General features: G+C 42.1%; 5 protein-coding genes across 5 annotated transcripts in view; 1 reads left to right on the forward strand and 4 right to left on the reverse strand.

The window, feature by feature from the left end:
* LOC134450184 (tetraspanin-1) overlaps nt 1–2,732 on the forward strand; it is a 16,623-nt gene extending 13,891 nt beyond the window's left edge. Inside the window, exons 5-8 of the mRNA XM_063200037.1 lie at nt 567–665; nt 1,319–1,459; nt 1,930–2,013; nt 2,401–2,732. Of these exons, the coding sequence (XP_063056107.1) occupies nt 567–665; nt 1,319–1,459; nt 1,930–2,013; nt 2,401–2,460 (384 nt within the window). The 3' untranslated portion in view covers nt 2,461–2,732. The remainder of the gene's footprint in view (nt 1–566; nt 666–1,318; nt 1,460–1,929; nt 2,014–2,400) is intronic.
* Nucleotides 2,733–7,151: 4,419 nt separating this feature from the next.
* Nucleotides 7,152–31,922, reverse strand: pomgnt1 (protein O-linked mannose N-acetylglucosaminyltransferase 1 (beta 1,2-)). The gene is made up of 21 exons (XM_063200584.1): nt 31,216–31,922; nt 27,781–27,883; nt 26,530–26,645; nt 26,078–26,143; nt 25,665–25,778; nt 25,328–25,445; nt 23,353–23,451; nt 22,633–22,760; nt 22,363–22,433; nt 21,948–22,023; nt 20,483–20,566; nt 19,934–19,975; nt 19,226–19,284; nt 18,529–18,601; nt 14,968–15,096; nt 13,881–14,006; nt 12,857–12,921; nt 12,610–12,654; nt 11,436–11,571; nt 10,415–10,524; nt 7,152–9,830 (listed from the first exon to the last, which is right to left on the reverse strand). Exons 1-21 carry the CDS (start codon nt 31,333–31,335, stop codon nt 9,749–9,751), a joined length of 1,962 nt encoding a protein of 653 aa, XP_063056654.1. The 5' UTR covers nt 31,336–31,922; the 3' UTR covers nt 7,152–9,748.
* Nucleotides 31,923–34,102: 2,180 nt separating this feature from the next.
* On the reverse strand, nt 34,103–38,929 carry LOC134450542 (intelectin-like). Its single transcript, XM_063200381.1, has 7 exons — nt 38,863–38,929; nt 38,421–38,573; nt 38,064–38,311; nt 37,624–37,782; nt 37,388–37,508; nt 36,960–37,063; nt 34,103–34,521 (listed from the first exon to the last, which is right to left on the reverse strand). Exons 1-7 carry the CDS (start codon nt 38,927–38,929, stop codon nt 34,372–34,374), a joined length of 1,002 nt encoding a protein of 333 aa, XP_063056451.1. The 3' UTR covers nt 34,103–34,371.
* Nucleotides 38,930–41,901: 2,972 nt separating this feature from the next.
* On the reverse strand, nt 41,902–45,370 carry LOC134450185 (uncharacterized). The gene is made up of 5 exons (XM_063200038.1): nt 44,875–45,370; nt 43,955–44,176; nt 43,291–43,608; nt 42,608–42,736; nt 41,902–42,389 (listed from the first exon to the last, which is right to left on the reverse strand). The coding sequence occupies exons 1-5, from the start codon at nt 44,974–44,976 to the stop codon at nt 42,354–42,356; spliced, it is 807 nt and encodes a 268-aa protein (XP_063056108.1). The 5' UTR covers nt 44,977–45,370; the 3' UTR covers nt 41,902–42,353.
* A 3,409-nt stretch (nt 45,371–48,779) lies between these two features.
* Nucleotides 48,780–71,437, reverse strand: part of kank4 (KN motif and ankyrin repeat domains 4) — a 90,468-nt gene continuing 67,810 nt past the window's right edge. The window contains exons 3-10 of the mRNA XM_063200585.1: nt 67,558–70,392; nt 63,730–63,823; nt 59,681–59,959; nt 57,346–57,430; nt 56,326–56,545; nt 55,490–55,632; nt 54,400–54,600; nt 48,780–52,026 (exon numbers count right to left, since the gene is read on the reverse strand). Coding sequence (XP_063056655.1) covers nt 51,910–52,026; nt 54,400–54,600; nt 55,490–55,632; nt 56,326–56,545; nt 57,346–57,430; nt 59,681–59,959; nt 63,730–63,823; nt 67,558–70,392 — 3,974 coding nt within the window. The 3' untranslated portion in view covers nt 48,780–51,909. The remainder of the gene's footprint in view (nt 52,027–54,399; nt 54,601–55,489; nt 55,633–56,325; nt 56,546–57,345; nt 57,431–59,680; nt 59,960–63,729; nt 63,824–67,557; nt 70,393–71,437) is intronic.

Raw genomic sequence — 71,437 nt, forward strand, 5'->3', positions numbered from 1 at the left:
TTCAGTGTAATTGCTTTGGAGGAGCCTTCACATCTCGTGTTCTTTGTTTGGTTTTGGATGTAATCAGTCCCATAACTGATGCTTGAAGAGTCATGATCATGCTCTGTGTCCACAAAGCTGCAGAGCCAAGACCCTAGAGTAAGGCTTCCGCGTGGTGAAGCGCATCTAGGCTTATGGAGCGTAAGTCAAGCGTAAACAGGCATGCGATGCTTTCTAGGGGTGTAAATCACAGACTTCATGACGATACGATACAGTATCGATTTCTTAAAGCAGGGATTTGATTATTTTCGATACTTAAGAATTCCCCACGATGCGATTCGATTCGATTTTTTCCAATTGCTTTTCCACTACTATTGTGTTATGGAGCTAGGGCATTGCATAGGGGCCAGCGATTCGATTCTTTTCGATACTTAAGAATGCCCCACGATACGATACGATGCGATTCTATTAAATCGCCGGCAGATACTTCGATGCATCGATACATTTCGATTTTATTTACACCCATAATGTTTTCTGTGTTTTATTTACTTGCATGTGCTCTGAATCTCTGTGTTTATTTCTCTAAGGCAGAGGGCATTCTCAAAGCTTGGGCCACCACAGCCCTGAAGGAGCAGTATGGCAAAGATCCTGTTGTCACGAAGATTTGGAACACTACCATGACTGAAGTAGGTGTCAAACACTGGTATTGCATACACCTTGTATTTAATGTTGTGTGTAATATTAACGTATGTGTACCTTAGCCGGTGTCATTGCCAGAGCCAATACCATATGATAATAATTACACTCAGGATCAGTGGAATGGTTGACACAAATCACAACATGGCACAATTTGAAGCCTAGACCTACACAAAAGGTTTGGGATGCCTCCATTTTGAAGATGCTGTGAAGGACAATAACATTTCTCTCTTAAAAATCGTTAGTTAATTAGTTCATCAGTTAATGGACATAAGAGCTACTGTACTTTTCTTTTGTAAAAATTGACTTTTTTTTACCGGGGAATCCAATGGATGTTTAACGATATTGTTAAGTTGCTATACGTCAGTTTTGGTTTCATATTTTAGCCTACAACGTACGTTACATCTCACATTGGACAAATGTGAAACAATGTGAAGCCATCAGCTGCATTCCCCTAGTAACATGTAATCATCAATTCACAGTGTATCCCAATTACATAATAAAACATTTTATGTTTCTTCAGAAATGAAAACCTACCCTATAACTGCCACCCATGTGTACAAAAAAGAGGTTATTGTGAAGTCAATTTCCAGTAAGAGTCCCACTAATGACAACTCTTCATCTTTAACTTTTTTTTTTAAAGCTGAAATGCTGTGGGTTCACCAACTACACCGACTTCTCGGATTCCTACTACTTCAGTCAGAACTCTCAGAGCTACCCGCCGACTTGCTGTAAAAAACAGAGCACATGCAGCCCTACTTATGCCCAGCTCGGTGAAATTCAGGTGAGACAGACAGACAGACAGAGTGCTCCACTTGCATTACATGCTGTGAACAAACAGGATTGGGGTTTTAGGTTCCCATGATGAAGAATCTGTCAGAATAGCCTACTACACACTGAGTGGACAAAATGACACGACAGGCTAAAAAAAAAAAACCTATTGGTGTCAGTGTGTACTGTGTACAGTGCAATGTTGCTTGTGAGAGATTAAGGCATCTGGTAAATGTAGATCGATTTGTGCAAGCACTGAGAATGAAAACTATCAAGTGAAATGGGCATGTGCTGCTGGGCTTGTATCAAAGGCTTTCAAGATTGTCTTTAAAACTGTTTCACACTTCAAGAGTCAGCAGTACTGTATGTACTGTATGTATGTTTGTATGAATGTATGTATGTATGTAGGTGCGCGCATGTGCGTGTATTGTATGCTCAGCATCTTGGGGTGTAAAGTGATTGCTTTTGTGGTCTCCCTCCTAGGGCTGCTTTGAACAACTGCTGACAATTCTTACGAAGAATGCAAACATCGTTGGAGGAATTGCTGCGGGTGTTTGTGGTATAGAGGTAAAAACAAAAGAAAAAACGCATCTGTTCTTTCATCCCTTGCTTCATTTTAGTCCTTTGTTTTAACTCCCTTTTTCTTTTTCTTTTTTCGCCTCCAATCCACATTTCCCATTCAAATTGCTCAGGGAACACTGCTTTGCATATGTGGGGTAATCTGTGATGGGAGCACATAAGTGTTTATGGGTTTTTTGAACATTATCTGATTTGTTCAAAAGACAACAGGCTGAATGGTTCTGAAAAAAACCAAAACAACAAACTGCCTTGGATCTGCTAACAGATTTTTACCTGGAGTCTGGAGTAAGCTACAGTTATGTAGAAACTGTAGAAAGTGTCATGGTACTGGCATTCACTGAAAGGCGTACATGCTTGCTGCTTGCTGTTTTCCAGGTGGCTGCTATGGTGGTGTCCATGTACCTGTACTGCTACCTGGATAAACACTCCAGATGAAAAGTGGACAGTGTCAGTTCAACACACGCACAAGGGATGGTGTACACTGCACACACAGACATTACTATTCATGTCATGAATGGCATGTATAGGCTGGCTGTCAACATAAATGAAATGAAACATTAACATTTACAACACATATACAAACCGTTTTGAAGAAAATCTGTGTATTCATGCACATCTATGCTAATATTATCTTGGAAGCGGGTCACAAAGGAATATAATGCTGCCTTATATAATATTTTTGTTCTTTATAGATTATATTTTTAAATGTTTTTCACTGGGGTAATATATCAGATTTGAGTAGGTAAAACTACAGCATATGAATAAAACAGATATTCATACATCATGCAATAATCTTTCTTTTTTTTTTTTCTTTGCCAGTAATGTCACATTTAATGGTGAACATACAGTACATGATAACGTTATTAATAAATAATAATGTAGGCCTATAATATATTCATTAAAAATAACATCATGCACAATCATCGGAATAATGCCGTAAATGTATATAATGTGTATAACTAGTTTGAAAGATACATATTGAATTACACAAATTTAAAACCACTTTTCACTTCTACAGCATGATCTTATAGTCACATATACACTTACAGTGCCCTCCATAATTATTGGCACCCCTGGTTGAGATGTGTTAAAAGCCTTAAAATAAATTCAGTGTTTATTGCAGAAGAATACTGTCACACTGAAAATTGTAGGAAAATGTAGCCTTCAACTCAAATGAATTGTAAGAAAATAAAAAAATCCCTGACTAAAAAAATAATTATTTTTCATTAAATCACCTGTTCCACAATTATTGGCACCCTTAACAATTCCCAGGAAATAAATATAATTGAAGCATTTCTGTCATTTCTACAGTAGTTTACAAAGTTTACCAGAGTATGTAGGAACATTTAATTAGTAATTCATCACTTCCTGTTTCCCTGGGGTATAAATATGACATGACACCGAGGCCATTTCTCTTATCCACTCTTAAACATGGGAAAGACAAATGAACACAGCATACAAGTGAGGCAGATGTGCGTCGACCTTCACAGGTCAGGCAGAGGCTACAAGAAGATTGCCACTCAACTGCAGCTGCCCATATCCACTGTGAGAGGAATAATTAAGAAGTTCAAAACAACTGGACCAGTGGTAAACAAGCCTGGACGAGGACCCATGTTTATTTTGCCACCACGCACAGTGAGGAGGATGGTAAGAGAAATCAAAAGATCTCCAAAGCTCACTGTTACAGAATTACAACAAATGGTAGCATCCTGGGGTCACAAAGTCTCCAAATCAACCATAAGGCGCTGTCTACACGCCAACAAGCTGTTTGGGAGGCATGCACAGAGAAAACCTTTCCTCACTCACAATCATAAATGCAAGCGTCTGGAGTTCGCCAAGCGGTATTGGGGCTTCAATTGGGACCGTGTGCTTTGGTCAGATGAGACCAAGATTGAGCTTTTGGCAACAAACACTGTAAGTGGGTCTGGCGTACCACGAAAGATGCGCATGCTGAAAAGCACCTCATACCCACTGTGAAGTATGGGGGTGGGTCAGTGATGCTGTGGGGCTGTTTCGCTTCCAAAGGCCCTGGGAACCTTGTTAGGGTGCATGGCATCATGAATAGTTTGAAATACCAGGACATTTAAAATCAAAATCTGTTGCCCTCTGCCCGAAAGCTGAAGCTGGGTCGTCACTGGGTCTTTCAGCAAGACAATGACCCTAAACATATGGCCAAATCTACACAGAAATGGTTCACCAGACACAAAATCAAGCTCCTCCCATGGCCATCTCAGTCCCCTGACCTCAACCCCATTGAGAACCTGTGGGGTGAGCTGAAGAGGAGAGTACAGAGGAGAGGACCCAGGTCTCTGGATGATTTAGAGAGATTCTGCAAAGAGGAATGGCTGAAGATCGCTCTTTCTGTCTTTTCCCATCTTGTGAAACATTATAGGAGAAGATTCGGTGCTGTTTTGTTGGCAAAAGGGGGTTGTACAAAATATTAACACCAGGGGTGCTAATAATTGTGACACACATTATTTGATGTCAAATAATTATTTCTTTATGTGGGATTTTTTTCCCCACTGAATAAATGCACTTGTATTGAAGGTTGGATTTTTCTCTTTTTTTCCATTAAGGTCCCATATTATTTAGAAAAAAAATTAAATAATTGGAAGCTAAAAAACACATCTTAACCAGGGGTGCCAATAATAATGGAGGGCACTGTATATATATCACATGGGACCATCTCAGGTTATCTATTTGATTTATTTTATACTACATTATCTACTTCATTCACCTCATTCGTCAGCCCTGAAAAAAAGAAATAGAATCAATCATGTAGGCCTATAACAATGCCTTGAATGAGTAGTAGTGTGATATACACAACAGAAGTTGTGTTATATATATAGGAACTTCTGTTGTGTAGATCACACTACTACTCATATATAATATGAATGAACTTTTAAAAACTGATGGGATCCTACCATGGGATTTGAAACCTTTTACTATTGGAAAATAACATGCACAACAGTAACAGGGTTTATGTTTTCAGGCTACTTTGTACCTGACTACCAAATGTTCAAGGTCACAAGATCAGATGTCTTACACTTTGAAAGGATATTGCCTGTATTTGATATATATCAATATAAGTGAGTGAGTAACAGGGTTGACTTGAAATCAGGGGACACTGATAAAATTACTGTATTTACATTTTGTAGTGATGATATGTATTTATGCAGAAACAAATATAGATCAGAATTAAATATTTCGTAATTAAAATGATTCTTCTCATCAATGATTCTACTCTGTGTTTACACAAAGCACTTTCATTAAATAAAATCAACATCTGGGGATCAGAAAGCATTTCGATCGTACAGGGGACACAATGTGCTGGGCCTGTTCCGTTGTCTCATGTCATCGCATAGCAACGAGCATGTGTGGACTGAGCAGAATTGGTTTAAAGTGGAATAAACTGTTTACACCATGGAGGAATAAAGTCATACAGAATCAAAAAAAAGAATACATCTCATCTGTATCAATTGTCCCACTGAAACATCAACTGACACACTCCAGTCCGCTGAGCATTAACAAGAAAGAAGACGCTTGAGTGATGCAGTCCAAATGGAAAAAAAAGAAGTACTTTCCAACATACACCACACCAGTGCTTTTGGGGAGTTCTACACTCGTTGCACTCTCCTCTGCTTCGCAAGGACTATGGGAACTGCAGTAATGACACGGGGGGTTGGCTGCCCCAAGCTGGGAGGGGAAACGCACCTTCTCACTGCCCTGAATGTCCCTGTGCAAGAAAGTGGAAGCAATCTCCCTCCGAGCAAGACTGCACTCCGCCACGCGGGAGGGATGGGCAAGTAAATGGACCCTAGTAGCCTAAGTGAGTGTGTAGATGAACACACACACACACACACACACACACACACAAACACACACACGCGCGCACACGCACAGAGTATACAACACACACCAACACATAACTCCTGGTTGTTAAATCAGATCAGCTGTACAGTAGGGAGATGCACACAGCAGCAGGCAATGGGCCCTCTCCTCTCCTCCTCCCGGCGGAGTGAGAGAGGTGTTCTGGAATGAGAGAGGTGTTCTGGAATGACAGAGTGCCTGGTGGAGAGGAGAAGATAACCCCCCGTCCCCCGAGGGCCTCGGCAGATCCTTTTCCCTGTTCGGTCACATTTACCAGGCAAATTGTGGAGTCCGCGGCGCCGCCCCATTTACATAGATTTCAACAGCTGCCTTATCCGCCCACCACCCACCCTCCTCAACCGCACAGAGGCAGGCAGACAGACACACCGACAGTGCGCGTGCGTGTGTGTCGTGTGTGTGTGTGTGTCTGTGTGTGTGTGTGTGTGTACAAATATGCAGCTATGAGTTATCACACATTGGGCTGAGATCATGTCACAAAGAGTGAAGAAACAAAGCAAAATGAAATACTGATAAACTGAAATACTGGACAGTTTTGTGTTGTGGCGGAGGGGGATACAGTATTTTGAAGTTGATTGCAGCGTTCGTCTTTTTTTTGCATTCCTAGCAGTCAAAACATTAAGTCATGTGTGTGAAAGAAAACACTAAGATGAAATAAATAAAAGACAAGGGACATACTTCAATTAGTGAGGGAAGATCACCCCATTTGCTGCCAACAGTTTCTCAGTGCACATATCCCTGCAACAATCACACAATGAAAACGGAGATAATTCTGATTCCATAATACTTTAAGCAACACTATAATGTCATTTTTCCAACCTTAAAGGGGTATGCCACTATTTTGGGGCTTAATACAGTTAAAAACGTTGGCTGGGGTTTATAAAGGTGGTAAAGTGTCCTATTTTTCATGTTAAGCGTTGTCTTGCTTTAAGACAAGTTAAAAGAGGGAATATGTCGCTAAGCTAGTGAAAGTCAATGGACCCGTGTAGCAATGTCCCTTGTTTCCTAAATTGTTTCAGTGGTTCATCAACTTGTAACGGAATGAAAGGCACTTCTGAACTCATCTGCTACCCAGCAAGGAGGAGTGGAGTTATGCTCCATGAAGTGAAAATTCCACTTCTAACATGTAGTACCCAGTAGGGTGAACAATGGTGAAAGATACTTCATACCGCTTCGAAAGAGAACCTCGACAAAAAGGAAGCATTACTTCTGGTACATACGACACACAGGAAGGCATATTATACACAATATGATTTATTCAGTAAAGATATCCAAAAAGAAAAAAAAATAGGTTTAAACGTATTACAAAAAGGGACCTATTGTCTCATCAAAAAGGTAACTGCATCCTTAAACCATGCGCTGCATTATTCTCACATATTACATCTTGTCACACCTAACAGCAAGCCAATTAAACAACTGAACTTTGCTGAGGCACTGAAACCCACAGGACCCATTAGTGTTCACCTCATAAGATATCTCAACAACTATGATTTGTCAAGGTTACAGTGGTAAAAAAAAAAAAAAAAAGTGGCATGTTGTTTGAAATGTGGGGTTTTTGGCTGCAAAATATACAGTTTATTGCAGATGTCCACAAAGAACACTATAATCTCATTGATAGTCATTGAAATGAATCTTCATCACCACAACGCTAAGCATACACTTTACTCATACTGCCAAGGTCAAGGTACATTGCAACTGCTCTCCAGTGCCTTGTTAACACTACTGGTAATATCAAAGTCATTTCTGTTGGACGGTTTTAAGATGCTTCCACTTGACCCCAACAAACACCAACAGTCTAAGGATGGAATTCTAACATTTTACATTGCCAAGACAGTGGCAATGTGCAATCAAACTCCAAACCATCCAACAAGAACAATTGTAGACCAACTATCCAACTATCAAAAAAAATAATCAAATAATAATAATTTTTAAAAACTATAATCGCATGAAACTCAAAGCTTAACACTCCATAACACAAGTCAACACAGACAGACATACGCCATCTAAAGTCAGAGGTACTCCAAATAACGGTAAAATAACAAGGACCCTATACGGTACAGTTGAGAAGTTTCAGTTGAAATAAGACAGAGAGAAATACTTTCATCAGTCAAAACCTCAGAGCATTCAGTGTTGAAAAATATAATATATATATAAAAATATCTTCAAGTGTTAGTTTTTGTGGCCGCATTGAAGTGGAGCAGTGAAGGGATTTTTACAGGGCTTACATACAAGTACAATGCATTTGATCTTAACAGTTTACAGAAGAAAATTTGATATCAAATAGAACTCTTGCCTTTATCATTGCTTACCAAGTCCTTCATCTGCCTGGATGAAGGCGTTTAACAGTGTGACAACGTCCTTTCACTGTGCCGTCCGTTACTGACAAATTGTAACACACACAGTACATGTACCATAGCCATTGTTGAGTTAATATTGTGAAATAATGCACATTTCTCTCCAAAAATATATGCATCTACATATAACCTCAAACATGTTAGCGTTTTTCTTCTGTGCGTATAAAAGTGTATTAAATAAAATAAAGCACTGCTCAGTCTGAGTTTGGTAAAATAAATAGACTTAAGTTAAAATGCATTTACAAGATGATACCTTTCAGTAGTGTCTCATGATTCACTGAAGCTCCTTATAGTCTTAAATTTACACGCACGCACGCACGCACGCACGCACGCACGCACACACGCACACACGCACACACGCACACACACACACACACACACACACACACACACACACACACACGGCAAGTCATTCCACATTCCCTGCTCACTTTCTTTTTTTAAAGTAAAATCAAAAGCACCGTGATGACAAATTGGCATCTCAAGGACGGTAATGCCTTGTACTTGTACATGTGTATTAGAAAACAAACACGCTTATAAACTTGAAACATCTGTGTGAGTTGAAAGCACAGCTCAGCCAGTGTCACAGGAGTCCATTTTGCAGTCCACTCACGTCAAGGGTTTGAGCTGGCAAAATGCTCCATAACATAATGCTCCTATAGTGTTCCTTCAGTCCAGAGGATCTACGGTATAGCCAGAGCATGAGATGACCATTGTCACATTCCCCAGATATCACCCAGGACGACGGGAAGAGGGGATGCCGGTTGAGGAGCACCCTTAGTTGTCAGAAGGAGACTATTGTTTTGATAATAAATTCTGAAATTCTGTGATTTTGACGACCGTATGTCTATTTCAATTTTAATTAAAATCATTTTAGCCTTAAAATTCAGGTTTAGAGCTTACAGCTGATCTTGGTCAACTCATTTCAGGTCTGTTTTGGTTGTGGCTTTGGTTTGGTTCTATGGGGCCAACAGATTATTATTTTTACTTGTTTCAGTCAGAATAAAGTCCTTTTTCATAGCATCCCCTGTTAACAATGACTTCCACTGGTCCTGTAACCATCCTCTCCTCTCTGTCACCTGCCCAACAGCTGTCCCATATAGTGTGTTCAGGCCAACAGAGTACCATGCCCGTGCCCGTTCCCACACCTAATCTCAAACCGACTGATGTGTTCATTCACACCAAAAATCTAAGCAATCAGGAAGCAGAAAGTTGGTTCATGATGCGAAAAAATATCAACCATAAGGGAAACGTAGACGTCGTCAGCAGGTTCCTCCAGGTATGAATGCGAGTGGTTCGCAGGTAAGCACTTTTTGGTTCTGAACACAACTGGTGCGCGAACAGGCACAAGCACCATTATGGCCAGCCTAAAAAACAGCCAAAAACAGGGGGGTGGCCGAGTGTGGGGCTGTAAGGCCGGACGGACGGATGGATGGATAAATGTGATTTTAAGGCGCGAGGGGAGCTGGGCGCTTGGGGGCTTAGGTCTGTTCCACGGGGGCTCCCTCCTCTTTGGGTGGGGGTTCCAGGTGGAGGGGGGTGATGTGGGGGGGCTTCTTAGACCTACAGCCAGGCCAAAAGGGAGCAGAGGCAACAGAAAAAAACACATGAGACATCTGCATTTTTAGAAGCAGACGTCGAGGAGATGCAGTCACAGATAATGTTAATATTTTGAGTAGTAATCCAAAAAAAACATAATAATTTGCCCTTTAATAGTACTATACCACTGATTGTGGCATTAACGGTGGTTGCACCACCTGACTCCTGAATTTCCCCCTGGGGATCAATAAAGTTACTCTACTCTACTTGTTACTAAAAGTGTCATTGACCCACAAACAGAACACATTGGATAATGATAATCGGGGCTCTAAATTACCTTTTTTCTTCATCAGCCAAAATGGCTTGTAGATGTTACTAAACACTCACTAATGAGTCAAAGTGGCCGGTAAATTGGTCTTTTCTACCAGCCAAACTAGAATTTCAGCAGCATTTGGCCGATTGGCTGGTATTAATTTAGAGCCCTGATGATGATACAAGCACACAACACACACTATGCATTTTTTAATTCTGATATTTACTATATACAATTTATTCACTCTATCTGAGCTCATCCAGAATGTGGTGATAGTAAGGTGAGTAGTACTCACGCATAAGGAGAAAGGGGGACGGCCACCACCAGCACATGGTTCTTCTTGAAGAAGAGGCGCCACACGCCACGGTGAAAACCCCGCACGTCAAGGTCCCACACGTGCAGACACTGCAAGGTCACACACACGCGCACACACGCACGCACGCACGCACACACACACACACATATACACATACAAACACACACTTAACTGACTGTAGTTAAAAGTTAAGCAAGGGATTACTGGTAGCATCTGCCATGTCTGTAAAAGTGTAAAAGTGTGCTAACCGCTGAGGGTATTAATAGTGTGTTTTATGAGGCCCTAATATTCCACTGCTATCTGATTTACTAATCCGTCCCACAACTTTGCAAAGGCATAGATTTTACTGCCAAGAAGATCAACAGCCAACTCTATTGCATTGAACAGTAAGTTCTTTGCATACATTTCTGGTGTTATACTGCGGTTTGTGTTACAAAAAGCCATGTTGGGAATTACTTTTTGCATATTCTGTCACACAGTGGTAGGTAGTCAGCCTTCAGAAAGTAAAATGATATATAAAACCACCATATAATTGTTCTTAATATTCTAAAACCTGCCATATCTCGGCAAATATTTACTAAACATGCACGGCTCCTACAATAAGTGCTATTAACTCTTCATGTCAGTATGTGACTTTTTACAATTATGTTCTTTAAAATATGCAATATCATTATCTCATTTTAGTAGTTTATTTCCAAAACATAGGCTGCCCACATACTTACTGGACCGAAACTGCACCCCCAAATGTTTGCCTACTCTCTGAGGGCGGAAAGTGCAGTCAATCTCAGTACACAGTGCGCAGTGCAGAATTTGGAACACAACATGTGATGTCTATGACAGTTCATTCAAAATGGTGGAATTGCATAGAAAAGATCCATCTAAAAAGTGTGCATTTTTGTCTAAATGACTGTTGCTTATGTTGACGATTTGGGAAAAATCTGTGAAAAATGTAATTTGCGTAATAATTTGGAACACGATGTCCAGTAGCTATGAGCTCCACCTTTGCCAGCTCTCTCCAAGTGGTAGCGTCTGCCTCCTGCTCCATCTTGATGTATAGCACGTAGGTCTTGCCCTCGGTGTCCGGGACGAAAGAGTCGTCACAGGGACTCTTGGTGTGGTTCAGGACCTGAGCATCCCTGAAGGTCAAGCAAGATGGTGTCATCAACACATAGGACCTTCTACAAGGTGTTCAGCCATAATGGATTTTACCAGGAATGATACTACACAGCAAAACTGTTCAACCTCTTAACACACTGACTGCCAAAAACGCGCTAGTAAGTGTTGAATCCCATACTAAAAGGTTTTGCACGTTTTACTCTATATTATGAAACTAGACACCTCTAACACGTGTGATTTTGGTAATGCTTTGATTAAAAACAAAAAACATAGATGACTATTAATAACCGTGAAAGGCTAAATCTACTGATCTTACGAACAAAAGTGGCTACCTATCTGTTTCTAAGTCCATACTACATCTAGGCCTACCTTACCAATCTTTTGAACAGAGGCATCTTCTGGCATTCTAGCTAAAATGCTATAAACAGCGTGGCAGTTAATGAGAGTAAAAATCCATTTTGAGTCATTTTAATAATGGTTCATTGGGAAAAAAGTATGTCTGAAATATGCTAATAAAAATGTATATAAAGCGCCTTTGTGCAGTAAAAGAGAGAAATATTGTACATTGGGGTATTATTATTCTAACTTTTATATAAAAATAAGCCTTGAAGTTTTCATAAACCCCTTCTTTGATTGCATTGTGCCAATGGGGACTACGGTGTGCTCTGGTCGTCTTCAGAGAGACAATTTCTCTCCCTCCAGCAGCTGCTTCATTTTATACAGTCTATTACTGTGTCGCACTTTGCACTCTATTCAGTATTCACAAAAGCGCTCAGTCTCAGTGTTCACAAAAGCGCTCAGTCTCCATAAAGACCACACAGGCACTGCTTACTGTCCCGTGCCTTCACACCCAGCTAGCCTTTCACATCTTCTCAACTCCCAACCATCCTGTATCTCGCTTTTACAATGCAATACTTTTACTGCTCTCCTCCTCTCCACCTGTTCTGTTCACACACGCACGTACATACACGCACACACACACACACACACTTTGCATACAGCCCTGTCCCGGTGTTCAGAAGGCCATTTCCTGTTGGAAGTGCTCTTTAAGTGCTTACCTTAACAGGCTCTGGATCTCCAGTTCATAGGCATCTTTTTTCAGGCTGGGGGACATAAAACAGGCACATGTTTTATAGGGGAGGATCATATCAAGTGGCAATAAACTTTCATGGTTTCAGCAGAAAACTTCCATCAGGCTCATGGGGCACAATTAAAAGACCTGACCGCAAGCGTGTCTGTCATTAAAATGAGTACGCTTAGAAGACAAGAGTTGTGTAACTATAGAGAATAAAATGCCATACTAACCCATCCACATTCTTCAGCTGCACGTTTGGCACAGTGTTAAACTTGCGCTTCTTAAAATAAGCCTCCTGCGTAAAGGGGAAGACAAGTAGGAGCAAAAATGGTGTTAGGAGATGACCAATAGGATTGAACTTGCAGCTTAGAGCCCGTGTGCATACTAATACAGTACACTTTCAACATTTAACTCATTGAGTGCCAGCCATTTTCAAATTCAGACCGGGGGGTTGCCAGGCTTTTTTCGACATTTGAGTGTTTTTTCAAGAGTCATAAAAAATTGAGTTCTTTGTCCATGTGAACAACAAACATACCAGATCAACGTGTTAGGCCCCACCCCCATAAAAAAAACCGCAAATGACTTGATATCAAGTCTTTGGCACTGCGCCACAAATTCTGAAAAGACTCGTTTTCAAGTCCATGGCACTCAAAGAGCTACGAACGGGATGTCCATGCATTGGCCAGTTGGTTTCATAACCACCTAATAAGCAAACCTGGTGGAGTTCATGATGAAAAGGCATACGGTTGGCACTTGACTGGATACTTGAATTGAGAACCAACAGTGCTGTCTGCCCCATTGATCTAGGTCAGTGGTGCTCAAACTGTGGTACACGTACCGCTGGTGGTACTTGAGACATTTCTGGTGGTACTTGGAATAATTATTTTTTTTGCATTGATTTGAAGGCTGATCAAGTTGTTCAGTCGAAAATGTCTCTTTGGTCTCACATTTTGGAATATTGAACTGTATGAATCTAAAAACATAATGCAGAATAATACTAGGCAAGCAAGACATTTCAAAACAAACTTGCACTGAATGTGACTGTAGCTGTTGATGCCATTATGAATCTCTCCTGTATTGACTGGCAAAAGTGAATATGGAAGGCCTTTACTGCGATTTTCTAATGTTGGTTGTCAAGGTGGTACTCGGAGAGGTCAATATTTTCTCAAGTGGTACTTCACACAAAAAGTTTGAGAACCACAGATCTAGGTGTTTAAGAGTAGAAGATGCTGTAAGAGAGGGGGTTGTACTCACATGGAAGTATCCATTCATGTTCAGGCCCATGATGCCAAAGTGGTAGGATCGGGACACATCCGGTATGACACACTCTCTCCCCTTCCTCTGCTCGGGCATGCGCATCCACATGTCCCAGTCCCAAAGCTACAACATCACATTACAAACACATTGGATTACATTTAGCTGATGCTTTCATCCAACCAACAGTAAAAAAAAAGTCATATTGCATTTTTTTGCACTCAATTTTTCCAAAAGGAGATGTCCAGATCAGTAATTACTCTCCAGTAAACAAACCAAACCACCAACCCACCGCTGTCACACACAACCACTGACAGACAAAACACTGTTTCCTGCGGGGATGATTTGTTATCTTAGCGAGACAAATCGTTCCAATTTATCAAAGCCTTGCATTTACGTCATTCTCTAATTAAACCGGTTCATTTTGACAAATTAACAACACTCCAATAACTCAAAACTTGACACCCAGGTGTAATCAATTATACATAAAAGGACTGGCAATAGGACTGAACCACACAGGGCGTATATGTTTAACCCATTGATGCCTAAAGCACCTGCAAAAAACACCTGCTGAATGCCCAAGCCCTTGTTGGGAAAGTTGACCTCAGCCTATAAAAACCTAAATATCTTAGCCTCTGATGCACATTAAAACATGAAATAAGTTCCATTTAAATCTTATAAGACCCTCATCTTGCAATAGAATGTGTTCATTCAGCTGTAACGTATCCACATTTTTATCTTAAAAAGCTAAAATCTCAAGAGCCTGAATACAGCGTATATATGTCTCCAGGCACCAAAGGTCAAACAAAATATACGAGTCATCAGGCTAAAATGGGTTAAGCAGTTCTGGATATTTTTTTCCGCGTCTGGATGGCAGACAAAAAAAATCAAAAAAACCCTGCAATGGCCAGTTGGAAAACGAGCTGTGAGTGTAAGAGATCTCAGGAGGGTGCTTCAGGCCAGGGTTGTCCGCCATCCAAAGGCGGAAAAAAATATCCAGAATTTCTTAACCCATTTCAGCCTGATGACTCGTATATGTTGTTTGACCTTTGCTAAACAAATGCAGTCCATTTACCAGTCCATTTACCTGCTCGGGCGTGGGCCACTTGGGCTCCAGCTCGTCCTTGTAGAGGCTCTTCTTCAGGACCCAGCCCAGGCCGGGCATGGTCTCCACGCGGTACAGCAGGGCCGGCTCCTCTGCCGTGTGCTCATAGCCCTGCAGGTGAGGGGGGACGCAGATCAGATGCTCTTTCAACGGACAGACAATCCCCAGTCCCATCCCAAAATACACACACACACACACACACACACACACACACACACACACACACACACACACACACACACACACACACACACACACACACACACACACACAGACACACACACACACACACGCACACACACACACACGCGCACACACACACACACACACACACAGTCTCTCTCTCTCTCACACACACACACACAGTCTCTCTCTCTCTCTCACACACACACACACACACACACACACACACACACACACACACACACACACACAGTCTCACACACACACAGTAATCCTCTGGAACACAAAGTGCCACAGAGACACAGAGGAGCACTCATCCTCCCCCAGGCAGAGCTCTCATGTCCACACCATGCAGTGATGCTAACTCTTCACATGTGTACTCTGACCTCACAGAAAGGGAGACAGGGGGGGTTGTTAGGTTTGTCAGAGAAGACGTGTGATTCTCAGATGACTGCGTGTGGAGCCTGTGGGTTTCCTTACGGATAACTTTTGACGTGGCTGTGGATCAGTGTCTCCCTTTCCGGTTTGGACTTGGTAACAGAGCCAAGCCAAAACACTTTCTACTTCTGGTGTACAGTGACACACTGCAAGCTTCCAACACAAATTTGATTTCTTGAGTTTCCCAACAACCAGTTGAGATTGACAGTCTCTTGTATACGTACAATGTACAAATGATTTGCCCAAGTAGTTCATGCGAACAATTTACCGGTAACCGTGTGTGTGTTTGTGTGACAAGCGATGTGTTCTACACTACACGAAGAGAGTCATCATTCCCCTTAGAGGAGATGGATCTGTTTCAGCCTGATGCCTGACACTGTTGGACAGTAAGCCCATCCTGACAGAGCCTTTCATTTGGGTGGACACAGGCCTTGCAGGATGACACACATGCAGGCTTGCACACGCACATGTGCGCGCACGCACGCACGCAGGCAGAGCCATACATCACTGAAAAAAGTAACCTTCGTTCATTCAACAAACAAGTACATTACAAAAATGTATCCTACAACTTAACTAAGGACTGATTTAAGCGTATGAAGTTGACTGTAAATGTCATTACATGCTACTTTGAAAACAGATGTAGTAAAATACATAATTGCCAGCATGACAAAAAAACACTGTGCTTGTTACCAACAATTGTGGTGCTAATACTTACTACAGCCTACTCAGTAATACATGACCTATGAATTAAGATGTGAATTAATTAGTATTAATTTTTGGGATAAAAGTTTTTTTTTAAAACAATTTCAATCTTAGAAGTTGTATTGTGTTTGCCAGGCGGTCAGGCTGTGTGTGGTACCACGCACTGATGAAGGCTTGAGAGCCGAAACGTTTGCTTGTGGATATGGTGGTAATTTATAAATAAATAATGAGACGTAGCTTGTGAGTGCGGATTTTTCTTCTTTAAGTTGATACCTTTTATCACGCACCGAGTCATTCATTTTTTCCAAGAAGTTGAGCGCGTCCTCTGACAAACTTAACGGTCAGGCAGTGTGTCCCAACGCACTTCTGCCATTGTGACTTTTGAGTTTTTTCTGCCTTCTCAGCCACAGGAGGAGTTACAGTTGTCAGTAACAACAAACCAACCAAGAAAAAAAAAACCGCCAGAAAGTGTTCATAGACCAAAACAATCCCTAACCCTAACCTGTCCGTATAATAGGCCTTATTTGTTTTGCTTTGTTGTTGTTTCAGCCTGACCACGAAACGATAAGCCCTAAAGGCTAATGTCATTAACACCACGGCGGAATGTGGTGGCAGCAAATGGGTGAAGTATCCAACCAACCAAAATGCGGAAGGCGCTTGTCATGGCAGAACTACGTTTGGGGGGGAAAAAAATATGCTTTCAAAAGGTGTGGACGGTTTCGTCATGGGAACTCCCGAACCACAGTCTTTTGTCTAAAATAGCAAAATTGCTAAATGACTTCTGGATGTCACTGCCAGTGTCAACAATCTAATCAGTAGTGGTGTCAACAATGATCGATTCGGCGATGCAATCCAATCCAGATTCAGACTCGATACGGCAAGTTCCAAAATCGATCAGGCATTTTTTTTAAAGTTTCAATTACTTCCATGGACATTTCGGGGTCAAATGAATGTTAAATTAAATAAAAGCACTTCAAAACATCGGATTGGATCGGATTGTATAGAATCGAATCGAATCGAAACCTCCTGAATCGTGATCAAATCGGATCGTGAAGGCAGTGCCGATCCACACCACTACTAATCAGCTATGATTTGCTGAAGCATGAAACAAACACCTCATTCTATCATTTGGGAGGCTGTTGTTTTTGTTTCCAGTAGGCAGCCTAATGAAAACAAGCCTAATAAAAAAAAATGTGCATCTGTACTGTGAATTGCTCCTCAAGGGGAGTTTGACAAATGAATACATTTGCAAAGATTTTTGCTTTCTTCTGTCTAAGAGGTATTGCATGAAAGCTTTTATGCATATATGGAGACTATATACACTGCACATCTGTCCATTTTTTTTAAAAAATAATTTGAAAAATCTTTCATTAATTTAGGGACACACTTTTGATACATTTACACTGAGCATCTCATAACAAGTTGAAAATTAACACTTGCTATGTAGATACCATGATGCCAGCAAGAAATAACCCATTCATAATAATGATCTATTATCTGTCTACTTGAAAATAATATTTGATGGTGATGCTGGTTTCTTCACTTTTACTAATGTACTTGTTGTTTTTAACAGAGACATTTCTATTTTCTTTAACATCTCTTTTTTATCTATCCTACATATACTTTTTAACCTCCTGGTCCTGTGTTGTATATATGCTGTCTACTGTCTTTGCACAATCTGTATGTTACTGCTGCAACAAATGAATTTTCCCATGGCGGGATAATTAAAGGCATACTCACTACTAACTAACACAGTCTGTTTAGGAGGTTGATGCAGCATCACTATACCATATATATGTACACTACAGTATGTATGCATGCATCTATCAATCTATCTGAGACAATCTCATCCCTCCGCTCAACACATCCAGCCTGGTAACAGCAACTCTGTGTAGAGCTTGATAACCTGGAAGTTATTGCTCTACCCATTAGCTGGAATCAACACAGAGGGGCAGAGAGGTGTCCTAATGGTTAGAAAATTGCTCTTAGAATCGGAGGGTCTGAATTTGATTGTAGTTACAAGAAGGCAAAAAAACAAAATGAATAGAGGAGATAACAAGCAGTGTCCCCCTGCAACGTTATCCATGGCATAAATGCCCTACACAAAATACTGAAACATGCATCTAGAAGCCAGCCCATGTATCAAAGGGACTGCATGGGAGCAGCAGCTAACTGTAAAATAATGTGCCGTGTGAAAAACCTGTAACTGATGGAACTGACCTGGTCGTTCCAAGCCGAGATGCAGTAAAGACTCTCATCTTCTCTCAGTAAATGGATGGTCTGACTGAGAAAGCTGGAAAAGAAAGGGGAAAGGAGGAAGAAAAGGGACGATGGAGAACAAAAGAAAGTTTACATGCCCGTGACAAACCTGTGTCATCAGCACTAAAATTCACAGTTCATTTCAGACCTAAACCTAGTAGAACCGTTTAGCAGATAGTATGTACTTTTCCAGTTTATAACATTACAAAGTACCACTTTCCATAGTTATTCAAACCATTCACAAAGTTTTTATTCACCATTACAATTCATCATATGATTTGGATTACAATGCTCATGTGAAGAACAATTTGCTTATTGCATTTAGCAAGTAGGTAGAGAAGTACAGTAGGTTATTTTAACTGTGCAGCACTACATAACCTTTTCCCCTATTTATGTAACAAACAAGAGTAAGCTCAGCAGAGAATCAGGCTAATGTCTCCAGACTGAGGTCAGAGGTCAACCTCTGCAGACGCTCCGGGCACAAGGCGCTACTTAAAGGTTAAACGGCAACAACATTCAGCACACTTCCATTCCCATTTACTGACCACATGCTCATATAATGACCAGCAAGTGCTCTATATTTACACAATTAATAAAAAGGGTATTACTGCCCCCTAGTGAAAAATTAAGTCCATAACAAGAAATGTTGTGATCCTACCTGAAGAAATCTATGGAAATATCCAGATCCTCTTCCAGAACAATGGCAAACTCAGCATCCTAAACACATGTTGAAAATGCAAAACTCACTTAGTCAAATTTGCGTTAAATTCACTATAATTAAGCACATAGATTATACTAAACTAGATTATCATCTGTTTTTATTGGGAACAGATCATCTTTTGGACCTATGTTGCAATATTTGGTTCAAAGGTTTTTTATTGCGGTAGCACATTGATATTTTCATCCTTTTCTCTCACCATTCTCTTTTATGAAATTCTCTCAAAAATAAAAGTACAAAGTACAATAAATTCAGTTCAAGAGAGTCCTTGTGCACAAGCCTTCAGTAATCCAGATGCAGGTGTGAGGCGAGACCCAGGTACTCAGTAGCAACTAATCATGTGGCACCATATTTATACACCTACAGTAGGTAATGGGGGTTGGTAAAGAGCAAACCTGAATACAAGAAATTAGATTTGGTCTGTGGCCAAGTTATAGATTTGTGTCAAAATATAGCTCTTTTCTACGATAGAAAATCAATGGAACAAAAAAATTGGCATAAGTCATTGACTCACATAACATAAAATGAATACAAAGATTAAATAGCCATGTGCTTGGCAGTTATCAATACTACTAGCTCTGCAGCACTACCCTGCAGACCAGCAGGTTAAACGGGATGCAGAGCGGTGTATAAACAGTGGACACTCACTGGATGGAGGTTGAAAGTAGCAGTCAGGCTGGCCTTGTAGTGCTGCGGAACAACACAGAAAAGACAAACAGAACAGATAAAGACATTAAGTACTACTCTATTTTAGGGATACATCTATTAGCACTAATACATACAATGTTCCTGTATAAGTAACTTGTAAGGCATGTACAAAGCAAAATCAAACATTTGTTAGGCATGTATTCGCAAATGTCTTGTTCATGCACAATAAGGTATTCATTACCTATTTAACCTTAGTAAGGACCTAGTAGGCCTTAGCATTTGCTTAGTACATGCCTTACAAGTTACTTATGCACGCATTAACATTGTATGTATTAGTGCTAATAGATGTGTCCCTAAAATAAAGTGTTACCGAGATTAAGTACTACTCTACTGGATCGCACTAGCAACAACCTCACAAACGTTTGAAACAGATGAAACCCACCCATTCTCCAACCCCCTCCAATGTACCAAGACACACCAAAGCAATTTCCTTTCCTTCCTTCAACTGGTTCTGATGCCCAAATGGTTGGCCGTGCAGCGAGATCTCACCTGACACACGCGTCCGTTCTTGATGCTGATAGGGGTGTGCTGCACACCTTTGAGGCCAAAGAGTTCCACCACATCCATCGGCTCCTACAGTACAAGACACATAAGGACCTTAACCATTAGGTTCAGCGGAACTGTTCTATTGTTCTGTTCAATTCCTGAATTTCCCACTAGGGATTAATAAAGTTACTCTACTCTACTCTACTAACACAACTAGGCTTCATAAATATTCATGAAAGTCGACGGGGGCTCGACGGTGCTGTCTCGCACGCATTTTCATACAACAGGGACTAGAACTGGGCCGTAGGTGTGGAGCTTCCCACATGGAAATTGCGTGATTTTAAAATAATAATAGGCTGATAATATATTTTAATCGGTCGATAGCCGAATGCGGTCAGCACAAAAAACAATTCCTTGGCAACTCCTTGGCCAAGAGTTACTTTAAAGAACATAATAATTGCTTGACCAAATTTTCTATGTCTAGTCTACTGTAAAAACTGCCGACAGAAAAGCAATGTTGATTTTTAAAGTGCGTGGGAGGGGATAGGTGTTTGCACATGCCGGTAAATCCTAACACAGGCAACATGTAGCCTAGTGGAACTAAGATCCGCACGCCTAAAACCACGTCTGTCACGATTCTATAATGGCCCCTGTTTGAGCTGATGATGGGTGTGTATGGGTGGAGTAAATGCAAAAAGAAAACGAAACCACGCCCCAGCAGTGCGGAGCCCCGTTCTAACAGGGCTAGTAGAAAAGGCCTAATAGACATACCCACACCAAGTGGTCTGCATCGCATATGACATCAGTGTACATGGTGTGTCTGTACACTGCAGTGTTAATGGTTAATTGTGTGGAACAACAATCCATGTTTTCAAATAGATACATGTTGCAACAAGGATTAAGACAATGAAAGGATGACAGTAATGTTACTTGTAACATACAGTGTATTTCCCAAACTTAGGAACTGTTCCTTATTTATTTTCGGGGTCACCGGAGGAGACAGGAGAGGGTCATGCCACTTTTTTCTTTGCATGCACATTTTTTGATCGAAAGGGGAGGGTGCCCCCCACCCCTCAAGAACATTTGTCAGTAAATCTACAGAAGTGACCGACCTTCATGAAGTATAGTATTCAAGATCAGAATCCATTAACATTCAGTAAGCAGCAGCGTTGGTCAATCAACGTTTGTCTAAAGACAATGCAGAGGCCTATTGATGAAACTTCTCTGTAGGGGAGAGTCATACATTTTTTGATGGCATCGTTGGGAGGGTCGTGGGCAGTTTGGAGACTCGCTAGCGGAGGGTCATGCAAAATTTGACAAACAAGGGTGGAAATCTTCCGAAGACCCCAAAAATAAATTAAAAACAGTCCCTTAGCTGGTCAAGTCATAAGTCATTCCCAAAATCACACAGCACACTAAGGTGGCAGCAACGAGTAGTAACGAGTAGTTCCATGGTGGTAGTTCCAACCTCATAGTAGCCATCTATGAAGACTGTGATCATCTGAGGGTTGACGCCATGAGACGACAGCAGTGTACGCAGCATCCTGCAAAATAACACACACACAGGCAGCAATCAGGCATGGGCTCTGACTGAAATGTTGTATTAAATGAGTCAATCAAAAAGTGTAAGGTGCGCGCACATCGAAAGTAGCAACTAGCTACGGGTGCAGAATATCAAAAATAGTATATGGAGAAAAAGTGAAAAAAAAATATTCGCACACCGTAAAAGCTCCCTTGTCGTGATTTTATTGTGAAAAAAGGCACCTGACGAAGACCTTGCCGGTCGAAAAGCCTTTTTTCACAATAAAATCACGACAAGGGAGCTTTTACGGTGTACGAATATTTTTTCTTTACTTTTTCTCCGTATTAAATGAGTCACCCACCTGTACAAATAGTTTGGCCTATTCCCAGCGATGACTGCCACGGGCACATTGTGAACATTATTGACAGGCAGCTGCCAAAACACAAATCACATTTTCAACTTACTTACTTAATTAATAGGAACCAATAATAAAATAATATATATACATATACATATTTCCAGCCAATCTGATCCCCAAACTGTGCTAGGTAATCCAACTGGCAACCTTCAGGGTACAAGCCTCACCCTGACCCTAACCGCTTACCCATGCCTATGATCTACGGCACCTTACCGGGTCTGGGGTAAACTCAATGGGCGCTGGGTCCTTGCAGCTGCAGATGCTGCCGTAGCCCTCCACTTTACTGCAGAACAGCTTGCGTCTGCGGTTAAGCCCCGTGTCTGCCCAATGACATTCAGCATCTGAGAGGAAGACAGAGAATTGAGGCGACAGGTGTAAGAAACAGATTTAAGCAAAATAAAGGCAGATGTACAGTACAGATACAGCACGTGGCACATGGCAAACACATTGCAGAGTACGCTGCAGTCCAAATTATTACAAATGGCATTTTTAACTGATTTTCCTAAACAGTCAATATCATAATTGCCATCATAATTTTCAAGTCATCATGGAGTACAAATAACATGTTTTTTTTTATTTCCTCCTAGCAGCAATTTAAGGCCTAGTTAAACTCCCTCTATACGTGTTTTTTTTTTTTTTGTAATAAACACGGTGTTGTGAGGAGGGGCAAGACAATTGTGACCGACAGCAGTTTCCAACAATCAGAGGTTGAGTTGTGTGCCAGGGGGAAACCTGGGAGAACCCTGTGTATAGAATAATGTTTACGAAACAAAGTGAGCTTACAAAAGGCTGTCAGAAGGTGGCGCTAAGCTGCAAGTTGACAGACAACCAACAATAAGTCAGTCCAACAGTGATTTAACAGTCAAGTGAGCAGTGTGGTGCTTTTTGTTTCTGTTGGCAAAATAAGGTTGAGTTGAAATGTGATTAGCAAACCTTCTGATGCCACGAGCTGCACCTCTGTCTTCAGCAGCACAGGGTCTCCCCAGGTGGACATCGCTGGAGATTTGGACAGTTTCTCTCCATACACCTGACCTGAAAATACACACACACACACACACACACACACACACACACACACACACACACACACACACACACACACACACACACACACACACACACACACACACACACACACACACACACACACACACACACACACACACACACACACACACACACACACACACACACACACACACACTAATTTAAAACATCACAAAAAACATTTTTCACTATGTGCACGTGAGTGTGCACAGATATGTCCCACCATGGGACTTATGTAATGTCCTTTGTGTCACAATAAAAGTCCATGAAGAGGTCATTTAAAAACACAGGTCCAAAAGACCTAAAATAGCCATTTTGGCAAGCTAGGTACATTTACGTTGTATCTTTGTTTAAGGCGAATACCGGCCAATTGCAACATGAAGTTGTATTGATCACTCTACTCTTGACTTGTCAATATCCGAAGATGCGGCGTTAACTTTATTTGGCCCTTTCCGAGATCTTGGCCAGGTAATGGAGGCATGAATTTGTTGACATATTGTTTGAAGCGTCTTAACATGCTCCGAGTATTAACATAAAAGTTAGGGATGTGTTGTAAGATGTCTGGCCGTGTTGCATAGCAAAAAGATATAATGATGTTTCAAACCATATGTAAACAATCAATGCCACCACGAAAATAGACAGGTCAAGTGTCACATGTAGAGTGCAGGGCTTGACATTAACTTTTTCATCCACTGGCCACTGTGGCTAGTGGTTTTCCCGAGTCACTAACGCTTTAGAATAAGGTTCTTCTAAGCGTTTATAGTCACTAGTAAGCAGGTAGTAATACCCATACAAGTGCCCAATAACATGCTTATTAACTTTGTTAACATCTTATAAGCTGCTTATTATGTGTTTATAGTGGTTTATTTTTTTTAGTCTTATTATTTACATCGGTACACATATCCATCTTGATATGCTGACTAATACTAGATATGGAGGCGTCACGAAAAAAACTATTTTCAAGATGGCTGCCATGTGTACCATGCTTTTACTCAAATAAAGTTACTCATCAGATGCTAACAACGTTAATAAGCATGTTAACAAAGTTAATAAGCATGTTATTGGGCACTTGTAAGGGTATTACTACCTGCTTACTAGTGATTATAAACGTTTATTAGAAGAACATTATTCTAAAGCGTTACCCAGGTATTCCACTAGCCACTGATTTTCTATCGTTTTTTTTCTCTTGATCATGATACGTGTACGTCTAACCTCAGAAGATGAGGTGCTAAAGCAAGATGAGTGTACACCTTTCTACATGGAAGTATATCAAGCAAATAAAAACTGAGTTACTGAGCTTTTTCCTGAAATTAAATACAAACAATTGATATAAAATGGGCAAACAGCAGAATAAAGGCTATAATGCGTATGTTACCAAGGAATAAACTGCCAGCCAAATTGGCTAGTGACACTGAAAGTACTACTAGCCACAGCCAAGTTTTACCAGCATTTGGCCGGTTGTCTAGTGCCAGTGTCAAGCCCTGGTAGAGTGAACAATACAACCGCAATTTGAAACTAGACAGAATCTACCCACTGGACGGAATTCTCAAAGGTCCTACAAAATAATGAAAGAAACAAACACTGATCCACCAGTAAATACATTTTGGCCAACTCTGGGTAGATTCGATTAGATTAGATTAGATGAAACTAAATTGTCTTTTAACACATGAAACAGAAAATTCCCTTTGGCGTGGCTCCAGTCATTCTCACATTAGACAAGATTTAGCATAACAGGACATAACAAGACAAGACATGTATGTTGTGGCTGGATAGCTGATCATTGTTCATTTTTGTTGGATACATTTACATTGCATGTTCATTCATGTGTGCACTGTCCATGTCCAAACTGGATGTGGCTCACCTCCTTTCTTGACCACCAGGGTCCACATGTCTCTCCAGCTGAGGCCCATGGCTGCTTGGCTGCCCAGGCCTTTCAGCAGCCCCTTGGCCACCTCCTGCAGGTGGAATGCACCTTCATCCTACAGTACAAAATGGATGAATAAAAAATTTGACTCCAGAAATCGAGGTAAATCACTCCGGCTGTCTGGTATATGAATAGCATTGTGGGTGCGAGCGGCTGCTGCGAGTTCCAGCCCCGGTCGAAAGGGGATGTACGAAAGTGGATTAATTACAGCTGTTGGTCAGCAGGGGATAATTAATGACAGCTGTCAAAAATTCATTCTCCAATAAGCTCTGACCTTGATGGTGAATATGAGGACCCTGCCACGCGTCACCATGTTCAGGAAGAGGATCATGGCTTCGTCCTCATGCGGGTTATAGGTGTCAAATACTCGCTTTGCCATCACATGCCCCTATGAAGACACAAAACAAAAACAACATTTATGGACGTATGTAGTATTAACAAGGCACATGAGACATTGACTATTATTGTGCTTTCTCCATCATCAAAGGTATTATCAGTGTAACATGGAATATACCACATTGAGAGCAAAAAAGTTATGAAAAAATGTGAGAATTCAAAGCCTAGCTTCCTCTATAAACAAAAGTGACGAATACACGTTACAGAAGAAGTGGTTGAACTCCTCATATCATTTGGCATATTGTCCGCTTTGGCACATGACTAATAAGAAGCATTTAATGTAGTCCTTACTGTGGCCTGGTTCAGGACAATCACATGGATCCCTCTTCCATGCTCCCGCATTTCATCTTCAAGAACCTAAAAAAAAGAGTCAAAATACAATAGGTCAGGTCCATTCAAAGAAACAGAAGACATGAAATTCTGAATGCAATTTATTTATTGAAAAGTTATGAATTACATATGGCGACATGGCTCAGAGTTTCAGAGGAGTGTCCTAATTTTTCATGAGCAACAGGTCAGAGGTCACCCAATTTAAGATTAAGAGGGCAAACAATTCCTCCATGACAAGCTGCCCTCATGCAAAGCGTATTTATTTCGCGCAACTGCAAATAAATGCAGTCCGCGTTGAGGTGCGACGACTCAATTTAAACTCTAAGCCAACATGATGACTGGTGATGTCTGACGACAACCTGCCTGAAACATTTTCAATGACAAAAAGGGAACGTTTAAACGACGTCACTCACAGTGGTTCCATCGACGGCCACGTAAACCTTTGAACGGCTGGAGTAGACCTCGATATCGAGAACCTTGCGACCACTCGGTGGTCTTCTTGGGGTCTCCATATTAGGTAGCACATCATCTAGAGAGAGCAATGAATACAAAGTTAGAAAAGTAGGTCATGATTCAAATACAAACTGAGAACTAAGAAGCGGTTTACAGTTACACACATGTGGATTTTTTGAAAACACATTGGTTTTGGCCTCCCGTTTAAACGTAAACAGTTTTTATTAGTTCACTATCTGAAATTATAGTTTGGAGAGCAACGCCAGTGAGTGAGTGAGTGAGTGTGTGCGTCTATGTCTACTGTTTGTACTCAATTTTGTTTTCTTTTCTGTTTTTGTACTGTACTGTCAGTAGGACCCCCTCGAAAATGAGATGGCACATCTCAAGGGGCTATTCTTGTAACAAATAAATAAATTAAATAAATGCGGTGGACTGATCATCAAAGTGCTTCACGGGGTCCACATGACAGAGAAACTGAGATAGTTGGAATATGCGGCGTATTGGACAAGATCGCTGGCCGTGGTGCTGAAGTACTGCCACAGCCAAGAAATGGCTACGCGGTATACATTTTCGAACTCTGGAGCTCTCTGGGCCACCGTGAGCTCAGGCAGTATCTGCACCCACAGATATGTGCAAGGTCTGAGCTGACAACCCTGGCCAATGATGGTCAGAGAGCAATGGGGTAAGGTGAACTGGACAGGAAGCTAGGGCAGGACGCCCGACAAATCGACCGAACAGCGATGAAGGGTGGTACTGGGTGCGAGCGAGAAAGCACATTTTTGACTGAAGACAGGTGGGCAGAGAATAAATGTTGTGTAGTTAATTAAGAGGCATTCCAATTTTCAGTGCGCTGATATTACACCGAATGATGGCTGAGCTGATGATATTCAGATGGGTAAATAGGCATGCCTATCTTTTCGAGCTGAATTCCAACGACAGTTGAGTGGAGAATAGAATGCAGGTGATTATTATGGCATGTCAAATTTCATTACGCTTCTCCCGACCTTTCGTTTTCAGCTAAATGTACATTTTAAATCTCCGGTTTTAAACATTTTTAAAATCTCCATTTTGGGAGGCTAAAATGCACCCGTCACATTGGAAGTTTTATTTTTATCCACATGTTGTGTTTACATATAAACTCATTTATATAAAAATCCAAATATCCACATACCTGTAACTAACAAGCACCTGAATGTCTGTGTTGAACTCACCATACTCCTGAGCAGCGTAATCTTCACTGGCTACTCTTCTAGTGTCCAGAATAAGTTTGATGTTAACAATGACGGTCACCAACAGAAACAGCACTGCACCGGCCTGCCAGAGAAGAAAACACATGATTGCAGAAGTATGTCTACATGTTGGTGATGGAAAGCATAAGAAGTCAAGTTGGTTTTATTCTCAATTTCTTTACATGCACTGGTCATACAAAGAATTTGAAATTACGTTTCTTGCTTTCCCATGCAGACATAGACTAATCTAGGTAAGGACATAGACAGTATGGACATAGACAGTGCTCATACAGACATTTAAAGTGCAAGACTGGACAACAGAAGAGTTGTAGAGAACATACATTAAGAGGAGGTATTTGTTGTGCTTTTTCTAAAAGTCCTTTATAGCGTTCTGACAGTAATAGTAGCATTTTGAAGAAAAATAAATATTAAAAATAGGTCTATCAAGTACACCAGCAGCAGTGTGTGTGTGTGTGTGTGTGTGTGTGTGTGTGTGTGTGTGTGTGTGTGTGTGTGTGTGTGTGTTTAGTGCAGGTAGAAAGTGCGGTGTGTGTGTGTGTGTGTGTGTGTGTGTGTGTGTGTGTGTGTGTGTGTGTGTGTGTGTGTGTGTGTGTGTGTGTGAGTTGTGTGTGTGTGTGTGAGTTGTGTGTCAGTGTGTGTATGTTTGGGTTTAGTGCAGAATTGATGTCCACTAAAGATATTAACAGATGCAAAATGCATTATCTCTGGTTTCAAATGCATTGTCATCACTTATGTACGAATTGAAAAAAATACCTATCGGACATCAAATGAAAAGAGCCAAATTGTTTAATTGAGAAATTGATTAATGAATTCAATACCTGGCACAGTAAAAAAGTGAAAAACACTTTACAAAACGCCTATGATTTATTTGCTTTTTTGTTGCTGTTGCTTTGTTTTGTTTTTTCTTTCAAAAAATGTGTTTGAGTGGCAGAGCTCCACAAAATTACAGAAACTGATTCGTCAACATGTTGGCAACAAGTGTGAAAGATGTAAGACGTTAGGCAAAGCTTTCAAAGTCTTACAATGGCCATTACATTAAATGGGCGTTCCCAAGTGTCTATCCAACTTCTCTCATATTACCCATATTTATAAGAGGAATATGACTGAAAATATACATTTAAATGTTATCACTTTGAACCCATTTTTGCCAAGGGCATCTGCAAAAAACGCCTCCTAAGCTCCTTTTGACAAAAGGTGCCCTCATACTATCCAAAGCCTCCAAAGCACATAAAAACATGAAATGACTTGCATTTCAAACCTAATAGCCTCCTCTTGAATTAGAATGTGTTCATTCAGCTCTATCATAGCCACATTTTAATTTTTAAAAATCTCAAATCTCATGAGCCTGAATCCTGCGTCTATGTCGAGGCACCTAGGTCAATGCAGTGTATACGCAGCATCAAGCATCAATAGTACCATACCATACTAGTACCATAATTGTATTTTCTACAAGGATTGTAGGTCCATAGACTAAACAGTCAGTAGTAGGCCTATGGGGCACCTCAGTCACGCCCTTACGTGGGGCTGGAGCTCTCAAAATTTTGAATGAGAGTTAATGGAGCGAGTCAAGCTAAATCCTCATCCCGTTTGGCATGTGCTCCGGATTTCACATATGATGACAGTGAATTTGAAAGGTTTGGATTTGCGTCGTAAGACCAATCATTTTCGACACGCAAGAAACGTTAATTTAGCTTTTGTGCAAAACTGTGTTAGAGACACGTGCGCCTCGCATATCTGACGTGAACCGAGGCACAGCCAACCCGTCGGACTGCACGTGGCTGCACGTCGGACATGCGACGTCTGTTGTGTAGTCCAAATAATTACATATTTTTGCACACACACAGGGATAATAACATTATTCAGGCATATTATGATTGTTCTTGTAACGGAGGCTAACTAGCAGAGTTGGCGTGGAACCAGGGCAGGAATTTCGCGAGGGCCATGAGGGCCATGGCCCTCGTGCCCTCCCACGTTGGCCTTGTGCCCTTGAAAAAATATCTTCCATAAGGGCACAGTGGCCTTGATGCCCACTCTGACGCCCAATTGATTAAAATGTATTAAAATGCATGAAATTGCATCTAAGAAACACAAATTTTCTTGGGGGAGGACCCCTAAACCCCCTGCCCAAAAACATGTCCACCTTTTTGCTGGCACAAACATGGTCACACCTTTGTATTCTGCTCTGAATTAACACCAGCCAGCTAGTGGAAAAACTGGTTACATTTAAATTTGACTGCCCTGGCTTCTGGCCTTTGTGCCCTTAAAAAATAGACAACTCAAAAGGCCAAGTTGCCTTACCCCTAAAATGACGAAATTCCAAGCCTGCGTGGAACATTAGTAAACCTCCCTCTCTGAGCCTCATACAGTGTCGATGCCGTTGGGCTGGGGGACCTTTAGTCCAGCGGTATCATACTGTGCCTCCCATTTCCAAACCGATGTAGTTGACGAGGACGCACGTTCGCGCCCCGAGGGAGACGAACAGGCGCAGGACGACCTCCGACACAGTGGTGCCGTGACTCGGATGGGAGTGAGGTTTAAGGGGAGAGTGTAACGGAGGCTAACTAGCAGAGTTGGCGTGGAACGTTAGTAAACCTCCCTCCCTGAGCCTCATACAGTGTCGATGCCGTTGGGCTCATAATAAAATAGCAGCTGAATTACCTTTAAATTGCATTACATTGCAACTTGCATTGATGAAATTTACAGGGGTCATGTAAGCGTTTGGTGTGGAATGTTACACGTTTCACTGCAAGTCACACACATCTGTTGGGGAGGGTGGTGTTACAAGAGAAACTGAACATAACCTTTCTGCATTGTCGCACCAGGTGGGACAACACAGCATGGGGGAGTGTGACTATTGCATCCAGCCTACACCTCTTCTTCTGGTAGCCTCTTGGTAAAGGCCTAGAGCTCTACCTGTTCAGAAACAAGTGTTGTGTGCCGTGCTATGCCGGAGGATGGTTGCAAGGAAGTGATAATTGGTGTTCTAACTAAAATGATTATTCGGTAACACTTTATTTTAGGGATACATCTATTAGTACTAATTCATACAATGTGCCTGTATAAGTAACGTATAAGGCATGTACAAAGCAAAATCAAACATTTGTTAGGCATGTATTCGCAAATGTCTGGTTCATGCACAATAAGGGATTTATTACCAATTTAACCTTAGTAAGGACCTAGTAGGCCTTAGTGTTTGCTTACATGCCTTACAAGTTAATTATGCAGGCATTAACATTGCATGTAATAGAGCTAATAGATGTATCCCTAAAATAAAGTGTTACCGATTATTCCACTGCCCATGATGACCCACTCTCAAAAACATCACACACACACACACACACACACACACACACACACCAGCTGAAGGCATGTAGAAATCAAGACAGACTAATTTACCTGGCAGAATCGTCGAATCGACCTCTTGTTGCTGAGTCTGTACTTCCAGGACAGGTAGATGCTGCGTTGGTGGCGCGGGATGAACGGTTTTGCGCGTGGATTTGGGGTCCAGGTGTCCATTGTAGTACAGTTAGACTGGACGATTTCTGATCCACCCGCCGAGCAGTTTGTAGCAACTCCTCGTTAGCAGTGATCCATCATGTTATCTAGCCAACATATCTATTGCAGAATATCCTATAAGACCATTTTCAAAACAAATACAAGGTCGAAAGCCCAGTTGGTTAAAACCAATAAGTCATCGACAGATGGGGGCCATTAGCAGTTCATCCCCCCTGTTGCCCTGTAGTAAGATTGCCCCGCATAAGCTAACTTTAAGATACACTCGTGTTAATTTCTTGTGACTGCACCTCAGATTTTCATCAAACGTTACGTGCGGTCCATCAGTAGAACATTTACTTCAGTAGACTATTTTAGGAATATGTTGCTGGTTAGGCTGTGGTGGTACGTGAGCTGACTCATTAGCTAACTTACCGCGACATAATGAATAGTGTGGCAATGCAGCATTCGCAAATGAAGTCTTAATTCGCTTCTCCGGCATTACGAATGCAATCCAACAAAAAATAAACTAATCGGCTTGTTAGTTAGTTACATGATGAGGATCTTGTATTGACCAGCTGGTGCAGAGCAGCAAACTGTGGTACGTCATATTTCGTCGACACACTGGTGCAACACAGTAAACAATCCGATCGGAAAGTGGGGTTGTTGTGATTAGGACCTAGGCGATACTTTCAATAAAAATAAGCATATTATTACTTCACCAAACGGCAAAACAAACAAACATGGTATGTCAAACAGGGGCATGTACTACGAAGGGTGGTTGCTGCCATCAAGGTACCTTTACTTGATCACTTCTAGAAAACCCATATGGATGCATTAATCATCATAGCCTATATGATGTGATTAATTCATAGACTGCAGCCTAGGGCAGGGGTTCAAAACTTCATGACAGGGCCCCGGAAAATACCGGAAAATTCCTGGTCTCTCTCTCTCTCTCAACCTAGGCCTATAGTCTGTGAGCCCCACTGGGATACAATAATAATGATAAGAATGGTCAGGAGATGCAATAAGGCATGAATTAATATAAGAATATTGTTAAGCTTATTTTATTTTATTTTGGCATACATTCACTAGCCTATTTAATTTCTTAAATTATTTATTTTGTTCTCTACTTTCCTGACGTGCCACGGCCCCCTACCACTCAATTGCGGCCCCCCATGGGGCCCTCAAGTGGCCACAGGAGGGGAAACACCTATCCTCCTAACTCCCGTTCACCTGCTTGTGGGCCAAGTTGTGGCCTTGGGATGACGTCGCAAGACATCATTGAAGACATGCGTTTTATTCAATATCTCGAAAAAGTGCAATTCAAAGCTCATTTTCTCATTTGCAATCGGAATGTTGAATAGGGAAAAGTCCCCCAAAAGTTGTTGTGGGTTGGCTGACAGGGGGAAACTTACTGCCTACTGTTTTCAACATGGAGGCGGGCGTCAGCGATGTGCAAGGTCACAAGCACAGGTCGAGGACGGGAGTTGGGATAATGGAATGTGCCTGTCTAGTATTCGTGTGTGTTACAATATGCAACCTTGCCTCCTCCACTTGTGCTTGGGTGCATCCCAATATGTGACCTTGCCTCCTCCACTTGTGCTTGTCTCCTCGTCCCGCCTCCTGGCCCCTCTTCCGTGGAGAAAACGCTAAAGTTTCCCAGCTGTCAGCCTCGCCACAACAACTTTTGAGGGACTGTTTTTCATTCACCATCCCAATTGCAAATGAGAAAAAGACTTTACAATTGAGCTTTTGCAAGATATTGAAATATAATGCTGTTGTCAGTGATGTCATCATGACGAGAAGCAAGTGGAGGAGGCAAGTGGAGGAGGCAAGGTCGCATATTGGGATGCACCCCTTGTTTCCTCGTACCAGGAAGTAATATGTCATGATGACATCACTGACAACAGCATTATATTTCAATATCTTGCAAAAGCTCAATTGTTAAGTCTTTTTCTCATTTGCAATTGGGATGGTGAGTGAAAAACAGTCCCTCAAAAGTTTTTGTGGCTAGGCAGACAGCTGGGAAACTTTATCGTTTTCTCCACGGAGGAGGGGCCAGGGGGCGGGTCGAGGTCACAAGCACAAGTGGAGGAGGCAAGGTCACATATTTGTAACGCACTCATAGTGTATGGAAGCAGGAGGAAAACTACTGATAAAAAACCTTTAGACTGGAAATTAAATCATGTTTGCACATGAAGTGAATTACCTTTTCTGTAGATTTGATTCCTCCTCGCACCAATGACTGTGCAAACATTGCAAAACTATAAGCACTCAGATAGTGCAAACCTCTGCCAAGGCCATCGATTCACTGACGCCATAACATCTACACGCTGTGGAATCCTATGGCTAGGCCTATAATAGCCTATAACTTACAAACTTACTTGCCTTGCTTTTATGAAGTAAGAAACTGGAATGTCAAAATTTGCTCTATCCTGTAATGGTGATAATTCTTTTAAATTTCTGGATCTGGATCGTGATCCGCATCACCACCAATCATCCACAAAATTTCGTCAAAATCCTTACATAACTTTTTGAGTTATCTTGCTGACAGACAGACAAACAAACAAACAAACAAACAAACAAACAAAACGAGCGAAAACATAACCTCCTTGGTGGAGGTAAAAATGAAAGAAAATAAAAAATAAACAGATCATTAAAACAAAAGTATGTTTACATGATATGTGCATAAATAAAATATAATTCAGTAAAAACTTAGTTGGAAGGCTGCATTCTGTTAATAATATGGTACACAACCAAGGTGCAGGATATGCGAGACACAACATATTTTTAGACTTTTTAATACACCCAATACAAGCGACTGTAAAAGAGCATAATCTGTGGAAAAAGTGCACAAGAGAGGCAAGCAACATGACTAAAGGAGACAGAATATCAGTGCTGAAGTCTTGTGATTTTGCATTATAGGTATCTCAGTTTGGGCTTTCAACAGAGATGTATAAAGTAGAAGTACTGTTGCAGATGCAGTGACTAGCAACAGTAGTTTACATGGGTTACAGTAACTCTACATCTCTGGCTTTCAATGGCATATGGCTCGGGTCAGCGGTAGAAGATGAGCACCGCAGCCTCGGTTATCTCTCTGGATGCACTCCACCCATTGTGTGTTCCATAACCATCCCAGTCAAAGGCTGTGAAGTCTCCACACTGGCGAGGTTCCCCAGGAAAGTGTCCTCCACCCCCAATGCAGTACTGCGAAACATATAATAATAATAATAATAATACTTTCGTTTTATATAGCGCCTTTCAAAACACCCAAGGACGCTTCACAGAGTGTTGTGTTGGAGAGTGTGAGTGTGTGTGCGCGTCAGTGTGTGAGCATGTGTGTGAATGCGTGAAAGTGCTTGTGGAACTAGCAGCCATAAGCCTCCAGGAAGAGATGTGTCTTAAGGTGTTGCTTAAACATGGCCAGTGAAGGGGCATTTTGGATGTGGTCGGGCAGATTGTTCCAAAGAATGGGAGCAGCAACATGGAAGACTCAGGCCTTGAGCCTGGCACGAGGGACGATCAGCTGGCCCTTGGAAGAGGACCGCAGGGATCTTGAGGGGTCATAGGGGTGAAGGAGGTCACTGAGGTAGTGGGGTGCCAGACCATGGAGGGACTTGAAGGTTAGGAGGAGGACTTTGTAGGTAATCCGTGACTTGATGGGGAGCCAGTGAAGCTGCTTGAGTATGGGGGTGATGTGCTGCCAGGGTCTAGTGCCTGTTATGATCCTGGCAGCAGAGTTCTGGACATATTGCAGTCTGTCTAGGGCCTTGTTGGGTAGACCAAGCAGGATGGCATTGCAATAGTCCAGACGGGAGGAGATGAAGGAGTGAGTGAGCGTCTCCGTAACTGTCTTAGAGAGTGAAGGCCGGAGTCTGGAGATGTTTCGGAGATGATAGAATGCCGATTTGGTGACTTTTTTGATGTGGGAGTGAAGTGAAAGTGATGAATCCAAGATGACACCCAGGTTACGTACTTCGGGGGATGGGGTGATGGTGCATCCATCGATGTCCAGGTGGAGATCTCCAACCTTCCTTTGCAGCATTGCTGGTGCCACCACCATGAGCTCAGTTTTATTGCTGTTCAGTTTGAGGAGATTGTGTGTCATCCAGGTTTTGATGTCCTGCAGGCAGTGGACGAGAGGGGTGGGGGGGATAGAGGGGTGGGGGGGGACAGAGGAGAGGGTTTGGTGCTGATGTATATCTGTGTGTCGTCGGCGTAGCAGTGGAAACTGAGACCATGGGAGCGGATGATACGACCAAGGGGGAGCATGTAGATGGTGAAAAGAAGGGGGCCAAGCACCGAACCTTGCGGAACGCCGTGGCTGATGGTAACTGTGGTGGAGCGTGAGTCTTTGAGAGTGACATATTGTTGGCGGTTGGATAGATATGAATGAAACCAGTTAAGTGCTGTGCCAGTTAGTCCAGTGAACTCTGAGAGCCGTTCAAGCAGGATGGAATGAGAGACTGTGTCAAATGCTGCTGAGAGGTCCAGGAGGATGAAACAGATAACAATGCAAACGTGCAACAAAGTGCTGAAACTATAAGCCTGTTCCCGAGGCACAATGTATTGAATCATGTAACTCAGGTTCCAAAACTTTTTCTGCTGGGGTGCCCTTTCGGACAGACTATTTTGCAAATGGAAAACATATTGTCCTTTAATATTGCCAAATTTTAATTTTAAATTCACAGTAAAAGCTGTTACATGCATTGCATTAATAAATGAACAGTGTTACTAACCAATATGTGGAATGGCTATTATTTGAAAGCAAACAGATGACATTAACAAAATTATGGTATAACATATCAAAGATCAGACTGACTAACCCAATCAGGTTTTCATGTAAAATAGTGACTGCATTACAAAAACGCTTGTCATTTACTGATTCTTCTCTACTTTTTTTTCCACTGGACAAACTTTTTGTTTGAAGCTGGCGGTGAAACACTTAAAGGAAGTCCATCCTTTAATTTTCACATTGGAAGTATTTCCAAGCATTATTCATGAATGTGCATATCATTTTCTTCTCAGTGTTTTCAGTACTTACCTTAGAATTGTCTTTTAGTTTGTGATTGCATAGTGAATTCACATTACATAAGTTATTTGTGGATATGCATTTTAACCTATCTACACAAGGATTGAGCAATACCGTTCCACAATTTTCCAAAGAGATTGTAAACAATAATCCAGCTTTAGCTTGACAGACTTTGATCCTATCCAGGGAGCTTCATCAGTTATGGTCAATGTAGAGAGAATGGTGGAAGCTGTTTAAAGCCCCCCCTTCACCACTTGAAAAAGGAGTTACTGCCACCACCCACTTTTTCAAACTATCAAAGCTTGAAACTGGACCATTTTTTAAACCCAAAATAATGCGCTTTTATGACTGCTTCCCCTGGTTCCTCTGCACGGTGCTTTGCATTCCTAATATACCACCAAGACAATTCTGAATATTTTACCATTAGTACCTGTATGCTGCCGTTTGTCTTCTTGGAGCTCATAACTCAAATATCCTACCTAACTTCTTACCTTAATTTAGTAATAACATTAAGTCTGTTGTGTATTTGTCCCCATTTATTTTCTCATAAAATAAGCATGACAGAACTGATGTTCTGATGAAGGGATAAACGGTTATTAAATATCATTCTTACATGTTCGGTGTTACAGCCAGTTGGTTGCATTCCAGAGCAGATGGCCATTGCTGCCTTCTCATTGTTGAACACTCTGAAGGTGATGAAGCCAGCGGTGAATTCATCTGGGAGAGTTAAAGTTTATAGTAAAGTTTATAAGTAAATATTCTGTCGGCGCAGTGCAGTCTGAAATACTGTATATGGGTCAAAGATGTTTTTTATGGGCTTAGACGTCAGCATCTAATGCCCATAAATTAATTAGTAATTGGTGGTTGAAACAAACAAAAAACAGACAAACAAAACAAAATCCAAACAATAGTGGCACTGGCTGTCCTTCCGATGCCCTGACGTGTGCTACAACTGAAACATCACTGACTCATATGTATGTATGATAGAACTAAATCTAATATCCACATCTACAACTCAATGTTGAAAAAAAGCTTTCATACTTCTAGAGTTTGGGCCATACAGGTTTCTTGTGGTCGTAGTACTGCCATAATCGTACTCCACAGGAATGGATGGTCCATTATTGGTCTTGCACGCTCCAGTGCTAGACTTCACTGGGTACCTCTAAACATTACAGATGAAGAAAAATAACAAATTGGAAATGTTGCGATAAAAATAGAAACACACAGTAGTCTATGGCAGATACATGGGAACAAATGAAAGTTTTTATTAAAGTCACCTTGAAGAGGTGGTATAGGTTCCCTCCATGTATGGTAAGAAAACTGGCCTCCGTGTGGTATTTCAGGATGGAAGCAATGGTCCAGTGCTGTGGTGGAGTATTGTTGGGAACATGCCAGACGGACACATCCTCACCGATGATGTCATAGTAGCCAGGGTTCTGTAAAAACACAGTGGTGGGGCTCATGAAGCTAAAGATCATGAAGGAACTTTTAAAGTTTAAAGGATAGGCCTACTAGTATACAACCTTTAGTTCCTCTGATAATCCTGTTATCCTGATAACCTTGTTATCAGAGGGACCTACAATCTGATAGCTTGACTGAACATGGAACTACTTTGGGGCGGTTCTAGACGTGGACAGACACTAAAGTTGTAGGATAATAACAATTCTGAATAATAATTATTTATTATAATACGCTTTTGATGCAAACTTTTACTAACCTTGTAGTCATCACAAGTGGCACCCTCTGGAGTTCCAAAAGTTCTCATGCTGGCCCAGGTCCCCTCTCCTTCAGGGCGGCCAGAATGGCTTCCCTGCTCGCTTGACCACCGGTCTCCAACAGTGCACTTCCCGTACATGTTGTTCTCATGCACACTGGCTACCAGTGTCCATCCACCCCCTGCTGTGGTCATGTCACAGTAGGTCTGGTACACCACTCCGTTTGTCGTGGTGAGGTAGTACATGCCATCTGAAATGAGGTCAAATACAGTAGGCTGTGAACACATTTTTTGATAAAAGTAGGCTATGTTGATATTTAGGAAAAAAGTAAAGCAAAATAAATGAAGTGTTGCGTTCACCTTCATAAACATCATAGTTTTGTTGAATTTCTCTGCAGCTACGTCCAACTAAACGCAACTTGCTCAGAACTTTGTCCAGTTCAACATTTGTGTTGCGACTGCTGACATTAACACCAGGAAAATTTGGGTTCTCTAGAAAGTGGGATGCATCTGCTAATAAACACAAACAATATATAATAAATATTCTTACAATTGCAAGTTATATTCCACCGATTTGTCAGAGAATATTCAGAGGAAACCAGAAAATGTATCGATGATCAAATTCTAAATTAGAGTAAAGCATCTTGAACTGAACATAATTAAATACCTTTAATTGCTCAATAGTTCATTCAAAGGTATAAAGATCTAGGAAATGTAGATGCACTGCAGACATAAAAATAATATAAAGTATAAAATATTAGCGAAAGCTCAGAAAGAAAACGTGTATGTATGAATGTCTTACCTAGTTCAGACTGAATTGACTGTGCTGAAAATATAAGCCATGTCAGTATGAAAAGATTTTGCAACATATCGAACAAAAATAAAGGTTTACTGACAAGAACTATTACTTATGTTTACTGCTTACTACTACTTTGGTCGGGGGCTGGTGTTATTTATACTATTCTGTGACCGATGACCATAAAAAATACAAAGGCAGTAAAAGTAATAAGGAAATAAAAATGAATCTGAGTGTTGGTGATGTGCAAAGGTTACCTTCCAGGTAAATACATAGCCGGCCCACAACACTTACATAACTGCATGTACAGTGCCAGGTGTTTGTAATGTAAGAAAATGGCAACAGGACAAATAATTTCAGAACTTTTCCCACCTTTAAACTGTCCAACTCGTATAACTAGGTCAGGGGTCAGCCTACCTTCCAGCGCAATGATACAAGGAATACACTCAATCTAAAATGTATTAATTTATTTTTTTTATTTTTTAAAAACCTTGGTCAATACTTGGTTAGGACATTCTCTGTCTTCATAATGGCCATGATGCGTTTAACATTGAAGTCAATGGCAAAAACAGTGCATGGGAGTTATGGAAGCCCAGATATCCTTGATGCTTTGCTGTCAGCTGTTCTTGTTTGTTGACCTTGTGCCCCACACTTCACTCTTCAATATACCCTGTAGATTTCCATGCCACGTTTTGGTGTTAACTCACCAGTTTAATTCTAACTCAACAGAAATAAAACTCCATTCATTTTCAATGGGGTTTCATTTCTGGTTATTTAGAATTAAACTGGTGAGTTAGCGCCAAAACGTGGCATGGAAATCTACAGGGTATATTGAAGAGTGAAGTGTGGGGCACCAGGTCAGCTATACAAAAACAGCTGACAGCAAAGCATCAAGGATATCTGGGCTTCCATAACTCCCATGCACTGTTTTTGCCATTGACTTCAATGTTAAACGCATCATGGCCATTATGAAGACAGAGAATGTCCTAACCAAGTATTGACCATTGTATGTTATGTAGAAAGTACCAAATTTCAACTGATTTAATGTGACCCGAATTTTGATGAAGAAAAATTTGATTTTATAACAATATTCTAATAATGCGAATTCCCCAATTCATGGGTTTTTTGAGCTGGAAGGCCAACGTATATAAAAAGAAAAAAAATAATGATTGGAATAGTTAAAAAACTGGGCCATGAATCTACAATCCATGACAGTTTAACATTATTGATGGAATTATGGAAATAAATCAACTTTTTCATGGTATTCTAATAACATGGCCTGGAGCTGTACATTGGTACTTTTCTTTTCTCACAAACAGGGTCCATCTGATTAGACACACTATCTTTTCCCATTACCACCAATGTTGAAGTCCCGCAGGATTGCGTACGCTCCCCTCGCTTGTTTACCCTGTAATACCTCTGATAGTACCACCAATGTGCCTAATCAATATAATCAATATCTTCTCTAATAGTCCACATTCATGATTCTTTTCACAAAATCGAATGACTACAGGCACACACAATGCATCTACTTCCTGCAAAGATTAACATCCTTTGATGCCAGTGCCCAAATAATCTTTTTTTTTTTTTTTTACCACCTCAACTTGTGCTTGTGGACTGGCACTTCACTGACGCCCTGCCTCCATGGAGATGACAATAAAGTTTCCCGGTGTCAGCCTAGGCACAACAATTTTTGGGAACATTTCTCCATTAAACATACCTATTGCAAATGAGATGAGAAAGGACCTTTGAATTGCGCTTGCACAAGATATTGAATGTGCATGTCGAAATTGGCTGAAGTTATCCTTTAAAACTGTGTAGTGCTATCACTCCATGGGGATATTGTCCTCAAGTAGCTACATTGTTTTAAATGTCCCCATAATAAAAACAGAATTTGGTAAAACTGCTTTTATTCATTGTGCCCCAACTCACTGGAATGAGCTTAAAAAATCTCTTAAGCTTGCTGTTTTTATTTCTGTAGCTGAGTTTAAAGCCTATCTTAATGACACTTTTAAATCTTGTCTGTGCCTGCTTTTAATCTTGTAATCTCCTTTTAATCTTGTTTTAGGTTTATTATTTTATGGTTTTTATTGTGTAATCTTATCTCTTCATCCATATTGATTTGTTCTGTTTTGTCTGTGTCCTGTCTGTAAATGTAATTGTGATGTGTGCTGCCGCCTTGGCCAGGGCTCACTTGTAAAAGAGAAATTTTATTCTCAATGTGATTTTATTTCCCTGGTTAAATAAAGGTAAAATAAAATAAATAAATAAATAAGTTACAGTATGTACACTACATTACCAAAAGTATTCACTAACCTGCCTTTACACACACATGAACTTACTGTATATAACATGACCAAAAGTATTCTAACTCCCATAGATTTCATTGTTCTCCCATTCCTAACCCATAGGGATCAATATATCAGTCCACCTTTGCAGCTACAGGTATTACAACTTCAACTCAGCTGGGAAGGCCATCCAAGATATTGAGGAGTGTGTTTATAGGAATTTTTACTCCGACAAGGAGTTTATGTATTCGTTTGCATTGGTTTGTTGTCTGTCTGTCTGTCAGCAGGATAACTCAAAAAGTTATGCACGGATTTGGATGAAATTGTTGGAAATGACAAAAGGAAAAAGTTACTATATTTTTGTGGTGATCCAAATCACAATCCGGATTTAAAAAAAAAAAAAAAAGATTATTCACCATTGCGGGATAGGGCGAAATTTGACATTCCAGTTTCTAACTCCACAAAAACAAGGCAGAAAGACTTGGGGAAAAATAGGGTGAAAGCTTAAAATGTTCCATGAAACAGCTTCCTTGGCGGAGGTCTGCACTCTCTGAGTGCATTTCTAGTTGACCATTCTTCCAAAAGCGTCTTTGGTGAGGTGAAGAAGGCCTGGCTCTCAGTCTCCACTCTAATTCATTCCAAAGGTGTTCTAAAGCTGACAGTTGAATCAGTTGCCTAAGTTGGTGATTTGACTTGAGGGTAACAAAAATTCATTAGAACCAAATTTATCAGGTAATAATTTTAATCATAGTCTATATGGAGGTAAATACATCATACTTTATTGATAAAATCAATAATTACAAAAATAAATTAAAATCCAAACTTTTAAAAACACTCATTCCACGTCTTGTCCATGCATTAGTATTCCATAGGCCTTGAATTTTATCAGTCGTCTAAAAACACAAGAAAACCGAAACAATGTGAAATATCATGATAAAACACTAAATAAGCTGTGTCTAGACCAAAACAATCCTTAACCTGTCAGTAAGAAATGTTTTTGAGAAAAATTCTTTGAAATTAGAAAATCCTGAGAGAGCAGCTGTAGGAATATAATGAAAGCCCTTCCGTGAGTCCATCACGGAAAACACTTCTGTGACCATAGCACAGAATTTTGGCAAAATCCGTGCAATTGACACAGATTTCATGTCCCAAAGGTCCGTGTCATGTTGGTTGTACAGTAAAAGCTTCAGATCCAATAGCAGCCTGCAGTCAGTAGGCTTTCAAAGGGTCGGAAAATGCTGCTCTCTGCCATGAAAGAGAAAGAGAGAGAGAGAGAGAGAGAGAGAGAGAGAGAGAGAGAGAGAGAGAGAGAGAGAGAGATAGAGAGAGAGAGACACTATTAATTCCCAAAGGGAAGGCAAGGCAAGACAAAACACATAATAAAACGACTGCCATGGTTATACAAGTCACTCTTTTAGGAGTGCATACATTATTATATATAATCATTAAAATATAGAGCTTACTTTGTCTACTAAATTATGATGACTCAAAATGAAGAGGGGGCTTTTTTCGCAAATGCGGAGTACGTCCTTTGCAGTCCAAGCGCACTCAGGAAAATTGGGCTCAAAAAGCACCCGGGAACCCTGCAAACACTAAAACAGAAACAAAATTCTGTACAGCCTTTTTAAAGTCACCTGTGGTAGCCTATCTAAGAATCCAAATCACAGTGTATTATTTAAGAAAAAACACAATATAGGTCTGACAGTATGTCCTTGAAGTGTGCGTTTTCGGGAGAAATGATACAAGTCTTGCTCACAAAACTTTGCTTTAACCTACATATTTCAGAGAATACTTTGCATTAGATCACTCAAGTTTGGCCTCATTCATAAAAGTGTGGTCAAATTTTACTTTTAATTGTGCCTGACGGTGTTGACAAAAACAATGTAGAGCCTATTTACTGAAATAAGTAAAATACGGGGAGGTTGTTCCAATAAATTGTTGAACAGCCAAATCTGTGATAATAAAAATTAAAACCTGTTTTAGCCACATTCTCAAGAATCAGTGATAAGCTGTAGAGCCTGCCATAACTGATCCTATGATACAGGAATGCTTTAAGTAGCACAGTGAAGCTAATGAGATACATGGTTGGTGTGCACTAAGCTCTAAATGGGGAACACGATTACATTACCTGTACATTTGAAATTACCTGTAAATATGTAAACTGAAATTTCTCAGCATGGCTCCTGTAGAAGCGTTGCTTGAAAAGGGAGGACAAGCGGCCCTCCATCTCCTCACTGAGCCAAGAGGAGTTGATGGTTATCCTCGCTACCAGGCCGGCAAGGGCGAGGACGTCTCGGTCACCTCGGCTGGGCACGTAGTACAGGTCGTCCTGCTTCAGGTAGGTATCGGAAGGCAGACAGATGACGTCCTTCACCACCAGGCCAATAGGCTTAGCCTCCATCTTACGCCACTTAGGTTTGCTTCCTTTGCGCAGCCTGGGAGTCAGTGGCGTTTTCTCTGAATCCTTAAATTTCAGATTTATATGATCAAGCACTAAAAGTGACATCGCATTTCCTTTGGGACACGTTCAGTACATTTTGTATAAGTGTAATCTACTGTATACAGTTACATGATCACTAACTTAACATCGTTAGGCAATGCTTAAATACATTAATAAAGCAAAGCAAATTCTACTACCATTTGGGGAACTATGGGCAAATTCAGACACTGATAGTGGGTGTGGACAGATCATCTTTATCAACCTTTTTGTTGGTAACATTCTGAGAAAAGTCTCCTAGTCTACTGATGAGCTCTTCTCATCTATTCATTACAGAATAACTTACCATTGAAGACATAAATGTTAGACTTACTGGGGACAAGACAGAGGGATCTCCAGATTCAACATCATTGACATCATGCTTGAGAGAAGGCAGGACCTCCATCTCGATCTCAATGGCCTGAGTGGGTAGGGAGACATTGACTATTTCGTCCTCTATGTTCGCTGTTGCTGGTACTTCTTTTTCTTTCTGCTCAACCACCGCTTTTTCAATCTTTGGGGCTTTCAGAGGTGCTTCTAGTGTTTTAGATTGCTTCTACAACAAAGACAAAAAGAGTTTTGTTGTATTAGGATATTGTACATATTTTTGCCAAGCAGTTACCTGCCAAAGTTGTCATACCACATTCTTTCTTTTTCTTGAGAAAACTGCTTGTCCATCACAAATAATTGGTTCTTCACCACTTCACTGGATAATTCCAAATCAATTCCAAATCCAAATAAAGACCTTTATCTACTTATGTGACAGTATTTCTTACACTGTTTGGTTTGCATATGAATAGGCCTACTACAGTGAGTGATCCCCATTTGTCATTGTCATGTGATGACAGTCTCACAGCACCACCATGATGACACACATAGTGCATACCGTGCCTTAAGGAAATAACTCATTACCCACATTCAGAAGTTTTTCCTCAAGCCAGTCCTATTGGGCCAATAGTCCCAAAAGTGCTGTACACAGACAGTTTACACTTTGGTGTTTTGCTACTGAAACGTGTCAATCTCCTTGCTTTGAAGATCAACCCAGTAAACTCCCTGAGATTACAAAAACAAACAAACAATAATAGTCGTCTGCTATCGTGCATGGCATAAAATGTAGCGCGAGTGGATTCTGTAGTAGGACAACCGCATCTCACTCACTGTGCTGACGTTTGACTGTCTTGACCTAGGCCTACATGTTGGACTTCAAATATCTTCCCTGTGCCTATAGGCTATTGCTAAATTATGCTCGCATACCTGGATTAGTTCAGTGTTCTTCTCTGTAGTCCACAGGTTTAGGGATGATCCATACGAGGAGAAAAGTTTCATCTCGATTTGCTCCTCCATGGCTGACTTCATAGTGCTCACGCGGTCCTACAGTCTTGAAATCAATTGTAGAAGTGAGATAGGTTCCAAAAAACACGCGCTTTGACAGGATAGGCCACGGGTCGCCACCCCTGCCGATATGTTTAGAACTACATTCAAGCAATCGCCTAAGATAGGTGTGAAATAACTGTGGAACACGCAGCTCAACGTAGAAACAGAGTAAAATATCACTGACTGGCTTTATGTTATTGTGTGACCAGAAAATTAACTCCGCGGATCAGAGATGGGTTTCAGGGAAATACACTGTCTGAGACAAAACGCTGAAACCGAGGTAGACAAGCGTACTTATTGCAATGTCGAAATAATGCCCACATGGTTTAGGGTGGGTCTATAATTTGACGTTGGGCCTAGGCCTACTCGCATTCAAAATCACTGCACGTAGGCTAGCCTATAGGCCTATCATTCAACCACGCACTGATGAAGGCTTGTTAGCCGAAACGCGTTTGCTTTTTGGACATGGTGGTAATATAAATAAATAATGAGACGCAGTTTGTGAGTGCGGATTTTTCTTCCTTAAGTAGCCTATATCATTGGCATTTGCATAAGTAACAGACTTAAGTGGGTGTGGTCACATCAATTTGAGTGATGGGTCTTTGACATGAGCATTTCCTAGAAGTTACTTTTTTTTAGCATTCATGTAGTCAACGATGATACATTAGCCATTTCAAAGCATAATTTGAACAAATCAATGGGTTTCTGCCAGGCTGATTGCCTCAAGTTGGCCAGTTACTGCAAGGCCAACATCTTGGCAGCGACGTCAAACTCAGGCCTTGGGGCCAAATCTGGCCTGCAGAGTCATTTTATTTGGCCTGCAAGATCATTTTAATTGTTTATCACAGTTGGCCCACATACACCATTTATAATGTGACAAGAAGACTTGAACATGAAATTTGTCATAGGATTAGAAAACACAATTTGTACTGCCGGCACATTTTACCTAGGCCTACCATAGGCTATGTGAGGGCAAAGTGTGTGTGTGAAATATAACTATGAGTATTAAGTAGGCTATGTGCCTGCACGATTTAAGTACATTTTTAAAAATGAATATTGAGTTCGACCCGTGACTTCAGTTCATTCCATTTAGATTTTGGCCCAATTTGATTTTTTCACCCCTGCCTTAAGGGGACTTGCTTATGTGGTCAGTGTAAACAGTATGACAACAAGTGCCGAATAGAGCTTAAGGATGCTTCAGTGTAGTATTTAATATACAGTAGTCTCTGTGGAGAAAACAATGTGTTTCCACTGTCAAGCAGTGGAGAGCGGCTCTTTGGGGGATCCCCTCCATTTACCACCCCGATTGCAAATGAGAGAATGACTAACTTTTGTTTCTCCAAAACTGATCATTGATGACGACGTCAAGCCAAGTCACAGGACCTGCTGATCTCCTTACACTTTCGGCTCAGCTTGGAGATATGCGTGAAATCACCTGTGTGAAGCACATTCATAGAATAATTTTGACTTGGTTAATTTGACCTATTTGTACATCAATGGTGTCATTGTGAGAAAGCACCCAGTAGACACAACAAATTTGCCTTTATGCCTCACCCGGTGCAAGGAGGGAGCACAACATCCCTATGTTCCCCGGGTCCTATGTTCCCCACAACTGGGGAACTTAGGACCCTTTTTTCAAAAAAGGGTTCTATGTTCCCCGCTGCTCCCAAGCAGACTGTTGCTGCATGGCAAAGCGCAGGTTGTTGTTGCACCTGACCTGTGACAGGGTAGGTTTAGGGATAGTTTCGGTCAGAGCACCAATTTACAACTCAGAAACATTGCATTACTGACAGGTAGGGATGGTTTTGGGAAGGGCACAATTTGAAAACTCGGAAACTCGGAAAGTTGGATGGTTTTGGGAAGGGTTAGATACAATGCGGGGAACATAGAACCCTTTTTTAGAAAATGGGTCCGTTCCCCAGTCCCATACAAAGACAGGGGAACATAGGACCCGGGGAACATAGGTATGCTTCCGCCATGACTAGTACTATGGGCTACGGAGTACTACGTAGTACTACGGACTATATGAACCTGGAGCCCTATCTCACGCCTTTCGTAAAGTCTTCACGAAAATAATAGAGTAATTTTCGTGGTGCATTCACGTTATTGCCCGCCTTTCGTAAAGTCTTCACGAAAATAATAGATTAATTTTCACGCTGCCTATTCACTTGAATTGCCCCACTGCTGCTATGGTTATCCAAACGTCTGCAGGGGCGGGGAGGGGGTGCTGACAGAACACTGCTGATACACTCGGGACTCACTAATTCGACGCCCTTTCGGTACTTACGCCTTATGTCCCCTAAACCTAAACCTAAACCTAAACCTAACCCTAACCTTAACCCTACTTAACCCTAAACCTAACCCTAACCCTAACCTTAACCCTAACCTTGACCCTAAACCTAACCCTAAATTGCTTGTTTGAAATGTTTGATTACCATGTGACGGTAGGCTACCGAAAGGGCATCAAACTAGTGGGTCGCTAGGCAACAGTCGGGCAATTCAAGTGAATAGGCAGCGTGAAAATTAATCTATTATTTTCGTGAAGACTTTACGAAAGGCGGGCAATAACGTGAATGCACCACGAAAATTAATATAATTTTTTCGTGAATATTTCACGAAATGAGTGAGATACGGTTGAAACCTGAGTTACCTGACCTCCTGACATACCCACGAGTCACAAATGTCTCTGTCAAATGTGAATATAATTTTTAAAGTACTTATAATCTGTAGCAAATACTTTCTATTTTGTACTCTGTGTCTTCTCTGTGAGTTATCATCAATAAAAATGAAATATGCCTCTGTGCTGAGGAGTATGCAGCATCAAGACCACATGAGATAAGATAGCATACTGGAGGAGTTCTTCTGCTCTCTTGGCTGACCTGTGTGACCCAGCGCCCATGTTTCTTTTTTGTGTTCCTTATTAAAAGGCTGTGCTGGGAAGGAGAGGTAGAGAGAGGCCAACACCAAGCCAGGAGCATGTTCTCGGCCTCTGACTCCGTCTCCCTTCACAAAAGCCAACTGTACCCTGATCTGATTGTCGTGGTCTTGTTATTTGCTGTCAAATTAATTCGTTTTTCTAACAGAAGTCCACACATGTCCAAGATGTCTGCAGCTATGTTTTAATATTAGGTTTGCATCAGCTCTTCCTAGCCAACTACCATATTTCCTCAATTTATGTAGCCTGACTCATAACAGCACAGCTCTTTTAGTAACTTGGTGTGAAACAACTTTTAATTAAAAAGAAATAAAAGCCTGCCTCTTTTTGTAGCCTGTGTCAGCTGAAGTATCTTTATCGATGGCTGTTTTTTATTGTTGTCTGCCCCTATTGGTCGCCTGGTTTTAACAGTTCTTTGTCGATGGTTGTCCCAGATATTATTTGAGGCAATATGGTATGTTTCTTTGGCACGGAACAGCCCATGGATTTGTTTCCGAGAACCCAAGCCAGCCTTCTGTCCATCTTCCCAAAGTTGCCTGAATGAGTAGGCACAGTCACACAGATACTCATGTACGCAGTAAATGTTGTGGTGTTAATTCAACACTTACAGAGTTCATTTAAGTCCAAATGGACTCAAATTAACTCTCTAAGTGTTAAATGAACACTGCAGAATTTACTGTGTAGGTCACCCACCACAACATGCTTTAGTGGCCCAACAAAAGGCAGTAGTGTAAAGTGGTGAGTGAAGTACATCCAGAGCAAGGCATTCTTCTTTGTGAGGACTGCAATGTGAAATTCACTTGTCATGCTCATGGTTGCTTGATGCAGAGGGTAAAATAAACAGCACATGTCAAACAAGATTTCCTGTTTATTTAGAATTTCTATTAAGTAAATGGTTAGGATACAACAGGTCCATAATATATTAGGCATAATATTCATGGCTAACTGATTTGTACAAAGTTGACATCCAGTTGAAATGCTTCAGCGCTGTAATGAACAACTTTATCATGACCAAGAAGACTTGAGCAAAGATGCACTTTCTCATATTTTAGGTTAGTTACTGAACCATTGTTGTGAAACTGACTTTGCAACTGATCTGTCTTAAATGAGGGAGAGAATCAAAATAAAAATAAAACTTGAGTAAAAAAAACAAGCAATGATTTAACTCTTCCCTTCTTGAGAACATCTGTTTTTTTTACATAGACGTGATTTTTAGAGGGTAGAATCAGACCGAAACTTCATACATGTTTAATTCCAACACTTGACCCATGCATATATAGATATATTTATAAAATATAGACTTTGAAATAAATACTTTTTGATAGAGATAATGATTTGTCAGCAGTACGTGTTTCTTCATCCAAAGCCAGACATTAACAGTTGCTGGTATTTAAAAAAATATGATAAACTTTTTTTTTGGCCACAAAGACATTCAACATGGGAATACAAACGTTAAGTATGAGCATGACGTCAGGCATAATGGATTATGTGCTCTTTCACTTTTCCTTGTCATGTCTCGCTTTGGAGGAGGAAACCGCCTTATGCGTCTTTTAATAGATATTTTCTGTAGAATTAATTATTGTTCAGATATACTCTTTTATCCCCATCGTCTTAACACTTGGCCGCCTATGCAACCCATTCTACACTTGTGCAACTTGTGCTAGAAAATTGGTTTTGTGGAGTCATTCATGAGTGAAGATTTTGCCAGTGCACAATCCATTTTGCAGTGCCAATTCAACACTTTGGAGTTGAGTCTTCCAGGTGTCAAATCAACACAGCGAAATGTGCTGACAGTGGCCACCCAGACAAATGGTATGGGGTGCTGTGGCAATGTGCATTAGGGAGAGACAATATAAACAACCCAAATGGCAGTGTGACAAAACACAGAGGATCCACGGCAGGGCTATTCAAATGGCGGCCCTGGGGCCAGATGCGGCCCTTGGGCAGCAAGGCTCTGGCCCCCCACAAGGTCAGAACAAAATGGAACCTTTTAGAGATAAATGTATGAGTTCCGTATTGAGCCGAAACGGGCCAGGAAATGCAGGAAATTACATCTAAGAAATGCAACATTTTCTAGGACCCCCAAACCCCCCATCTCAACTAATTGACTTTTGAATTGACATTGACTGTTGACAACCATAATAGGCCTACATACATATGTCGTGTACGGCCCCTTTGATGGGAGGAATTTGAAAAACTGGCCCGCAGTGACATTAAATTGAATAATGGTGTACAGGCTACATATGACAATAATTATGATGTTGATAACGATAAGACAATGACAGCCAATGACACAGAAAGACATGGGTCAAATTTAGAAAGCAAGTGAAAAAATAAGGGTATGCTTAGTGTGAAAAGATAAATAACTAAGAAATGTGATTGACTTTATGTATATTAATCTGAGCAAAATATGCTCATGTTACATCATATGCTAGCTGTTCTTGTACACTGACAGTATAGAAAAACCCTGTACTTGATATAGTACAACTGAAGTTATTTGCCTTGGATTCATAATTTTCTTTACAGACACATACATACAAAGAGCATAGAAAGGACACTCAGAGTTATGGCATATTAAAAGTTCTGTCTAGGTTGGCTTTTTTTCAAAGGCCAAATAAATTGGTTGGCTTTACATCCCCACCCACAAAGAGTTGTGAGTCACAACTTACATTCACAGATGCTTTTCATGATATTATGGGAATTAAGATAACATCCACATGGATTCCTCTTCAAAATGTGAACGACCAGTTGCTAACCGAGTTTATGTTCCAGATCACCAAACAAGTAATGCAGCTGAGCAGTTTGGCCTCTCAATGCCAATCACATAAAATCAGATGCCAATGAAATCTTTCTGTGCCTTTAGATTCACAGTTAACCAAGGGGGAAACCATTTTTATGTGCACGGTAAATTCATTGACTAGATCTTTTTTTTTTAACCAGACTGGCGAGCTGCATTGCCATTTCATTTTTTTATTTGCTTTATCGTGGCTCCTTCTCCTCCTTCCTGTGTGTTACAGTTCACTCTCAGCATGTTGCCCGTTTGTAGTGGGCGATGGTCAAAAAGACTACTTCAACATTATTAAAGAACTGTCAAGACTGGATTTATACCTGCAATTTATATAGAAAAAGGGCTCATATACAAATACTTTTCTACACTCTTTTGAGTGAGGCGTTTGCTGCTGTCTCTTGAGAGAGCACCCTATAGACGTTGAAGGAATCACAGAGCTTCACGAGGAGCTTATATTGGCTTTAGCACTTCTCTTGCCTGTCCAGCTCTCCACTCACACGACTATGTGTTTGTTTGTTGATAATAAAGCTGGCTGCACCCAACTGCTAAAACCTTCATATTGGAAGACTCACGAGTCGTTATATCAGGTTGTGATCAGGACTGGGCACAGAATACAAACAAAGTGCAATACAAAATAAATAACGTGGATCAATCATTAAAAAAAAATACAGCCTTGGTCATGGCTGTTCCGACAAAGCAAATATAACAATTGGAAAATGGTAGAAAAGAACAGTTGAGACCGAGAACATAAATCAATGGACGCTTCCAGGTCCCACGGATAAGAGCTTGAAGCTGTTATGTGCTTCAGGGGGCACCCCTGCCACCTCTGGGGTTTTTGTTTTGCAGCATAAAAGACGACCTTGGAATTTCCTCGAAGCAGGACCCCTGCGCCCATATCACCCCATCCCAGTCTGACTGCCACACAGAATTATTTTCGGCAACCTGCCAGATCCTAATAATTAGTCCCAAAAATAACGTTGGCCAAGGCTCTCGGATGACAGTAGGGTTGTGAGTCGCGTCCTCTGGTGGTCAGCAGACAGAGGAGGGCCAGCTGGATGGATGGAAGGAAGGAAGGCAGACAGAGACAGAGAGAGACAGAGAGAGGCAGATGCTGGTTGGTGAAAGCAGCCTTTGTGTCCTGTTGCTGTTTCTCTGGAAAGGAGGAATGTTGGGCAGGCAGGTTACCCAGGACTCAGAGGGGAGCAGCAGCCGGGGAGCACTGGTCACCTGTGGGGGCGTGGGCCTTCAGAATGTCAACCAGTTCCGTGTGGGAAGCCTGAGTGGCCACCGACATCGCTGTGTGGCCATCCTACAGAACAGAGAGAGAGAGAGAGAGAGAGAGAGAGAGAGAGAGAGAGAGAGAAGATAAGATAAGATAAGATAAGATAAGATAAGATAAGATAAGATAAGATAAGATAAGATAAGATAAGATAAGATAAGATAAGATAATCCTTTACTGTCTCTACAAGAGAGATATTTTGCTTGGACATGAGCGTGTGATATAACACCAAAAAGATAAACAGTACAGTACAGTAGACAGACAAATAATACACATGTACACTAAACAAGGAAACATGTGAACATGTAAACAGACAGCTGTTGTTCGTATCCTTCTTCATCTTAGCCAATCACTACAACATTCGTCCAGAATACTGCAACAAAATATATTGCACACAACCATATTGCACACACCCCTATCAATAAGGACCCCCACACCACCACCACCACCACCACCACACACACACACACACACACACACACACACACACACACACACACACACACACACACACACACACACACACACACTAAGACCTACTATTTAACAGTTTAATTGACCAGGGGACCATTGAACATTTGAACCTATATGTTTTATAGTTTGGGAGTCTATATCTTCATCCTGAGGGCAGTACTTTATATTCAAAACATGATGATCATCCTGTGAGATCTTCAAACCCTGCCTTTCCACTGCTTCATCAAATAAAGCCTGCAATGATGTAGGAGGGGGCATACCCATTATCTTCCCAGCTCTCTTACCGTAATGAGGGTTTGTAGCTCAGTTTTCAGTTTAACTGTCAGGTTCCCAAACCATATAATGATCCCATATCTAATGATGGATTCAATAGAAGCCCTGTAGAAGGCCATCATTATTTCCTTCTCAATACCAAACACTCTCAACCTTCTCAAAAAGTGTAAACGTTGGTTGATTCGTGCACTTAAAAGAGTCAACATGCTGTCCCCATTTTAACTGGGAGTCAAAAACAACCCCTAAATATTTGTATGTAGAGACCTGCTCCACTACCTCCCCATTCAGTGTCACCACCTCATGGTTACCTATAGACCTGGCTCATGGGGTCAAAGATAATTTCTTTTGTTTTGCTCACATTTAAAATAAGATTATTTGATTTACACCACAACACAGCCCTGTCTATCTGACTGATATACAGAGGCATCTGAGTCACTAGGCTCAGAATGACAGTGTCATCTGAAAATGTAATTATATGATTGTTTGTGTGGTGTTTTCTGCATTCGTCAGTGTACAGTGTGAATAATAACGGAGAACTCACGCAACCTTACGGGACTCCGGTGTTGATTGTCAGTGTGTCAGAAAGTGTTGTGTTGATCTTAACCTGTTGTGTGCGATCAGTGAGAAAAGCATTGTACCATCTTATCATCAGAGGGTTAACATGCAGTTCTTGTAATTTGCCTAAAAGAATGTTGGGTAAAATTGTATTGAATGCAGAGCTAAAATCCATGAGAAGGAGTCTGGCATATGCCTGGGTGTTCTCCAGGTGCTTTAGTATAAGGTGTGTTTTAGTGCATAAGGCATCAGCAGTGCCACTTCTAGCTTTGTAAGCGAACTGAGAGAGAGAGAGAGAGAGAGAGAGAGAGAGAGAGAGAGAGAGAGAGAGAGAAAGCGAGAGAGAGAGAAAGAGAGAGAGAGAGAGAGAGAGAGAGAGAGAGAGAGAGAGAGAGAGAGAGAGAATGTCTTATCTTTCATCAAGTCAAGTAAGCTTTTATTAGCACAGGTCATACAAGGAAATTCAAATTATGTTTCTCTCTCTATACCATGAAAGGACATAGACGTACGTACACAGGACTGACATTTACAGACTAACACCAAAGTACAAAACAGGACAAGTAACAGTGATGGTCCAATACCAGTAAAGTGATGAAGTAATAAATAATAACTGAGCGTGCTAACATTGGTGTGTGACAGTGATGGACCAGTGATAAACCAGTAGCAATAAGTGATAAATAAATAGCAATTTAACATTTAACATCGAACATTTAACATATAGGGGAAAGGAATAGAAGACACAATAATAACAATAATACTACTAATACTAAACTGCAAAATAAGTCAAGGCTATGCTATACTACTTTCCATATACATGCTTCCCATGTTATGCCTGTTCGATTCACTTAGGACCTTCAAATCCTCCTTTCCCCCTTCCTCATATATCCTTCCTCACATATATAACATTTAATACCACAAATCTATCATACATGTATAGAAACTACAGAACGAAATGACATTCAATTGTCTGCCCAAGAAATCCATTGCCATTTTGCACAAGTTGAACTTAACACTGTTGACCACAAGGTGGTGCTATTTGTCATGATATTTATGTCTGCAGCTCTGCTATGGCCAAGTCTCCGGTGTTGTTGTTGTTGTTACCTTGTCTTTGAGGCAGGTGTCACAGTTGGAGTTCTGGAGCAGCACCCGTGCAATCTCGGCGTGACCATGCTCACAGGCACACATGAGTGCGGTCGAGCCGTCGTAGTCTTGCACGTTCGCGTTGGCCCCGCAGTTCAGAAGCACGCGCACCATCGCCGTGCGGCCATGACTGACCGCCAGCATCAGAGCCGTCTGCCCTGTCTGGACGTGAGCCAGAGGAGACAGTGGGGAGGCGGAGGGATATTGGGAAGAGAAAAAAATGAGGGAATAACAGTTACAAATTAGCTCCAGGACCGATCATGCGTACTACAGCTTTTACTCTCACATTAAATCATAGATACTTTTTAATATCTTAACTAGAAAATGTATCCCAGGGATTCCAGAGATTCCTCTGCTTCGCAAAGTCCACATACAGGTTTGTGGACAGGAGATTTTTATTGTATAAAAACACAATTTGATAGCACATTTTGATTTTAATAGCACATCATAACTGAAGTGAAGTGTACTCAAAATCATAATATAGCTTACTGTACTTTTATCTGAACTGGCCCTTAGGAATGGTTGATTTTCAGATGTCAAACTAATTGTATTGTGTGTATTCTTAGATAGTTTACACCGAGGCCAATCAATGAAAAAAAGTGAAGCCATGACGTCATCTATTCAGCAAGTTCATACGTCACGACCAAATAGCATCTATTCGTAAAATAAAAGTAGTATCAGGTCACAAAGTGAAACGAAACCAGCTAAATATGAGAGTCTTTCATTTCCGATGTTGAACAGCTGATAGTGCACCTAGATGATGCTAATGTATTTACTATACAATTACGTACCAACTCTTTGCATATCCTGTAAAATTACTCTGGGCTTGTCTTATACCAACGAATATGTCTTGCGCAACACGGCAGTCCCTCAATTCTTTTTTTTCTTTCTTTTAAAATCTATTCATGTGGAACAGCAGACAATAAACCTGGAGTACTTATCTTTTCATGTAAAAAAAAAAGATAATGCAACACAAGATGTCTGTCCATATGTAGATGGATGTTGTACTCGTAACACTATTCAGTAGTCTATTCTCCTAGGCTGGATGTACCTGGCTGGCACGTGCGTCAATGTTGCCCTTCTGCAGGAGCTGCTGGGCCACCTCCACGTCCTCTGGGCTCTCGGCTGCTGTGAGCGATGCCAGCATGATGGCTGTGTAGCCCGCCTTGTTCTGGTGGTCCACCTCACACAGCTCTGACAGAGGAAGGAGTCAGGACAGCCACCATACAGCAGGATTAAGGTCAACCTCCACATGTCAAAATGCCCAAATACTTGGAATACAGCCAAGCACACACAAAACAATAAATGAACCTATACACTTTCGAAATCAGACATAGAGAAATTCAAAACTGACTACTGCTTAAAAACACTTGAAAAGATTAAAAACATTTAAGAAGAATTTGTAAGACTGTGGTCCTTTATATTATGTGGAATAAAGTGACCCAGAATGAAAAATGTCTCGTCTTCTGAATATAGCGTTACTAAGAATAATGATTGTGCGTGCCTGCGTGCCTGCGTGCCTGCGTGCCTGCGTGCCTGCGTGCCTGCGTGCCTGCGTGCCTGCGTGCCTGCGTGCCTGCGTGCCAGGTTTGTACGAAATTCCGAATGGGAAGAATTTCAATTCAAAGTAATGCCATAATACGAACACTAGGTGGTGGTGTTCTATGTACTTTCAATGGGTGGTGTAGATTAAATTCAAAGAATTTCAAGGTAATGGCACCACCCAGTGTTCGTATTATGGCATTATTTTGAATTGAAATTCTTTCCATTCGGAATTTTGTACAAGCCTGATGCTTGCATGCGTATGTGTGCGTATGCATGCCTGTGTGTGTGCGTGCGTGCGTGTGTGTGTGCGTGCGTGCGTGCGGAAGGCACAGTGGTGTCCACCTGTGTCCAGGAGCAGTCTGACCACGGGGAAGTTGGAGTGGGACACGCTGTAATGCAGTGCCGTGTTGCCGTTGCCGTCCGCCAGGTTGATGATGTAGCTGAGGAGAGTGGGCGTGGCGTTGCCCACCTCCCTCAGGTAGAGGGTCACAGTTTCGGCCTGCGAGTCCTTTTGGCTGGAGACGCGAAACCACTCCTGATAGAGCACCATCAACACCTGCCTCTGTCGACACGAAAAAAATCATATTAGCAGTTAGCACTACTAGTGTCGTCAGTCATAAAGGTGGCACTACATTCATCTGCCAACAGTCAGGTTGGTAGTGTTACACACAAACAAAAACCCACAGGAACATGTCCCTACATTAAATTACTTTCTAACCAATTAGTTGAGACAAAGGGCAAAAGGGCAAGCAAATTTTGCCTAACGAAATTTCACTTGAGGGCGTGGTCTCAAAAAGTTCAAGAGACCAATGGCCAACGGCTCCATGAACTCCACAGACAGGTCTTATGGGGAGTTGGAACAACAGCGGCCAATCTGGACTGCCGGCTGTCATTTTCACAGATGTGACGTCGGTTTCAGACACCAATGGCAGCTCGCAATTGAGGAGTGTCACGTCCACTGTATTGTAGACTCGCCCACATATTCATTCTTTAAAAGATGGTGATGGCAAACCACGTGTTACAGTGCAAGTACATGTATACAGTAGTATTGCTATATGCTGTTACACACTTTGTTGAACTGCACCTCCTGTAAATGTAACCAGGGTGCGATTTGTGGGGTGGGGGGATTTTTCCCCCTTCTGGTTTTGATATCGCCACTTTTTCTATATAATGTTAATCACAGTTTAATGAAATTCCATTGATATTGCTTAAAATCTGAAACACATCCCCCCTTCTGATTTTTCGACAAATCGCACCCTGAATGTAACTAATGAAGTGTCACAGATATATCTTTTCTTAATGCAGGAGACTTACAGATCTACATGAGACTCTTTGGTTAAATTGAGTAGATTAGGCCCTTACCATCTCCTTGTTTGGGTTGTCAACTTCATTCCTGTGATCCTTTAGGTAGTAGCACGCTGCCATGAAGTCTTTATCTACAACTTCACTGTGAGGACAAATATATACATTCAAGTATATGACATAACATGACATAACAAATATATACATAGACATATATTGACATAACCAAACCATTAAATGAGGAACACATTAAATGTAGGTACTTCAATCGTGTGAATCATTCTGTGTACAAACACAATTCCATGAAAATGAAAAAAAAAACGAGATGTCTAACATTCACTTATGGTTCTCATGCTGGGGAAAAAAACGGACAACCATGCTTCTACTTTGTCCACATTCTCTCCACAATGACCTCTAACCACCCCTTGCTGTGATGACATGCTGCGTGGTATTGCAGATCAGGAGCAGTAGGCTATCTAAGACAACATGCCCCCATAGGATGTCCCGTGAGTCTGGAACCATGATCATTTAGACACTGCAGTGTCCCTAAAAGTGGCAGGCTGAAAGGAAAAGATGTGGAATGTTTCTGGTGTGCACCACAGCCTTCCAAACAGATGTGCTCACCGGTAACATTGAACGTTTTCTTTCCATTTTCTTTCTTTCATTATCCCCTGTCACTGTAGGGTGTGTGTGTGTGAGAATGGTGTAGTAGAATCAGCTGTGTGAAACAACTGTAGGTCATTTGGAACACGTTACATAACAAAGTTTAGACCCATTATGTAAGACATTTGTGAACCGTTTTGTATTTTTTTTCTTTTCTTTTCCCTGCAGTTCCAGACTTACAGGGACCCCTAGTAGGGAAGCCTAGCAGTGTTTTTCTTGTGCTGGAGACTGATTTGAATCTGCTTGGCGTCCTTCTACCTGCACATGAACATGTATGAAGAGGTCGGTCAGCGCCCTACTCATTATGTGCAGTGTGCTACAGGCTACAGGCTCCAGACGACACCAACAAAACGCCCAATTGTGCTCGTGCTATGTCAGAGTTCTCTTCCTATGGGCACTGAGGAGATCTGTTATGAGTTTGGTCTTGTCCATTCTCTGAGGCAAACATGGCTTGTACTTCTTCTTTCCTACTTTACTATGTCTTGCCGATAGCGGCTTCTTATGCGCTCTCCATCTCCAACCATTTGTTTCTGACACACCCACAGGCCCACACGCCGACTAGGTCGCCATGCCCTGTGTGTTCAAAAAAGCCCAAAAACAGCCCATACATACTGTAATGTCTCCCCTACTGGGTCGTGAAGCAATGAAGGGGAACACCGTTCTGCCGAATGCAATGTTGAACTTATCATTTATTTTTCTCTTTTTTTCTTTAAATGTATTATTACTATTATTGCTATTACTATTGTTATTATTTCCGTTGTTGTTCAGCATTACGCCTTTTCAATTATTTTTATTTGTGTTTCCTTATACTCTACCCCTTATAGTAGGCCATGACTGCATTTTGCCGGTTATCTATGACAGGAATCTATTGGTAGGATGTCTCCATCCACCTGTCCATCAACCTGGATCCAAGCTAGGTTGAACTACCTGTCTTCCGTGAACGTGGCCTTTACTCTATATAAGGGCGTGTCTTTATTTTCAGTGGTTGCACTAATGATGGTCTGACTGTGACCGAAACGTTTGCATCACACTTGGGTAGCACCTTTTTTGTTTTTCTAATGCAATAACAAGTTCAACATTGCATTCGGCTGAACGTTGTGCAAGTTTACCCTCATTGCTTCAAGTTAATCCACTGGAACCTACGCACCCAGCAGGCATCAAGTTCTAAGGCGCGGTACCTCCATTGAAAGAAGGTCTCCTACTGTGTCTCCACATTCACTAGCCTTTCATCTCACCTAACTAGTTGTTGTTTGATACCTGTTGACTCGATACACGCCTACCTACTCACACACAGATATCTCCCTTCAGCTGAACCGACACTCACTCACTTTGCTCTCACCTGACTGGCTGTTACTATTGACTCAGTACACCCACCCACTCACACAGCCCCTGACATATTCTTCAACTTGGATCCACACTCCTCGTATGCCTCTTTTCCATTGCTGGTTTTCTGGTAGGCCTACAGCTCCATTCCACACAGCACGACTCAGTCGCCACTTTTTGCTTTTCGATTAGGCACGACACTGCTCAATAATAGAGCAAAAAGTGGCGGCTGAGTGGTGCTGTGTCGAGCTGTAGGCCTACCAGAAAACTGGCAGTGGAAAAGAGGCATTACTGGACTGGTTGTCATTTTCCGCCTGTTGACTCAGAACACCCCCCTATTCCACCCATTAAAACAGTCCTTGACATCTCCCCTAACCTGGATCTACACTGGCAGGCCCTTTCCTCTCACCTGACCGGCTGCTTGGGAGAGCTCAGGAGGGCCTCAGCTCCTTCAGACTCCATGGGCCCTCGTGGCCCCCCGGCCTTCTCCTTTTCCTCCTCCTCAGCCCCCGCTGAGACAGCATCGTCCTGGCCCACAGCGCCGGGCGCAGGGCCTTTCACCTCCTCCTCCTCCACCTCCTCCTCTTTCAGTTCCTCCAGCTCTGAGAACTCCTCCTCCTCCTCCTCCTCCTCCTGTCGGTGCTCCTGCTCCTCCCCGCTGGACTCCTCGCTGGAGGTACTCTCATAGCTGTGTGTGACACAAACAGCCTCGATAAAGGGGCCTCTTTTTAGGGCTTCACGTGGTTGGTTAGTTGCAATGTACATGACAGTGTTACGTACATGTGTGTGAGAGAGAGAGTTTAAAGAGAGTGAACGTTCTGAAGGAGCCCTTTTGATTTGACCCAGAACTCCACGTACTACAAGCAGCAGAACTATGTGACTACTTCTTTATCAGGTATTTTCTCTGGGTGTGAAGGGCTCATGGAATTCCTGCAATTCCCTCAAGGACACAGGGGAATAGAGACGGGTATAGAGAGAGAGATCGGGTAACCCTGGCCTCACGACAGAGGTTATTAGTATCTACATACTGAGTACTTGCTTGCTTGCTTGTGGGTAGATAAAGCACCGGTCATGATTGAGTTGTTTTTGGGCCCGTGGCAAGAAAAACAGCTGATTTGTATAATTTTTTCACACCCGGCTGCTCCGGGAAAGGTGCCTATCAGAAGTCATGTATGGGCAGAGGGTTTCTTCAGCTCAGTGAGACAAAGTAAAGCTTTGAGGGGCTTCGACTACGTACAAACTAACCTAATAGTGAGCCTCACAGTTGTTTGTGAAAGACTGACCACAGACCATGAACCATGAATCAAAACACTGTTCTTGCTAACCAACCAGCTGCATAAAGGCTCAGACTAGAGGATCAAGTAAGGGTTTTCCCATAATTCCGTGTAATAATAAAAAACATTAAAACAAATCCAGTCCAAGTTCAATAAAAACAGATATCAATATGCAATGCATACAGCAGGGTACATTTTCTTTGTGTTGTATTGTCATCGATAACAGTGGTACACCAAATTAATACAAGACCATGTCCTGTCCTGTCCTGCCTATTGTCATGTCATGTCTGTTATATCTGGGTGAATGTGTATTGTATGTGTTAAATCCTTGTTTTTATCATGTCATAGGCAATACAACCTGCCTGATGTGTACTGCTGACAAAAAAATCTCCATTGGGGATAATAAAGTTTCTAACTAACACACTCAATCTAGGTTTTGCAGCAGGTCGAATAGTGAACTAACCAGTGGTGTAGTCTACGTAGAACGCGGGTATACGGAGTATACCCACTTCTAAATTTCAGGGATTTCAGTATACCCACTTAAAATAGATTGATCCACTGTTTTGAATAGCACAAATATATACTGCATACCCACTTCAAAAAATGCTCAAATATACAGTATACCCACCATAAAAAAGTAGACTACACCACTGGAACTAACCCTCCAGAATATTCATGTCTGCCAGTCTAGTCATGCCCCCACGGAGAGCTCCAGTGGCCCCTGTCAACACCCCCACTGATGCCCCCCTGCTGCCCCCATTACCAGCCTGCTGCCACAGAGTAGACACACAAACAAGCTTCCATCATCATCATCACACCTCACACTCAAACTAGCATATTGGCCATGCCTGCGCCGTGCTGTGTTGTGTCCCCGTCATTATGTCTCTGTCTCTGGTCAGAGGGCAAGATAGCAGCAGAGATTCTTTAAGTATATAGAGATACTGTATGCCAATGTAATAGGTTGCTATGGACACCTAACATGATCAGATTCCGGTCTGCCTAAAGGGGCGTGTCATAATACACCTAGCATTGAATAGAACAGTCCTTAGGTCTGCCTAGGTCTGCCTAAAGGGGGATTTCCCCCCCTCCCCCTTGCAATAATAGAACCCGGATACAATGGGCCAATGGAACCTCTCTCTCTCTCTACTCTCTCTGATGGCGGCATTGTAAAACACATATGAGCCAACAACTTTCTGAACCAGCATACCTAATTGCTAATTGGCAAATCATTTGCCAGGTAGATCAGAAAATGATTTAAGCCAAAAGTGACAATTGTACAGGCAGTCACACAGCAGCATTGCTGGACAATTACTCCCTCGAGCTGCAATCTCCAGCACCAGTGTCTGAAATGTTCACTCATGTGCTGTGGAGTAGTAGGCCGCTCACTCTGCCACTAGACTTCCACTACATACTGTAGGCGTGTTAGTTACACCGTCTCTCTCGCCCCCTACATAGTGTGCTAGTATTAGGGTGACCATGTCCGTGACAGGAAAAAGGAGGACATATTGTAGGACGGGGGGTTTGGGGGTCCTCCTCCCCCAAGAAAATTAGCGTTTTTTAGATGCAATTTCATGCATTTTAATGCATTTTTGTCCGGCTTAATGCTGTGCCTTACGCCGGACAAAGCACTCCCTAAAGGAGGACGTCTGGCAACCCTAGCTAGTATAGAGTGGATGACGTAACAATAAGAGATGATATTTTCCGATGAGGGATGTGTCAAAGGAGCTGACGGGGGTGAGGTGATGGCTGGCGCGGTAATTGTAAGCTTGGCAGCAGGGAGAGTGTCGCCATGACACCCAGAGGATGGGCTGATCACTCAGCAGCGAGATGGAGGAGAGGCCCTCTGTTCTCTGGCTTTCAATCAGATCGCAGATCGCATCAACATCAAACACAGGCACATACAGATGTGCAGGCACACACGCACGCGCACACACACACACACACACACACACACACATACAGACACACATGAACACAAGCACACACGCGCACACACACACACACACACACACACACGCACACACACGCACGCACGCACGCACACACACACACACACACACACACACACACACACACAAACATACAGACACACATGAACACAAGCACGTACAAGCACACACGCGCGCACGCACACACGCACACACACACACACACACACACACACACACACACACACACACACACACACACACACACACACACACACACACACACACACACACACACACACACACACACACACACACACACACACACACACACACACACACACACACACACACACACACACACACACACACACACACACACACACACACACACACACACACACACACACACCATATTCTCCCATCCTTCTGTGTCCACATAACACATCCATATAAAATACAGCCATGCATATATACAGAGATATTCAAACGGAAAGTGAGAATTTCTCGATTCCTGCCTAACAAAAAAACAAACAAACAAACAAACACACAAGTGAAGCAGCAAGAGCAGTCTATATCTAGTGCCCTCTCCCTATCCTCACACTGCGCCGAGAGTTGGATCAAAGCAGAGCTGAGAGAAGGAGAGAGGGTATAGAGAAGGAGAAAAGAAAATAAGCAGGCTTGTAAAAAAAAGATGGCAACTGGCAAGTCTTACCCATCACCATGCATATTTGGTTGGATACCTTTAGTCTATAGACTGGCACTTTCCATTAAAGTGCCTTCTATAGAGGGCTCTGAAAATGTTTATGTGAGCTAAACATTTTTCTTTCCATTTCAGTCACATACATTTACAGTAAGGGTCAATGACGTTTTAGTAAGAGAAATTAGGTGGTGCCACCACAGCTAATGCCACTATTATATGGATTACAATATTATTATTATTATTGCTGGAATATATCAAAAGTAGTCACTCCATGTCAATGAAACAAGAAGTACAACTAATGAATGTTCCAACTCACATAACTATCCACTATCACACAATAGTAAGACTAGTTGTGGTCGGGCCACCCTGACATCTGCTTCTAAAAACATCAATGACACTCATAGGTAATAAGGACAATATAGGAAATAAGGGATCTGTTTTTACAGGTCTATGGTACATTTCATTAACGTCTCAACATTTTAACATGGTCCTCCATAGATGGAAAGGAAAGAACGAGAAATGAGTGGCGAGCTGGAGAGTTCACACATCTCACCCCCCGTTGACGCCCACAAACTTCAGGTTCTTCTTTGTCGCTCCGTTTCCTGGCTTCTGAGGGGAGCCATCTTTCTTCATAATAGATTTCAGACCTACAGAATGAGGGATTGGGTGGAGAGAAGGCAGAAGCAGAGAAACCAACCTTCTTAAAATGTGATTCATTGAACAATTTATTTGGGTAGATACAAAAAAAAAACATAGATGTAGGCTAGGACAGTCATCTGATGTAATATGTACCATAATGGCTTTAGCCAAAGCCAATCCACAACAGTTGTTCCCAATAAACAAACAAACAAACAACGACAACAAACAAACCAATACTGCTACCATTATCATCCATAATAATAGGATGTAATAAGTGAAAAAGAGAAAATATATGGTAATGATAATAATGTTAATAATGTTAATAATAATAATAATAATAATAATAATAATAATAATAATAATAATAATAATGATGATAATAATAACACAGAGCACACACTAAATATTTAGTAGTAGTAGTAATAAAAAGTAGTGGCAAAAACTAGTATGGGAACAGACTTGTTGCTCAACGAGCCCCGGTTTTGTTTAATAGTCAATGGAGTATTGCTTGCTCTTACCATGAAACCAACCTTCTTAAAATGTAATAGTCTGTAAAGTGTGTTTGCTTATGATATGATGTTATTCTGTGCATTTGAGTGCAGTATGTTTGGGGGTGTTTTATGATGCCTGAAGTGAGCAACACACCTGCTTAAATGAACCTGTACTTTATTTTATGGTAGCTGAACCTCAGCAGCTTTTATCTCGTAATAATACTAAGACAGAGACATGATTTAAAAGCGAGTTCTAATCAAGTAACCAAGCACTGACTCGGACGATGACACTGAAACAGACTCTTCTGAACCAGAGAGGTCAATCAGACTGACTAAAGTGAAGACTGGTGCTAAAATGTCATGGGTGAGCGGTTAGGGTGCCAGACTTGCATCCCAGAGGTTGCTGGTTCGACTCCCGACCCGCCACGTTGGTGGGGGGAGTAATCAACCAGTGCTCTCCCCCATCCTCCTCCATGACTGAGGTACCCTGAGCATGGTACCGTCCCACCGCACTGCTCCCCATGGGGCGCCACTGAGGGCTGCCCCCTTGCACGGGTGAGGCATAAATGCAATTTCGTTGTGTGCAGTGTGCAGTGTTCACTTGAGTGCTGTGGAGTGCTGTGTCACAATGACAATGGGAGTTGGAGAGTTTCAAAATGTTTTCGTGCATGTTCTCTTAGATTCCAATTTGCATGCAGCATAAATCCTCGAGTCTGATGTTTTCTGTGAAAGCGGGGGGTCTGCAAATTGTTCTGTAGCCTCTGGATGCAATTATGATTCAAGTAGGCTCATCAAATACTTTGGAAAACCAGCCTCTTTCCCATGGGATTTGCAGTGAACATTCCTCGTTGTTTAATGAGCTCTGAGACAAACAACTGGGGTAAAATTATTCTATCAGTGACACGGCACTGAAGATTAACATCATTTGTTTATTGCCGAGTAAATCTTTCAATTGCAGTCATTGTGAAAGGTTAGATTGTGGAGCAGCTTCAAAATGTAAATGGTATTGTGGCTTCACAATTTATGACAATAGATTTGACTAGCATTAGTAACGGGTTAGTCAGCCTTGTCATTTCATCCATGAATTATATCAAAGGCATGTTCATGTTTAAGGTAAACATTATGTACATTCACACGTTCAAAAAGTTTGTGAAGTAGCCTCTAACACGTTAGTCTTTTTCCAGACTGGATTCAAGTGCCCCCATGGCTGACCCCTTGCACTGTTGAGGGCTAAATGCAATTTTGCTGTGTGCAGTGTTCACTTGTGTGCTGCTGGAGAGTGCTGTGTCACAATCAGAGGCGATTCTAGGGTCCGGTGGGACCCCAAGCGAAAGTGCGAAAGAATGAACATTTGAACCAAAATCACCACTACTGTAGTACACCATGGGCTGTTATTCGCTATATAGGGGCTTGGGGCCCCCAAGCAGCTGCCTGCCTTGGCTGGTGGCAAGATGTGCCTCTTAGGTGGTGGGCCCAGTCTCATATCTTGTCAGTTCGTTGGTGTTAACGAGTGGCAACTTTATTTTTGCTTATATAACCCCCTGACAACCCATTAATCAATATTTTGGCTGTTGCCATCCTCAAAACTTGCACATTGATTTATAAAAATGACAACAAAAACTAGCCGACCGAGTGACGTCACGTCAATGCAAAGTCAACGAGGCAGAATACAGCTAGCGCGTGCATGCTACCCGGAACCGTCAGATTTCATGGCAAAAAGTTACAAGTTGGGGGGTAAGTGGGCTCACTTGTTGTGTACATGCAAAAAAATATATTTTTCTTGAACTTTCAGAAGTGCTCTTTTTCGCTGTTAGTGTTCGACTGTCTGACCATCATTGGGCAACGAGAGATAAATGTCAAAAAGAGGACAGGTCTGTTCCCTCAAAGCAATAGAGCAATGAGGTGACGGGGGTATATCAATTCGCCAAAAAACTACGTGTCAGTAAAGAAATGCAAGCTGTGTTATTTTTTCCAGTAACAGGAAAATGGTCAGGAATGAAATGCCGACGTTGTTTCCATGATTAGGTGAATTATCTGCCTATGAAAAAAGCCCGATATGCGGATAAATATTCCCTTTTCAACTTTGAGGGGCGGAGACTTCCCATTGACTGTGCATTATGTGACGCCACCCCCAGTCTTTTTTAATTTCGTTATTTTTTAATATCAACGTGCAACTTTTCAGCGAGGCAACAGCCAGAATATTGCTTTACATATTGTCAGGAGGTCATATTAGAAAAATCAAGTTGCCACTCGAGAGTGAGAACGAAACTCGTTTTCTAAAGGAGCTACGAAATCTAGCCCACCGTCTATCTGGTCACAATGACAATGGGAGTTGGAGTTTCCCAGATGGGCTTTCACTTTTTTCCACAGTTTGGCTTTCACAAGTGTGGCAAACTAATAGGCCACATGCCTTTCAAACTTTGTAGACCACCAACCCCCTAATCCTCTCCACTCATCTACAGCTCTGACAAGTAGCCCACACATCTGTGGGTCATCTATACCAGCGGAACCAGGTCAAACTTTGGAGACGGCAAAGCTCACACTGTGCAGGAAATCGTTTTATGGAGAACTGCAAAGGGGAGCTGTCAGAAAAGTAACAGCTATAACTGCCTGAAACAGTTCCTCTTCTCTCTACAGGTGATTCCAAAAGTCAAAACAAAGTGTGGAGAGGCAGCCATTAGCTTCTATGCTTCAAAGCTTTGGAACCAGCTTCCAGATGACGTAAAAAAAATCCACCCACTATTGATAGCTTTAAATCATCTAGACTCAAGACAAAGCTGTTCTCAGATGCGTTCCCCTATCTTAAATTATATATCATTCTTATTTTTTTATGTTTATGTTTATTTATTCATTTATTTTTATTTTTTTTACCTTATGTTTTATCTTAATGTTTTAAATGTTCTTTGACTCTAATTTATTGCCTTCTTTCTTTGGTGTTTCCATTCTTTTTGCATTTGTTAATTTTGTGAAGCACATTGAGCTGCACCTGTGTATGAAATGCGCTATACAAATAAACTTGCCTTGCCTTGCCTTACAGGTGGGTTTGATATAGCTGATTCATTCTAAAACAACAGTAACTGATGTTCACATCAGAGAGTCTTAAGAAGCACACTGGGTTTCTTTTTTTTTTACTTCCCCATCGCACCCCCCCCCCACCACCACCACCACTTCCTGTCCTCTGTCTACTGTTCCATCTCATACAGGCACAAAAATATTAACAAAAAAGGATGGTGGCCAATGCCATACAGTACCTGACTGCCGCGAGGCTGCCGCTGCCGCCGCCTTCTCCTTCTGGCCTGGCGAGTAGAAGGAGGACAGGACGCTGAGCGAGCTCACCAGCTGGCTCTGGATGGAGCTGAACTTGGACGGCTGCTGCTTGGGGGGGGCACCGCTGCTCGGGGGCGCTGCCACCCGGGCCTGGGCAACCCGGACCTGGCCCGACTCCGGCCCCGTGGCGGCGGCGGCGGTGGCGGTGGTGGCCGGGCTGCCACTGCTGCCCAGGCTGCTCCACTGCTCGTTCAGGAGGCCCTGGATACGGGTGACGACGTGTCCGATGGCCGCTGGCGAGGCCGAGCCGCCCGAGCCCTCACTGCTGGAGCGCCGAGACTGTGACTGGGCTTCCTGCGCTGGCCCTGGCTGCCCCTCCTTCTGTGGTTTTGGGGATGGCTCTGATGAGCTCGGGGACCCCACTGCTACTGCTTCCTTGGCGACAGTAGGCTCCTTGGCAGCCTCCTCGCTTTTTGTTTTCTCGACAGCTGCACTGTCAGCAGGGGTCGGTTCTGTGACCGCACTCTCTGGAACTGGAACAACTCTCTCTTTCACCCCACCGTCCTCCGTAAGCACTTTCTTCTCCTCAGCTTTGCTTCCTGCCTCTACGTCCTCCTCTACACTCTCTTTAACGTTCTCCTTCTCACTCTCATCCACTTTCACATGACTTACCACATTCTCACTAGCTTTGCTGTCTGTGTGAGAAGCCACCCCTTCAGGGGCCACCTTCTCCTGCTCTGACACTTCCTCTGATCTCTCGTTCCTCTCCTCCTTCACACTGGAGACGATGTCCACTTGGGCCTCTGTCTCCACTGCTTGGTCACAGGTAGCAACCTCAACCCCAACCTCTTTTTCTGAGGTTGTCGCCTTGGCCAGCACCTCCATATCTTTGGCCTCGACAGATGGTGTCTGAGTGCTGGAGCAGGCCATGTCTGTCTCTTTAGGGCCGTTGTGAGGTTGCACTTCTTCTTCGTCTGTGCAAATGGCCTTTTCGGACACACTTACGTGAACAGTAGACACTGACGCGTCAGTGGTCAGAACTGGCTCAGGTTGAGGCGGACTCTCAGCCGAGACAGCCACGTCGACCATGTCGTTTTTAGCCCTTTCGGCTAGCTCCTCTGCCCTGTCAGCTAGCTCCTGTATTCTTTTTTCTTTCAGCCGGTTCTCTTCCACCTGCTCCCTCAGTAAGGTCTGGGTGTCATCCAGCTCTTGGTTGGAAAGGTTCAGCTGCTCCTCCAAGTCCCGAAGCTTGGCCTGCAGTGTCTGAATGAGCAGAGTTTGGCTGTCTTTTTCAGAGGGACGCTTTACTTGTTCAGCAGTCTCCTCCTTGTCACTAATGTCTGCTTCCCCACACTCCTCTTCCTCTTCCTCCTTTTCCTCCTCCTCCTCCTCCTCCTCATCTGTCTCTTCCTTCACCTCCTCTGCCTCTGTTATCACAACAGATACAGGGCACTCTAATGGGACTCTTGGCACGGTTGCCTGCTCTGCAACGGCCTCTGCGAGCTCTATCTGCTTCTCTTCAAAGTGATTTGTTGGGTGTTCTGTCCTGCTTTCGTGTTGCTCCAGACTACGTCTGGATGGCTTGATGGGCTCTTCACATTCCTGCACTGAGGTCGTTGGGGTTTCTGCTTCCTGCTCTGTGGTGCTGTTTGATGTTTGTCTCTGTGATTCTGTCTCGGACAGGGCCGCTGACTTTGCTTCTGCCTCTTTCTCTGACGAGCTCCCTTGTACCTCTGATGCTTCCGTTGACGTCTGCTTCCCGACAATACTCGCTGTCTCCTCTTGGGTGGGTTCTGATTCCTCTATTTTGGCTTTGGTCTCGTCCTCTGGGGTGGGGGGCTCAACGAATATCATAGTGGTTGGCAGATCACGATCTTCTGTTTCTCGCTTTGGACTTTCAGCTGCCATTCTTCCCTCCTTCTCCTCCCCTTCTTCCTCCTCCTCCTCATCTTCCTCTTCCTCCTCCTCCTCCTCCGCAGCCTGACTGACAGATAGAGGTTGCTGCTGTTGCTGTTTCTGCTGCTTTTTTTCTTGCTCCTCTACTGTCTTTAAGAGCTGCTCTTTCTCCTCCTGCAGGGAGCAGATCCTGGACTTCAGCTCCGGTATGGTCCTGACCTGCTCCTCCAGCTCCCGCACCCTTTTCAAGGCGTTGGTGATCTGCAGGTGCAGGCTGGCCCGATCTTGAGGTATGCTCCCTCGTCTGTCTCCGCCGTCAGCCGCCTTGAAGAGTCTCTCGTAGGAGCCGCCGTTCTCTTTCTGCGACTCACTCCCCAGTGACACGGGGCTGCGCTCCTCGGAGGAGTCCGAGCCCTTCCGTCGGGGCACGTTAACAGGCATGCTGGAGGCTCGGAGCAGGTTAGGCCTCACCAGCAGACTCGGGGGCGACTGGTCCTCGTACATCCGAGTTTTGACCTCCTCCGCAGGCCTCGGCGGCGGGCTGTAGCTACTACTCCCTTGAGAGACCCTGGAGAGATTAGAGGACCCGCCGTCGCTGGGTTTGAAATCGAAGATCTGCTGGACTTCGGTGACGCGCGACTTGGGCTTGGGCCCGAGGGTGGAGGTGCCAGACGACCACACCTCCTTCGGAGGAGGTCGGGCCCCATGGCCAGGAAGGCTGAAGTTGCGTGGCAGTGTGCTGTACTTGGGACCTCTGTTTTTTCTTTGTATGTGCACCCTCTTGATGGTGTTGCCCTTCTCGATGTCGTCCACATACTTGAGGAAGTCCAGGTCCAGGTGGAAGCCGTAGGGCGTCTCCACCGAGTAAGGGATCTGCTTCCTCTGACTGCCTCCCTCAGGGGTTTTGGAAGGATAGCCATTTGCTAGAAATGCCAAATGATGAAAAAAAACATATGAATATAAGAGGAATATAAGAATAGTAACAGAAGTATATGTTTGCTTGTTATGTATTTTGTTATGTAAACAAACCATATTCCCATAAGAATGACCATGAACATTTTAACAGCTAAGTGTTACACTGAATTTATGTCTTGGAGCTACCTAGATTACTTTGTGTTTGATTGTCAGATTCATGAAGACAGCCTAATGTTAAGCATCAAAATCACTATAAACATGTAGCACATGTTGCATATTTCTCTTATCATTCAGGTAAAAAAATGAAATATTTACTTTCAATGATAAGCTGTATTCATTCCCACTTTTGTTTTCCAGTAGGACCTTGCACTAGTGCCTGGAAACAATGTTGTGCCATACTTTCTACTGCTGTCATATCTACATGCTTTCACATTTAAAATCGGTAAGCACACATTGGATCATATTTGTTATAGAAATATTGCCAAACACCTGATTCAATATCAGAAACATCTAATGAAATATATCTGGACAGCCCTGCCAGCTGTATTGGCACCCTTGAAGTTTAAGTACATACTGGGAAATATCTCCAGACAATCAATAATAAGGTCAGTCATGGTTTAACTATAGATAGCTTATAGCTGATGCATAGTAGCAAAATGATCAACAACATCAAATAATAAACTATGAGAGCAGAGGAAAACTAGAGAAAAAGGCTACGTTTCCAGTGTCACTGGTATTGGCACCCTTTACTTCATCACTGTAGAAACCTAATTTGATTAAAATCTGGTAAATCACAAACGGGACTCACCTTTGATAAATTGATTTTGTCTATAGGACATGAATTAACCAATTAATGCAGACATTTGAGTTTTAAAAAGCCTCCTGTTATATCTTGCAAAGAACAAAATCTAAGATCTATAAAAGGTAATCTCAATACCACCAGATAAGTGCAGGAAGCTCACCGATGAACAAAAGAAACGTCTGGCGGCTGCCATTGCTGTATAGGGGTGTGCAAACAAATGTTTCGGAGGGGTGTAAATAATGCTGCACATG

Source organism: Engraulis encrasicolus, chromosome 6 (assembly GCF_034702125.1).
Source record: "Engraulis encrasicolus isolate BLACKSEA-1 chromosome 6, IST_EnEncr_1.0, whole genome shotgun sequence".
Lineage (NCBI taxonomy): Eukaryota > Metazoa > Chordata > Actinopteri > Clupeiformes > Engraulidae > Engraulis > Engraulis encrasicolus.

What these genes read in the sequence shown, in the direction of transcription:
- LOC134450185 (XM_063200038.1), bottom strand. Translation starts at nt 44,976, where the DNA reads ATGAAGTCAGCCATGGAGGAGCAAATCGAGATGAAACTTTTCTCCTCG. An exon ending in TTCAGTTTACATATTTACAG is followed by an intron (nt 42,737 to 43,290) that starts GTAATTTCAAAT and finishes TTTCTGTTTTAG; the next exon opens with TGTTTGCAGGGTTCCCGGGT. An exon ending in ATCATAATTTAGTAGACAAA is followed by an intron (nt 42,390 to 42,607) that starts GTAAGCTCTATA and finishes CTTTCATGGCAG; the next exon opens with AGAGCAGCATTTTCCGACCC.
- LOC134450542 (XM_063200381.1), bottom strand. Translation starts at nt 38,929, where the DNA reads ATGTTGCAAAATCTTTTCATACTGACATGGCTTATATTTTCAGCACAG. An exon ending in GTCAATTCAGTCTGAACTAG is followed by an intron (nt 38,574 to 38,862) that starts GTAAGACATTCA and finishes TGTGTTTATTAG; the next exon opens with CAGATGCATCCCACTTTCTA. An exon ending in CCACTTGTGATGACTACAAG is followed by an intron (nt 37,783 to 38,063) that starts GTTAGTAAAAGT and finishes GTGTTTTTACAG; the next exon opens with AACCCTGGCTACTATGACAT.
- pomgnt1 (XM_063200584.1), bottom strand. Translation starts at nt 31,335, where the DNA reads ATGGACACCTGGACCCCAAATCCACGCGCAAAACCGTTCATCCCGCGC. An exon ending in ATTTCCATAGATTTCTTCAG is followed by an intron (nt 18,602 to 19,225) that starts GTAGGATCACAA and finishes TTTCTTTTCCAG; the next exon opens with CTTTCTCAGTCAGACCATCC. An exon ending in GTCCCCCTTTCTCCTTATGC is followed by an intron (nt 9,831 to 10,414) that starts GTGAGTACTACT and finishes GCCTGGCTGTAG; the next exon opens with GTCTAAGAAGCCCCCCCACA.